Source organism: Cupressus sempervirens, chromosome 5, assembly GCF_028749045.1.
Source record: "Cupressus sempervirens isolate cs-2001-9-10 chromosome 5, ASM2874904v1, whole genome shotgun sequence".
Lineage (NCBI taxonomy): Eukaryota > Viridiplantae > Streptophyta > Pinopsida > Cupressales > Cupressaceae > Cupressus > Cupressus sempervirens.
Genome location: NC_143122.1, coordinates 559855687 through 559927775, shown reverse-complemented (window position 1 = coordinate 559927775; position 72089 = coordinate 559855687).

Here is a 72089-nt window from a genome sequence, read left to right as displayed (position 1 = left end):
GGGTTTACCCTATTCATTTTTGTAAGGTTTGTCTCATTCCAACCTATAGTGGATATGGTTAGAAAAAATTCCTCAAAAAAGTGGAAACTAACAGGTTTGGTTCCCATTTCCATGATGGTTGGTGCTCTCTTCTTGTTTAGTTTCACAACTAAAAAAGACTAGCATTTGGTCTTGATAGGATCCTAAAACTTTGGAAAACACCACTTATTGTTGGTGAAATGGAAACTAGGATTTAATTAGGAGAGTGATCTTTACAGACACACTCCAGTCTGGATATGTTTACCTAGGATCCCTTTGGAATTTTGGGATGAGTGTGTATTTAGATGTACTATTAACTCTTTTAGATAGTTTATTAAAATGGATTTCATGACTAGTTCAAAGACTAAATAGGGTTTCCCTAGGATTTGTGCGAATGTGGGCATGAACAAACCCTTACCAACCATGGTGGATCTTAAGTCTAAATGGGGTACCTGGTTGCAATTGTTAATCTATGAGAACATTGCTCTCTTTTGCCAAAGATGAAACAACTTTGGTCATTTGTTTTTAGATTTTTTGAAGAGTGAGAAACTTGAGAGAAAAGTCTCCTCTCCAAGTGTGGATGTGATTGAAAGCTCAAAAGTAGTTGAAATGGCTACCACATCCAAAACCAATGAAAATACAAAATTGGTAAGTTTGACTACAACTTGCATGGAGAATCTTTAGAATTTGAAAGCAATCCCTAGTAAAATTGATATGATTCTTCTACAAGAAATTAAAATGATTATGAAAGTTTTTTTTAGAGTGGTTGATTAAATTTGGCCAGGCACTAAATTTTCTTATAGTGATGCTAATGGAGTTTTTGGCAGCATTGCTATGATGTGGAATCTAGATAAGGTGGTAGGTGTAGTTATCTTAGACAACACCCTTTTTTGTCACAAGCTTCACCACCCAAACTAGCAGCTAGAATTTGTTTAATTTCTATGTCCCCAACACTCAAAATGGTAGACTTGTTATCTGGGATGAAACTATTAGTGTGGTCAAGTCAATGAGATAAGAAGATATTTAATGCATGGGAGATGTTAACACCCCACTCTACCCTTCAAAGAAAATGGGGGCTTGAAGGACTTTTTGGATAGTATATAGGACTTGGTGGATTTCTTGAGAAGAAATGATTTGATTGATATTGATCTTTAGGGCTTAGCCTTCATTTAGTTTAACAATAGTTTGGGCAAAAATTTGATTTAGGTTAGGCTTCATAGGGCCCTCATCTCCTCTAGATGGGACATTGTCCAACACACCTCCTTAAAGACAAGTCCAAGGACCATATCAAATCACTCTATGTCATTTCTCTTGGACACAAAGTCCAACTAGATGAAGGCCCTTCAGGTATGAGATCATGTGGCTCTCACATAAAGATTTTAGAGATTTTATTGTACGGTGGTGGAAGGATCTGGTGGAAGGTACAACCATGTTCTGTATTTCTAGAAAAATTGATAGAATTCAAAAAGAGGTGAGAGAATGGAGAAAATCCTCATTTGGGAATATTTACAAAGAAAAGAAGGCTACTAATAAAACTAGTACATTTGGACCCAATTTTTGACCAAGGTTCATTGTTATTTTTCTCGTTGATCAAAAGTTTGATGAATACATTCATTGAAATTTTGACCGACCTAAAATTTGGTCAAAATTTTGATGAGAAAAATAGTGATGAACCTTGGTCAAAATTTGACAAAAATTGGTCAAAATTGGGTCCAAATTGACTAGTGAAAGAAGCTAGAATCTCTCCAAAATTATCTAGAGAAAGGCAATGCTCATGTTGAGTAGCAACATGAGGAGAGGGAGTGTCATGATAAATGGAAGACCCTCCTAAATTGGGAGTCCAAGTCTTGTAGAAATAGAGATCTAGGGTTCAATGGTTAGAGGAGGGTGACAAAAATACAACTTTCTTCCATAGATTAGCTTCAAGAAGAAAATAGAGAAACACCATTAACCTATTGTTGGTTGATAATGATCAAGAAGTTACTGAAGTGGAAGAGATAAAAGGAAAAGTCAACTCCTATTTCCAAGAAATGTATAACCCCCCAACTGCCCAAGTTAATAGTATCTTGCAAAGTGATATCCCGATGTCAGTTTAGCCATTGATCAATGACCAGATGAATGAGGACATGATGAGTAAGGTCAAAGAGGAGGAAGTCAAAAAGGTGGATTTTAGTATGAATTAGTACAAAGCCCCTAGTATTGATGGGTTTCCTCCCACTTGCTTCGAGAAATTTTGGGACATTGTCAAGTATGATCTGATCCATGTTGCTCGTGACTTTGTCAGAATAGGTAAACTACTAAAGGAACTCAATCAAACTTTCATTGTTCTTATCCCTAAGATGGAGGACCCTAGAAGGCTAGAAGATTTTAGACCCATTAGCCTTTGCAACATAATTTATAGATTTCTTGCTAAGGTCATGGTAAATCATATCAAGCCCCTTCTTGATAAGTTCATAGGACCCTACTAGAATGGATTTGTCCTAGGGAGGCAAATTCTTGACATGGTAATAACCACTCATGAGGTTATTCATTCAATGGAAAGGAGAAAGAACCTAGGTAGGGCCCTTAAATTTAATATTTCCAAAGCTTATGATAAGGTTAAGAGGGATTTTCTTTTTTCTATTCTCACCAAGCTTGGCTTTAATGAGAATGTTACTAGAATTATCAAAAAATTTGTAACCTCTATTACATTTTCAGTGCTTATTAATGGAGATCTTATAAAACTATTATCTTCTTCCCAAGGTCTATGTTAGGGTGACCCCCTATCTCCTTACCTATTCATCATTATGGCAAGGGTTTTAAGAAAAAATTTAATTTCTTTGACTAACTCTGGTAGAATTAAAGGTATTAAATTGGCTTCCTAGTGCCCCCTACAAATTATCCAGTAGTTTGTGAATAATATATTCTTATTTGGTATATCTTCTATCCATGAAGCTAGAGAATGGAAAGATTCTCTAAATCAGTATGTGTTGGTCTTTAGTGAATTCATAAATTACCAGAAAAGAGAAGTGTATTTCTTGTATGCTATTGCTAGTTTGAGAGAAAAGGTGATCAATATTCTTGGTCACTAGGAGGCATCTCTCCCATGCACTATTCTTGGTCTCCTGCTCATAGTAAAAGAATTCCCCAATCAGTATTGGAATGGCCTCATTGAACACTTCCAAAGAAAGCTGATGAGTTGGAAAGGTAAAACTTTGAGCATTATGGGGAAACTCTAGCTTCTCTCAACCTCCTTGTAGGGAATCCCAATGTATTTCATCTCCATCTTCAAAATCCCTGGCAGATTTAGAGACATTCTTGAGAAAATATAATGTAACTTCTTATGGCCTCGTACTAAAGAGAAGTCTAGAATGAGCTTGATAAGCTGGGAGAAAGTTTCTCATCCTAAAGCACTTGGAGGATTGAATATAAGAAGACTAGTAAACTTGAATAAGGCCATCCTAACCAAAATCAGCTAGAAATTGGTGAATTTTTAGGGTAGTTGGTGCAACATTGTAATGGATAAGTACCTTGGATGGTCTCCTTTCCATCACTTCCCTTGGGCACATGCTCTCCCCTAGGGTTCCAAGATCTGGAACAATGTGGTTAGCACCCAAAAAATCTTGAAGATGGGTTGTCAATGGATCATGGGGAATGGAAACTCAATTGACTTCTAAGAAGTTTAATGGTTCCAAGACAACCCCCTCATGCACACTAAGTTCTTACTTCTATGTGAGATATGTACTAGATTGTATGGCTATCTAACTCGAAGTTTTATCACACCAGATCAATAATTGATTAAATTCTAGAACTAGGACTCTATGGAGTTGAGCCTTTAACTAGAGCTACACGACCTTCTCTACAATTATAGGATTCCCCTCACCTCAGTGGAGGACTTGTTGGTTTGGAAACTTACCCCATCGGGTGGTTTCACAATGAAGTCACCTTACCTCTGTTGTCTCAAGGGGGAGATTTCCCAAGAGGATTGGAGAAAGGTTTTGCACCCTTGGATCCTACAAAAGATAAACTTCTTCTAGTGGATAGCTTCACATGGGTCTATCTCCACTGTCTCCATTTCTTAATTTTTTTGACAAACCCCAAATTAGATTCAACCACTGGTAATAAAACTACTAGGATAACCTCTAAAGAAGAGGGTGTCAACTTGCTAATTGTTGCATTTTATGTCTCTAACATGTTGAATCTATTCCACACCTTCTTATCTAATGTCATTTTTCCATAGAGGTGTGAAGGGAAGTCCTTCCCTTATGAGAGGTCCAATGGTGTGTTGATGGAGAATTGTAGCAATTTGTTCACTAGGATGGTCCATCTACCCAACCTTACCTCAAAAACTTATGGTCCACACTTTCCCCATAAGTTTCATGGAAAATATGGAAGGAGTGAAACAATAGAATTATCAGGGAAAAACCACTACCAGTTCGGGGGTAGCCCATAAGGTTATCAAACTTTTAAACGAATGCAGTGGGATTTGGTAGTGGAAGGTAACCCTTCTTGAACCCCCTGGGAAAACTTGATATGAAATAGGCTTCTACTTGGGATGTAGGCCAAATACTGGCACAATTCAATCATTCCAAAGCCATGGATAGAAAGAAAATGGTGTGACAACCTCCCCCTAAGTCTTGGATCAAACTCGATTTTGGTGGTTTGGCCATGATAAGTAGCATTATGGTAGGAGGTTTCTTTCATAATAGTATGGGAAATTTGGTGCTTTCCTATACTAGAAACCATCGAGGGGGCTGAAATAATGAAGCAAAAGCCTTGGCACTTTTGTGAGGTTTGAGAATTTTGAGAGCACATGGATTAAACAAGCTTTATGTTGAGGGGGACTCAATGTTAATTATTAATGCTACTAAGTGAGAGGGTTGGAGCAGCTAGTTGATCAAAGTAATAATTGATGAAGTACAAAGGTTGATGGAAGATTTCCATGAGATCTATGTGGATCACATATATCATGAAGGGAATGGCATAGCAGATCAGCAGGCAAAATTTGGTCATAGTGTCATACAATTAATTTAGTGGGAGGACATCAAACAGTTTCCATCATCAACTCAAGTTATGATGGAAAGAGAGAGTACTTACAATTATTCCATATGAATGATCAGAACAAGTGGTAGGCCTTCAATTATCCACATGGGCAAGAGGTCAAGGCTCTTCATAAAGGGATCATTTTGTAAGATTGTATAATGATTCAAATTAATAATTTGACTACCGTGAACTTTAAATATTACCAAAAAAGGACATAGAGGGTGGATTTGTCGAGATGTAAAAAATTGTCAATTGATGATAAAAAAGACAAGTTGGTAGAGTCCTTATCCAACTAAAGCTGGTGATGACCATTTATTGATGGAAAGGGACTATTGATATGTGCCATTGAGGGTGGTTTTTTGGTTTTTGGGGAGCCTTGTGAACTTATGATGGTTATTCACTACCTTTAAAAAAAAAAATTGATGTTTTTATTTAATATTCTGTAACTTCCAAACCTACAAAAAGGCTATGTCAAAAAATTCTAAAGAGTTGGTGGTTGAACTGGGTGATAGCATGGGCACTAGTGATTATATTGAACCTGTAGGAGTGGAGGCTTTCTTTCATAAAAAAAAAGTGGCGATGGTTTATTTGTAGGAAGGTGGCCTATTACTATTTATGGAAGGGATGATAAAACATGTTGAGAATGCCTCAGTGTAGTTCTTTAATTTGTAGAAGGATAGGAAAGTGACTATCAATGGGATGTGTTTTGAAATATCAGAGGAAATCATTGTGAAGGTTGGATAGTTTGTCATGGAAGGCAAGAACTGGCATAGGCAGGCCAAGGTAAATGAAGAAACTAGTCTACAATTTTTTTTTTCAAATTTAAGGAGGAATAGGTGCAAATGCATGGTGGGTTTTCAAGGGAAGCCCTTCCTAAACCCTAGGATGTCATATGCTATGCTATTATGTGATACATTACCCTCAAGGATCATTTTAGGTACTCTATTATTACCATTTCCCCATTCTTAATCACTTTAGAAACTTGGATCATATCTCCTTCCTATTTCTCTTGTTGCATTCTATGGAAGATTGTATCTATAAGGCTAGGAGGAAATAAGAGGCCAAAACCTTTTATCTCATCCATTAGGGGTTCATGAAGAAAATATATATCCACCATCTTACCCAAAACCCACTACTCCTAGTTAACTTGCTAGCTTCTATCACCCCCTAAGTCTCTTTGGACCCTAGGCCTAGTCCCAACCACAAAAATACCAAGAAAACCCTTGGCCCTGAGGTTTAAATTAGCCTTATTGATTTGAATATGGACACTAGGAAGAGTAAGAAGATTTCCAAGAGAACCAACAAATGCCTCTAGTTGGAAAGATTCAAGTCATCCCCAAGCATGATTCCAGCTCTAAATCTACAGAAAGTGATGTTAAACATGCCAAAAAGAAGAGACTACCTCAAGACACAAAGCATGTCCCTAGCCCCCTTAGCCCCTCTCACATTTCTAACACCCTCAAAGCTATCCCAACTAGAAGTGGGGGGGAAGACATAACCTTCCCCAAGAAAGATACTTCTAAAAGTGGGGAAAATAAGGAAAGCATAACCATGGACAAAGCCATAACAAGGCTAGATTGGATAGGCTTGAGAAGTTGATGAGAGATCTAGTAGACAATCACATTGGTATCTACCAAAAAATTGACACTTTAGTGGAATTCTCCACCAAATTCATGCATTATGTGGACATCATCCTTCACTTTTTGCAAGTGAATAAAGATGAGAAGGACCTAGGAAAGGGGAGCGAGACAACCTAATCGATTTATGGGTTACTAGTGAAGGACTAGTTGAAGACGATCCTAGAAAAACTTGTCATGGTGGAGGGGGAGGATGTGAACAAGGATGTGTCTGAGAAGAAGAAGGATGAGGATTCTAGAAATAAAAGTGGTAGCTAGCCCTGGGTTTGGTTTGCTTCTTTTTTTTGTTTTGTTTTTGGTTATTATGAACTAGATTCCTATGGGGTTTTACATTATATGTTTATGTCAATATGTAGGACTGATAGCAGTGACTTTTTTGAGTGTGGTTGGTTTTTTTTTTTTTTTTTTTTCTTTCTACAAGTTTCAATACTAATGGTATTTTTAATTCAGCTATGGATATTATATGTTTTTTGAAGCTTAAAGTTGGTATCGGTTAGATGACTGGGAGGCAACCTCTGACTGAATTTCCATCCTTTTTATACTTCAAGGTCAGTCCCAAATCTTTTTGGCTACTATATAATTATTCAAAAATATGTTTACAATTATTTTTAAAATGATCAAAATCATTTCAATTACATAACTTGATATTATGCATCCTATTAAGAAATCCTTCATAATGAAATCTTGTAATTCTTCTTAAAGAAATTCCTCAATCATTAACTTTATGGCCAAACATATTATGATTAAACATCATATTCTTAATCAAATAGATTTGATCTCTTGCATTCAAATTTGGATATACTTCTTTGCATGTATACTTTGAGAAAGATTTTTTGTTCTTCACATATTGTTTAAAACCCATGCACACTTGATATTAGATGTTGAAGAAGAATGTTCTTGACTGCTGCTACAACTTCCTAACAAATGAAAAATGAAACTGCACACATATTTAATGTATTTACCATCACTTAAAATTATTATTGTTTTCTTGAGAGTCACACCTTTGAAAAAAAAAACTCAAAATGACATATCTTTCTCTTGCATATATTTCATACTCCTTTTCAGCATCAACATCTATAGGAAAATTTCTAGGAGCATTATACCCATTAATAACAAAACCTCACACATTGACACCTAGAGATGACACAAAGGTTTGTATCTTTATTATCCAAAATACATAATCAAATCCACTATACAAGGCACCTACTATCATAGTTCACCAACTACAACTTGTACCATGTTGTTGATGATGGAATTCTACCAAAATGTATTTTTATGTTCAATCAAAAATTTGATCTTATTTGTAAAATATCTCACTACTACATTTGATACCAAATTACCATGGCAGGTCAATCATAGTTATGGCATCGCAACCTATCACCATCGTAATTTGAATGGCTTGTCATTAGAATTGTAATGGCGATAGGTTACGACACCATGATTGCAATAGACCTATCATGGTAATTTGGTATCTAATGTAGCAGTGTCTAGTCATATTTTTAGTTATGGTTAATTATGACACAATGCCAACTCATAGATCAACATATTCCATGCAATGGTAATTTTGGCTATTCTTCATACAAGTAGACTTTGGAAAATAAAAATTGAATTGGTGAACTTATTCTTTTATTCAATTTTATATATTTTAGCTATATTGTGGAAACTTATAGAGATAATTAAAATAGTAAAAAATTAGATGGGTACAATAATACTATTTTTCTGGTGAGAATGACTACAATCGTTAATTTTCATCCAAAATTTTCATGCATTTAAAATATGTCTTTCCCATCTACAAAGGTTTCTCATTGCAGTCTTTCCACAATCGACCACATCTACTAATAGGAATCTTTGAGTTTTAATATGAATATATGGGGTTTAATTCATTTAGTATTCAAGAGTGAATATATATTTTGTCTCTTGATGTGCCTATGTGATCTATGTCTCTATAGTAATGTCTTTTAATGGAGAAGGAAGGGTCTCACTACATAGTGCACATGCTAACTTCAATGAGGTCTTATAAGGTTTCTAACCTAGTATATGTCCCAATTTATTACCCTCTAATGTGTTTTACCAAAATGCTAAAAATTGTGTGTAAAAATTAACATTTGTTGGAAATAACTATGGGAAAGTAAACTCTAAGGGCGGGGGCAGGGGGGGGGGGGGGGGGGGGGCGGGGGGGGGTGGTGTGTGAATTGACACTTCAAAACTTTAACCATAAAACATTCACCACACATCCATCTCATAATTTAGCATGTAAACTGAAATAGCTAACTACACATTTTCATCCATACCATTAAATAAATAACACATGACACAATAATTTTTTTACCTAGAAACCCTCTAATGAGAAGGTAAAACTCGGGTGGGGATGACACCCACAAATCTTCACTGCTATACAATGTAGCCAATTATGGTTACAATGAGTTTGACCATAAACTATGATCTACCCTGTGAGGGGTCTTCCTTATTAAAGTCTTACAAAGACTATTAGGTCTCACCCTATTAAAGGATTTCAACACCCTGTTAAAAGTGTACCTTGTCAAAGGACTTAAACTTACAATAAAGCAAGCACTTGGTTAAGAGATTTACAAAAGTTTGTTGAGACTACTTTGTTAGGAAGTTTTTTCTGTATCACCTATTAAAATGATTCAGCACCATGATCCTTTAGTTATCACTCTATTGCTAGATGTTAGATCTTCTCTTTGCTAATAAATCCTTGATCCTTCTTATTAGATATGTCTCCTATATCTCGTCTCTTCATTCCTCTATTCTCTCTCACTATTTCTACATTTGAGAACATTGTCACAACCTCCATAGCCATGATGAATGCTCTCTCTGCACTTAGCTTTCATCTCCTTCTGTGCATACAAACTCTTTTGGGTTGGCCTCATTAAATAAACATAGGTGGACTAGGTTAGGTAAGAATCAATGGCCGAGGTTAATCCATATTATCACTTAAAGCATCCCTTAATTTTATTGTTTTCATGTACTACATAGGGATTTGTAGTATACCTCCATATTTAACTTCTAGAATCTTAATATAATCATTAAGTCAGCCCAAAAAAAATTTACATAGAAGTTTGTACCATTACAAACAACTATGTCCAAAACTATTCACTTAGTAGCTAAAGACTCTGATGCTCAACCATCACTACATTCTCAATTCTATAACTTAGCTTCTAAATCACTTGGCATGTATAGACTACTCATCTCATGAGTGACTTGGCACATATTGTCTGCTTGGCATATATTGTCTAACAACTAATGTTTGACATGCTTTCATTACACAGCTTGCACTAATTGCTCAACTTTCTTTGATCTCTCAACATGCACTATAATACTGATAGAAAATGACTGAGTGTTTTGTCATGGCCTTGTCAAAACCAATTTGAGGTTAACAATCTCCCTATTTTACATGAGTGCAAAAAAACATCTTGTCATTCATATACAATCCTTATTATGAGCATAACTCATACAATATGTATATATTACTCGATTCTCATACAAAATTTCAAAATTTGCAAAATTATAAAACTTATGAATAACTATCATACCTTATTTCTCCATTACTCCCTTACACCCTCTAAGTAAATGTTTCCTTACTGTATCTCAATCTCATACTCCTACTGAGTAGATTTGTTGTTACATGTTTCTACATTATTACTCCCTCTTACTCAAAATTGTATTATTCTCATAATGTATTTCCCCATTATACTTATTTCCCCCTTTTGTGACACATAGGTCATGGGTGGTACATTGATAGTGTATTTATCCAAAAATGATTTATGGATCTCCAATATAATCTTCAATGATACATCGCAATTGTTGCATGCTACTCCTAGAGATTGATATTGAATATCTAGCTGGGTAGCAAGGTCAACAAACCCATCATGAGTTGAAAGTTTGTTATCTTTCTTTAACAATGTCCCAGCATAGAATAGTTCCTTATGCAAAACTTCCATATGTGCAGTCAACATGGATTGAATAATTATCAAGGTAGCTAGAATGTTTACATCTTGTTCTTATAGCTATAGAAGCATACCTTGTGTGGATAGTAATATCTAAAAATGAGCTTGACTTTGACAAGGTGATAACTTAAGAGTAGTATCTATAGTTTGTAAATCTCCATATAGTTGGTCAATAGTCCCCTAAACTTCCTGTGTGAAAAGATTCATATCACATAGCTTAGTGTAGAGAAAGAAAATATAATCTAACACCTTCTTCACACTCTAAATTTTTGTTGCTATATCAACCTTTCTTAGTTCAATAGCACTAGATATCTTTTCATGTGCATTTGTGTGAAATTTCCTTTCAAACCATTCTAAAAGTTTAACATTTGAGTCTAGGTCTTCATCCTTGATTTTTTCAACAATAGTGAAAAGTTGCTCAATTATAGGCTTGTTTTGATTCATCTCAGGGAAACTAAAAGCATCATAAAAATTTCTTTTAGCTCATGCAAAACTTTCTTTTGATTATACTCCTTTCTCATCATTTCTTGTGTCATATTTCTCTACATAGCTTCCTATATAATGCTCATCTCTTCAATTGTGATGGTTTTAGAATCAAACTTGAGAAAATCAATCACCTCATCTAAAACAATATCCCCAAAAGATGTATCATTTATATTCCTTGATATACTTTCTCTTGGCCTTGATATTTGCAAAGGTGTAACATATGTGCTTGGCCTCTAAAGAGCTTGACTACTCGGAGGAGTAATAGAAGGTGGTAGGGTAACCAGAGTCTATATGGAAATTTGTCCTTCTGGAATAGTAGTCACCTTAAACTCAATAGTCTTATCATCTCTATTCTCTTCCTATTGTGCTTCACCTTGTGTTTCTAGAGTAGGTACGGGCATTGCTTCCTGACCTATGTGAACTTTAGTTCCATATTTCTCAATAGTAAAAATAGTGGACATACTTGAACTATGTAGGCTAGGAAATGATGTATCTATCTATTGTGCCTCAACCTCTTTTATCTAAAATGTAGCTATAGGCATTATAGATTGTGTCTTAGTTGTAACAAATGGTTGTTCCAGATTTTCACTATGATATGTTTGTAGATCATATTTTTCCTACTCCTTTTCTTTTGTGGATTGAGGGGGAACATTAGATGTGTATTTTTGTTGTTCTCCTACTGATGCAACTTTTGCATTCTAAATCTCATCAACTTTCATCAATATGGGTTTTAATCTTGGTTTAGTTGTTATGGTGGAGTCCTTGAATATCTTTTTCAAATATTCTCTAGTCAAGGAATTGATGTTATGAGCTGAATTATCAGGAACATCATTTATTTGTACTGAATCCTGTTGACTCACTTCGTCTCTATGTGGAGGATTAGCACTCATAACTTTTTTATTATGAACATTTTTTTTCTCTTCATCAGTTGTGGCTTCTTCTACTATTGTCTCCTTAGTGCCTTCCACATTACCATCTTTCAATAGAACCTCTTTTGCAATATCTATTGCCTCTTGTTCACTTTTCCCAGGATTTTGCATTCCTTTCTCACCTTTTTCTGTGATTACTAGAGTGAATAACCCATATATTAATTTCCAATTTTTATTATTTTTTTTAACCAAATCTTTAATATTATTTGTCAAGATATGGAAATATCTATATTTGGACGAAAATTTGGTCTTATTCTTTTCCATATCTTTAGCAATCTTTATTTTATCTAGTTCTAGCATAACTTAGGCTAATGTGAATTCCTTGATCTATACTTTATTTTGCAAGCTATATTTCCATTTCTGCTCAACTCAATCATATAGATTCTTGGGTAGCGAGTTGGAAATTTCTAGAGGAGTTGATTTGAATCTAGCCATCATGACATATATGGCTTCCTCAACTTTTTTTTGATCAACTTTCCCTAACTTATCAAATTACATATGTGTGAAACCAAATAAATCTACATTTAACTTGATATTATCATACAAATTGTCTAAATTAGAGGAGGGATTGTGGCTTACCACCTTAAATTGGCTCATGCCATCTTCTTCAATCTATTCTATGTCTTCTTAGCAAGCTCACTCATCTTTGTTGTGTTAGGTGTTCTCTTTCCTTTAGGCTTTACAACTTCTTTTTTCTTAATAGTGTTTGCCCTTGTGCTTGACCTAGTAGTAGGTACAACTAGCTTTTGTTGTGGCTTCTTTACAGGCTTCTTAGTTTTCTCCACTACTTGTTCTTTTTCTTTCTCTTCTTGTCCTTTGTGGTCTTTGGTCCTTCCTTGCATTCTTCTCCCTTGTCACCTTCTACATATTCTTCCTAATCCTCTTCTTGTCATTGAGTTATTGCCAATGGGGCTTGGCATTGTTCTTCCTCTTCATCATCTTCTTCTTCTTCTTCACCTACTTCACCAATATTTTCTTTAGCTTTTTCACCATTTTGTTCTTCTTCCTAAGAACAATAGATATTTTCAAGTTTATTGTTATTATGGATTTGGCACTCTCATAGTTACCAAATGAGGTGGTACTCTTGACAATATCATCTACTAATAGAGTTTTAATGGCTACAGAGGCCTCATTTATATTCATATCATATGGCAAGGGCTTTAGCCATCGTACTCTTCGTATAGCTGCTTGCACATATGTATAGTCTGCATCCACTAGGAAACAAACACCATTGTAATGTTGCTCCACAAGTGATACAAGGAACCTCAACCTTTATTTCATGGATTTCTTGAAATCCTCAAAGTAGCTAGTCATTACTAACTCAAAGTTATCTCCAAGTTGTTCTATGAATTCTAAAATATATTGTGCAATTGACCTATTGGTCTTCCAAGAAACTATACCAAATGTGAGGAAGGTGTTTTTCACATTAAATAATATGCAAACAAGTAAGCAACCAAATTTGTATGATGCACTTTTTTCTTTCCTAATGGCCTCCAAATTTTTTGATAGTTGTTGTAGTGGCAAATCAGTAAGATCATAGAAATGGTCCCTTTTTACTATCTTGTAACCCAAATCAATAGGCATACATGATACATTATCTAGTCAACTAGACCAAAAGAAACTGTAAGAAATCATTGTCACTACAAAAGCAATTAAGGGATATGTGTCAATAGAGATACCTCTTTTGTTCCAGACTGCACCTATATTCTTCTCAATCACATGCATACTCTTAGGTTGATCAATGTTAGCGTACCCTAAATATTTGCTTAATGAGACTCTTTCCAAGCTTAACTAGTCCACCTCCCAACCAGATATAGTTATCATGCACGCAACTCAGAATAATTTGAATCCATTTGGTCTTATACACTTGAGGAAAATCTAGGACATGGTTTAACCCTTTTCATTCAATGATTTTATATTCTTCCCTCAAGAATCTATTATCACATAGTTTATTGTAGGCATCTCTTATCTCGATGTCACTTACTTCTCCTATCTTTCTCATATAACAACATCTAACATCTTGTATCATTAATATTTTTTGTAGTATCATCAATAACACACTAGATGAGTCTCCTTTATATGCTATCTAATAAATAGCTCAGAAAGGGGGCTACCTAACATCATTACTTATCAATTGAACATTGAAAACCTCTTTCCCCTCTTTCCTAACATTTTCACAAGAGATAGATGCCATTTCAAATATCTAGAGTTTGCAAAAATTCAAATAGTGTAACTCAACAATAGTTAAATACCTTTTGAATTTGATGATTGATGATGAGTAGTAGTTGAATCTAGTTCAAAAATACTTTAATCTTCTTTCTCAATTTTCCTTCATACTCTTTGTGTTCTCTATAAACTTTGGTAAGTTTATGAGTCAAAATTTGACTATATAACCCTTCATATTCAACAATAAAGGTTTAGTTCTTACATAGCTATAAGATTGACTATCATAGGACTTCCAACATGCTCAATCAACATTGTGATCTTGGCACTTCGTACCATTTCTCCATAAATCGGCAAAAACCACTATTCCTTTCCTTTCTTGATAACAACAGTAAAGCCCTCCATGCTCTACACGAACATAGAAAATGACAAAACTATAGATTTCTTCTAGGTTCTAGTCAATACATTGCATCTTAATTCATGCCTAAATAATCTTCTTAGATCTTAGATTCTTGGAAATGATGCATAATATAACTTATAAAATATCAATCCAACACATACCTCTTGATTTCCTAGTTGGGGGTGATGTGATTAGTTGATCCATTGGATGAAGTGACCTCACCTAAGCTCGATGTGCTACAATATTACTTATTCTTCCATGTCTTTTTCATCTGCACCTTTACCTTCTCTAAATTAACCTTTTCTTTGCATTTATTATTTCCATCACTCGGTGATGGTGACCTAGTTGGACAATTTCTACTAACATGACTAGTCTTGAGACAACTAAAGCATGTAGTTTCACACAAAAATCTATTAGTTGCCTCTGAAATGTGTTCTTATGCAATTCTCAAGAACATGTCAATATTCTTGAAAATAGTGATAAAAATACTTGTGTTATAGTCCAAATCATAGGATTTTATTTTTTGTACCTTTGTCTACTTGTTTGATGTCCACTTGCTCTTCGATCTACAGTCATATGCTTTGTGTCCATACTTCTGATAATTGTGGCATGATCCTTCAAATCTCTAAGTGTTCATGGTCTTGGTCCTACATTCATGTTCCTAATGTCTTTGTTTTTTTCACTTATGATAGTAATCCTTGAATTACTACTTAAGATTCCAATTTGTATTGTTGCTCCTATAAAAATTTTCTATAGGACCTAGCTTTCCACAATTATGATAAGTGGGTTTGTATTCTTACCTTTATTATTCCTTTTCTCACCACTTTTAGATTATTCTCCTTCCTATTATTGGTGTATCCCAATCTAGTAGTATCATTTTTAGGCCTTGGAGATTTCATTAGTTTCTCAAAGTATTTGATGGCTTCACTAGGTTTGTTGAAAATTTCATGGAATTCCTTTTTTTCTCTTAGTTTATTCCTTAGTTTATCATTCTATAACTTCAAGGTTGTGATCTCAATGTACTTTCCATTTAATTTATGATTTGCAATCATCAATTCATTCATCGTATATAGTTGTATGTTAGCAAGATTTTGGAAATCTAATGTCTTCTCTTCCACTCTATTAGTGAGTGTCCTTTTGTCATCTTCAATCATGGCTTTGTCTTCCTTATCTTTCTTTTTTTGTTTGGTTACCTTAGATAGAAAAATTGATTGGACTTCTTATTCTATATTAAGGTTTCTAACCTCTTTAGTTAGGGCATTGTTCTTTTCCATCAGATCTGCAACTATTGCATCAAACTCACTTGATTTTCCACTCTCAAACAATCTAGTAGTGTCTTCTTCTTGGTATTGAATGTCAATTAGTAAAATAGTTAGTTCCTTTCTTCTCTGTAATGAATGTTGTAGTTCATCTCTTACTTCACTGAGTTGGTGTAGCGCAAGTTGTACTTCAATATTCTAGTTCTCAATAGTCTTTGCCAACTTCTAGACTTCCATCTTCAAGATCATTCCTCCAGAGTTTTAAAACTCTCCTTTTTAGGGAACAAAGCTTTCATACCAATTATTGGAAATAACAATGCCAAAGTAAACTCTGAGAGGGTGGGGGTGAGGTGGGGGGGTGAATCAATACTTCAAAGCTTTAACCATAAAACATTCACCACACATCCATCTCATAATTTACCATGTAAACTAAAATAGCTAACTACACATGTCCATCCATAGCATGAAACAATAAATTTGTTACCCAAAAACCATCCAAATAGAAGGTAAAAATGGAGTGGGGATGATATCAACAAATCTTCACTACAATAGTTGTAAAGTGTAGCCAATTATGGTTAAAATGAGTTTGACCATAAACTATGATCTACCCTATGAGGGGTTTGTCCTATTAAAGGATTACAAAGATTGTTAGGTCTCACCTTGTGAAATGATTTCAACATCCTATTAAAAGTGCGCCTTGTTATAGGAATTAAACTTACAATAAAGCAAGCACTCAGTTAAGAGATTTACACAAGTTTGTTAAGACTACTCTATTAGGAGATTTTCTCTATATCACCTATTTAAATGATTCAGCACCATGATCATTCAGTTAGTACTCTATTGCAACATGTTGGATCTTCTCTTTGCTAATAAATCCTTGATCCTTCTAATCAGATATGTCTCCTCTATCCTCTATTTGTTTTCCTCTATTTTGTCTAACTAATTCTATAATTTAGAACACTGTCACAACCTCCATAATCACCATGAATGATCTTTGTACACTTAGCATTCATCTCCTTTCACACATAAAAACTCTTTAGGGTTTTACTTTAAAAAAAAACTTGGGTCAAATGGTTTAGGTAAGAATCAACGACTGAGGTTGATCCATATTGATGCTTAAAGTATCCCTTAGTTTGATTGGTTGCATGTACTACATAGGGATTCATAACATACCTCCATAATTATCTTCTATAATCTTAAAGTAATCGTAATGTCATTCTAAACATTATTTACATAGAATTTTGTGCCATTACAAACAACTATGTCCAAAACTATTCACTCGAAATTTGAAGGCTTTGATGTCAACCATCACTACATTCAGAAATGCTATAACTTAGCTTTTGAATCACTCAACATGTGTAGACTCCTTAGTTCATGAATGTCTCAACACATACTATTTTCTTATCATGTATTATCTAACAACTAATGATTGGTTTGGTTTGATCACTCAACTCACATTGATTGCTTGACTTGCTCTAATCACTTGGTGTACATTGTAATACTAATAGAAATTGACTAAGTGTGTTTTCACTACCTTGTCAATACCAATCCAAGATTAACAAAATTGTTCTTTGAATCAATTTTATATTGAATGTTACATTTTGTATTTTTCTTATGAGAACTCTTAGTTATTTTTATGTAGGTCAATCCTTAAGGCATTCATAAGTGACTTTTATTATGAATTTTTGTACTCTTCTTGAGGTATACTAATGCATTGGTTCCATCCATACTCAATGATTATTTGGCATCCTAGACCATTACAATTTATCTTATCACTTGATTGATATAGTGATTTAAAGGATCTCTATTTATCCTTAATATGATAATAATATAAATCTTTCAATATTGAGTAAGTATTTTGTCAGCAGATTGCATTCTTTCATTGCTTGGGGAGTAAGAAAAATCATTAGATCTCCACATGATTTGTTGGTGTAACCTCTTACTCAATAGATAATTTTTTTAAAAAAGTTTTTCAATTCTAGTTACTCTTTATTTCCCCTATCCTATATTCCTCCCACCATCTATTGTTCCTTCTTTAGTTCTTAATTATTATCTTGCCTATTGTATTACCCTATTCTAGCGAGGGAGTTCTTCATATACTTTGTGAAGAGAATGATGAGACATGATACATTAGTCATAGAGTGCAAAGGGATACATTAGAAATGATATGGCTCTCAAATAATCCTAAAGAATGTAGACCCTTGCAAATAAACCATGAAATAGGAGACCCTAAGGCAAGAGAGAGAATTATAGTGTCAAAGAATTTCCATAGAATGCAATGCAAAATGCAATGATGTTAAATGAAATGCAAAGGATGCAACTATACTAGAGATATGAGTATGTTAAAAAAACATTTTAACTAGACTAGATGAACTATTCTATTGCATAAAAGAAACTAAGAAAATAATATGCAAACTAAAATAAGATGCTATGCGAGAGAGAGAGAGAGAGAGAGAGAGAGAGAGAGAGAGAGAGAGAGAGAGAGAGAGAGAGGATAAAATTTCTAGAATGCTCCAAGAAACCTAGAGGAAAACTTGTACCATAACAATAACTCAAATTCAAATCCTTAGATGAGGAGAGATATCTCCCTTTTAAAGCTGTATCAAAAGTAGAAATAAAGATTTATAAGAATATGATCCATGGTGGGGGTTGAATTTTAGCATGATCTATGCACAAGATCATTTCCACCAATAAGAAAGAGTTGACTTTTTTTGGAAATCTAATTGAAAAGATAATTGTGTGAAGAAGATTGATTGAAAGAGGGAGATTGTTATTAAAAGAATATTTTCAATCATTGTTTTGTCATTGATTCCAAACTTGATACATGTAGGAATGAAAATTGATTATATGATTCAAGTACTATCACTTAGTTCATTAATGAAGAGGGTTTAATCAACAAGATGTAACAAAAGCACCTAAAGGAAAGGTTGAGTTATGGTTTTGTAATGAAGTGCAAAGATCAGTTAACACAATGGTTAAATGATGTATTGATAGCATACTTGAAGATAAAGAGGTTGGTCATGCTTAGAAACACTAGAAGTATAAGTTGGAATAAGGTTGATTGCAAAGCTTAAACTAAGCTCATTAGTAAGTGCCGAGCAAGTTAGTTTAAGCCAAGCAAAATTTCAGTTAGAGTCGAGCAAATGGAAAATCTAGTGTGTACCAAATACACTTCAAGTGTCAAGTGAAGTTCAAGTGTTGAGTGATATAGAAGGAGCCAAGAAAACAAAAAAACTTAGTGGGTGCTGAGTGAATTCACAATAGGTGTTGAGCATCAATAAAACATAGTTGATGTTGAGTAACACAGTATGTGCCGAGCATCAGAATTTCCATAGTATCAAGTTGTTGCATTATTTAAAAAAGTCAAAGATTTGCCAGATTTAAGCCAACAAAGCTGTTACCTTGAATTTTTTGAACTAGTTGGGGGATAAGGATGATGAGCTAGTGACACAAAATTCTATGTTAACCATTTTTGAGAAAATTCAAGAGGATTTTTCATGATGCTTCTAGAAGGAACAAAATGTGGGTTAGATTCAATGAATCCTACCTAATCCATTCAACTAAAAATTAAAAGAGGGAAGAATCAAGTGGGAAAAGAAGTTCCAAACCTCTATTTAAAGAGTCACACACCAAGAAGCAAGAGCTGCTGGAGTGACAAATTTTGAAGTGGTTGAAAGGGTGTCAAGGAGAAGACATCTAGGAGAAGGAAGAATAGAGCACAAAGACTCTACTTCAATAGGTGATCAAAAAGAGAGGATTGCACTAGTACTAGTACATTGAGCATGGAGACTCAAGTAGGAAAAGCTTGAAAGGAGGGCAAGCTATCAAAATTATAGAGACTAAAAGCCAAGTAATGTCATGAGCTAAAGAGTGATCTAAAATTTGCAAGTTAAGTTGTATGTTGTAATTAGGTCAAAACCCCTTATTGTTACTCTCTAGAAATTGTATCAATTAGGGTAAAATAAAATCCTATGGACTTTGGTTGGTTTAATAGCCATTTGTAAATCCTTTAATAGTGTTACATTCCAAGTGAATTTTTTTAAGTCCTCTAACCAAGCCCACTTCTAATAGGGTGGTTAAATCCTTTAATTAATTAGGTCACATTTAACAATGTGTTGTAGCCTTTAACAAGGCAAGCTTTTCACAAGGCATCACTTCAAAAGAGTGAGAATTGAGTAGCATGTTACTAGTGGTTTTTCCCAAATTGGCTTTCCACGTAGATCACTATGTTATGTGTTGATATTTTCATGCATTATGTTTGCATGCTAATTTATAGTAACTTGGTGAATAAGAAAGTTAAAGATTGGATGAATGAATAGTTAGATGGGAAAACTTTACTTGATGAAAATTGTGAATTGGACATTTGGACCTTGAATAACTAATTCCCCCCCCCCCCCACAAGTCATTTCAAAGCATTTCTAATAATTGGTATTAATTCCATTTTCTGATTTAGTTTAAAGATACTAGAAGTAGGAAGATCAAGATGTCCAAGAGAGAAGTTCCCAAGCTCAATAGAGACAATTTTGTTGCATAATAGAGTCTGATGAAATTGCACATTGGATGAATAGGTGATTATGAAAAAATCCCAATTGGAGTGGAGCATGTAGACCTAGCTGGACCCCTCTCTACAGATGATTTGAATAAAAGGAAGGAGCATAATTAGGCAATCCTAGAGATTGCCTTTGCACTCAGTTATGCTGAATTTGATGACATCAAAGGATGTGATATTGCATTCAATATGTGGAAATCCTTGTTAGATATCTATGGAGGAGATCAAAATGTTCAAAGAGAAAAGAGAGAAAGCCTTAGAGGAAAGTTTGATGACATGAAAATGGAGGAAAGTGAGAATTTTGCTCAATATGGCTCTAGAATGAAAGAATTTGTAAGTGCAATAAGAGGTTTGGGTGGTTAATTGGAAGAAGAGAATATCAATAGTGAATAATTGAGAACACTTCTCCCTATCTATGCTATTAAAGTTTCAGTCATCCAAGAGCTAAGGTGTGTACAAGGAAACACACTAACCTTTGAAGGAATATTAGGAAGACTTATAGCATTTGAACTATCCAATTTTGACAACTACAGATCTAAGAATATTGAATCCACTTTCAAGGCCAAGCTAATATTAAGAGACATTGAGGAGGTGAAATCAAATATGAAGAGTAGAAAAGGAAAACATGCATCTAGTGATAGCAGCACAGATGAAGAAGATGTGGAACAGTTGGAAGCACTACTGGCTAGAAGATTCTACAGAGGCAAAGGCAAATTCAAAGGTAAGCTTCCTATTATTTGTTTTAATTGCAATGAATTAGGTCATATTTCTACAAGGTGTATATAGAAGAAGAATTACAAAGAAGGAAACAAGTACAAGAACAATAGAGAAGATGATAGCAGAGATTACAAGAACAAAGGCAAAAGATGCTACATTATTGAAGAAGATTATGATGAGAATGATGATGAAGTAGTCTATGTAGCCATGAAGGATGAATCAGATGAAGATGAAAATGAGGCAACAACACTGGTGACTTGTGTGAACAAGAATGACAAGTCGATCATAGATGGTGGATGCTTACATCACATGATAGGAGACAAAAGTAAGTTTATCACGTTTACTCAATATGATGGAAATAGTGTTAGATTTGGAAATGATGCTCCTCGTCAAATCAAAGGAAAAGTTAAGGTTCCATTAAACTTATAGAAAAAATTTCATGTGATAATGCATACTATTTTTAAGGATTGAACTACAATTTTTGGAGTGTATCATAGTTAGGCAATGTAGGTTGCAAAAGTAGAATTTGGAAATAAATCTGCCAAAATCTATGACACTGATGGAAATTTGATAGGAGAAGGTGAACAAACTAGGAGTAACTTGTTTTACCTAGATATGGAGGATGCAAGTTGTCTTGTTGTTGGACTTGATGATGTGTGGTTATGGCATAAAAGGCTGTGTCATGTTAACTTTGACAATTTGATTAGCATCAACAAAGAGAAGAAAGTTAGAGGTTTTCCCAAACTAAAGAAACCCAAAAATACAATGTGAAAACAATGTCAACTAGTAAAGATGACCAAGTCAAGCTTTAAAAGCAAAATCTACACATCTAAAGAAGTACTAGAGCTAGTCCAAACTGATTTATGTGGACCAATAGAAGTACAAAGCTACCTAGGAGATAGATACATAATGTTATTTGTAGATGACTATTCCAGGATGATGACTACCATGTTCTTAAAGTAAAAATTTGATGCATTTCAAATGTTTAAGTGGTATTTGGCCAGAGTTGAGAAGTAAACAGGTAAGAGTCTAAAATGCCTAAGATCAAATAGAGGAGGAGAGTTTACATCAAAAGAGTTTGAGATATTCTACAATGACAAAGGAATCAAAAGGAAAACATCAGCATCAAGAACTCCACCATAGAATGGCATTGTAGAAAGAAGAAATAGATTAGTGATAGACTATGCAAGAACATTGATGATGGAGCAAAATGTTTCTCTAAAGTACTAGAGAGAAGCTATAAGTACTAATGTTTACACCCTAAATAGAGTCCAAGTCAAGAAAGGAACAAAAGCAACACCTTTTGAATTATGGTATGGTCACTCACCTAATGTAAAACACTTCAAAATATTTGGTTACAAATTATATATTCTTAAAGACACTAGAAATGACAAGTTTGATGCAAAAAGAGATAAAGGCATATTCCTTGGATACACCACTAGAAGCAAAGCATATAAGTGTTTGATACTAACACTAACAATATTGTGAAGAGTGCAAATGTAAATTTTGATTAGCATGTAGAAGTCCAAGTTGATGAATCCAAGCAACTAGAAGACTATAGATCTTTTGTATACTTCTACGAAAGAATGACTGTTGAAGATAATGTTGTCAGTCAAGTTGAGAATTAACAACAAATTTTAGTATCAGCCGAGTCACAACTGGTGAATGTTGAGCTGTATTCAGAAGCAGAGTTGCAGAATGATGAAAATGCAGATTCTAATTTTGAAAATAGCACACATGAAAGAGACAATGAAATACCAGATGGAGAAGAGCAAAATGACTCTAAAGCTAAAGGATCAATCATGAAAAGAAGGATAGAACCAAGATTAGCCAAGTATGCAAGAAGACATCACCCTGCAGATCAAATCATTAGTGACAAGGATACCAAAACAATGAAAAGGAATAGATTAAGGAATGAATCATGTCTCATGAGCAAGGTTGAGGCTAAAATAGTGAAAGATGCACTACAAGATGATGACTGGTATAAAGCTATAGAATCAGAGATAGACCAAATTGAGAAAAATAAAACCTGGACCCTACTTCCTAAACCTACTAATAAGAATGTAATTGGTACCAAATGGGTCTTTAGAAACAAACTTGATGAGAATGGTGAGATAACAAGAAACAAAGCCAAACTAATTTGCAAACGCTATGCATAAGAAGAAGGACTGGATTATGGGGAAACATTTTCTCCTGTTGCAAGAATGGAAGATGTAAGAACACTATTTGCATATGCTACTTACAAAGTTTTCAAAGTCTACCAAATGGATGTAAAGTCTTCTTTTTTGAATGGTATATTGGAAGAGGAAGTCTACATAGAACAACCAGAGGGATTTGTTGATAACAACAACAAGGATATGGTTTGCAAATTGCATAAGGCACTCTATGGTTTGAAGCAAACAACTAGAGCATGGTATGAGAGATTGTCCAAATATCTTGTGAGGATAGGATTTGAGAGAAAAAATGATAACAACAACTTGTATATCAAGGTAGAAAAAGGTAAAGACATTTTGATATCTAAAATCTTTGTTGATGATATAATATTTGGAGGAAAAGTTATTCTATGCAAAGATTTTGCTAATCAAATGAAACATGATTTTGAGATGTCAATGTTTGGAGAAATCAAATTATTTGTTGGATTGCAAGTACATCAATTGAAGAATGGCATATTTGTGACCCAATCAAAATATATCAAGGAAATACTCAAGACATTTGGATTAGAAGACTCAAAATCAGTTAGCACACCAATGGTAACAAGACATAAGTTATCAAAGAATGAAGAGTCAACTAAAGTGAATCAGATAATGTATAGATCAATGATTGGAAACATGTAGTATGTTGTACATAGTAGACCAGACATTGCATTAGCTATTGGAACAGTGGCAATATTTTTTGCAAATCCAAGAGAAAATCATCTAATGGCAGTAAAAAGAATACTGAGGTACCTAAAAGGAACTAATAACTTTGGGTTGTACTACAAGAGAAGTGAGAATTTTGAGCTAAGAGCCTACACTGATGTAGATTGGGGAGGTAATATTGATGATAGAAAAAGTACCAATGGATGAGCACTTTTCTTGGGAAAAAGATTGAATACTTAGACCATTAAAAAGAAAAGTTGTACCTCATAGTCAATAGCAAAAGTTGAATATGTTGCAACTACTACCAATTGCACTAATATTCTATGGACCAAACATCTATTGAAAGGTATAAAAGAAGAGGTAAATGAGCTTGTGATACTTTATTGTGATAATACAAGTGCTATCAACATATCAAAGAATCCTATAATGCATGCCAAAACTAAGCATATTGCAATCAAGTATCACTATGTAAGAGAATTGGTGGAAGACAAGCAAGTGAGGATGGAATATGTTAGTTCAAAGGACTAGATTGCTAACATCTTCACAAAAGCACTACCTAAACATGTTTTTGAATATCTTAGAGGTAAGTTAGGGGTGATACCCCTAGCCAAGGCTACTTAAAGTAAAAGAAAGATTGCCCTGCATCAAATGAATTGATTATTGAAATATTACACATTGATACAGAGGATACTTACTTTAGGATTTTGCCTAAAGTATTCAAAGTACTAAAGTTCCAAATCAATCATAAGCAAGGTGATAGAGGGAGAAATTAGAGTACCTACATGATTAAGATGCTAAGATAATATGTCTTTGGCATTGTTGTCAAAAAGGAAGAAATAGTAGAAAACTGATCAACAACTGATGAGAAGATAAAGAATTTTTTAAAAAAAGAATGAAAATTGTGAGGGAGAAATAGGAGAAATCGTAGAACTGATCAAGAGTTGAGGAAGAAGGAGAGGATGAAGAAGCTAACTAGATTTATGGATAGAGAATATAAAAGGATGAGCAATGCATACAGACAGAGATAATGTAAAAGGGTTAGAGAAGAGAAAAAAGGATATAGCAGCTAAGAGGGAGAAGTAGAAGTAAAGCAATTAGGATAGTATATCAAGAAAGAAATTGTGTAATCTCATTTCTTTTTGGCATTTGATTTACTATTCTAACCTAGTTAGTTGATAACATGGTTGAATAGTTTGGTTTGATGGTTAATCAGTTTGGTTTGCCATCAATTCCAAAGAGGGAGATTGTTGAAAATCCAATTGAAAAGATCATTGTGAGAAGAAGATTGATTGAAAGAGGGAGATTGTTGTTAAAAGCATGTTTTCAATCATTTTTTTGCCATTAATGTCAAACCTACTACATGTAGGAATGAAAATTGCTTATAAGTTCCAAGTACTATCACTTAGTTGATTGATGAAAAGAATTTCATCAACAGGATGTAACAAAAGAACCTAAAGGAAAGGTTGAGTCATGGTTTTGTAATGAAGTGCAAGGATTAGTTAAGACAATGGTTAAATGATGTATTGATAACATACTTGAAGATACAAAGGTTGGTCATGCTTAGAAACACTAGAAGTATAAGTTGGAACAAGGTTGATTGCAAAGATTAAACTAAGCTCATTAGTAAGTGCCAAGCAAGTTAGTTTAAGCCGAAGAAAATTTTAGTTAGAGCCAAGAAAATGGAAAATCTAGTGTGTGTCAAGTGATATAGAAGGAGCTGAGCAAACAAAAAAACTTAGTGGATGCCAAGTGAATTCACAATAGGTGTCGAGCATCAGTAAAACATAGTTGATGCTAAGTAACATAGTATGTGCCAAGCATCAGAATTTCAATAGTGTCGAGCTGTTGCACTATTTAAAAAAGTCAAAGATTTGCCAGATCTAACCTAACAAAGTTGTCACCTTGAATTTTGTGAGCCAGTTGCAGGATAAGGACGATGAGTTGGTGGCACAGAATTCTATGTAAACTATTTTTGAGTGAATGCAAGAGGATTTTTCATTATGTTTCTAGAAGGAACAAGATGTGGGTTAGATTCAATGAATCCTACCTAATCCATTCAAACTAAAAATGAAAAGAGGGAAGAATCAAGTGGGAAAAGAAGTTCTAGACTTCTATTTAAGGAGTCACAGACCAAGAAGCAAGAGCAACTAGAGTGCCAAATTGTGAGGTGGTTGAAAGGGTGTCAAGGAGAAGATGTCTAGGAGAAGGAAGAACAAATCACAAAGACTCTACTTCGATAAGTGGTCAAAAAGAGAGGATTGCACTACTACATTGAGCATGGAGACTCAAGTAGGAAAAACTTGAAAGGAGGGCAAGCTGTAAAAATTGTAGAGACTGAAAGCCAGGAAATGTTATGAGCTAAAGAGTGATATGAAATCTGCAAGTTAAGTTGTATGTTGTAATCAAGTCAAAACCACTTATTGTTACTCTCTACAATTGTATTAGTTGGGGTAAAAGAAAATCCTATGGACTTAGGTTGGTTTAAGAACCATGTGTAAATCCTTTTACAAGGTGAAATTCCAAGTGAATGTTTAAAGTCCTCTAACTAGGCTCACTTCTAGCAAGGTGGTTAAATCCTTTAACTAGGTCACATTTAACAATGTGTTTTAGTCTTTAATAGGGCAAGCCTTTCACAAGGCATCACTTCAGTAGAGTGAGAATTGAGTAGCAAGTTATTGGCAGTTTCTCCCAAATTGGGTTTCCACATAAATTACTATGTTATGTGTTGATCTTTTCATGTGTTATGTTAGCATGTTGATTTGCAGTAACTTCCTGAATAGGAAAGTTAAAGCTTGGATGAATGAATAGTTAGATGAGCACACTTTACTTGATGAAAAGTTTGAATTGGACATTTGGACCTTGAATAACTAATTCATACCCCCAACCCCCCCCCCCCCCCCCCCCCCCGTACGTCTCAGTTATTCTAAAGCATTTCTAACAACTTTTACATCTCCATGTGAGACAAAAAAATGCTTTATGTATGAAACTTAGGATAAGGGGGTGAAATGGGTATTTTATTTAATTAAAGGGGGGCATGTTCCTTTTAATTAAATATGAACTTAGGATATAGTTGTAAAACTATAGGATAAATTAAATAAATTGATTTTTAAAGATTTGGTCTAGGCAAATAATTAAATAATTTACCCAAAATGCTAAAAGGGGGGCTAATGGTATAGGTGACCATATTTGGATGATTACATTTTTCCTTGTTTGAATAATGTTTGATCAATCTAGGAAGACATTACGCCAAAGAATGAAGAAGCCAAGTAGGCAATAATAGATATAGAGATCTAATTCTAAAGCATGAAATGCCAATAAAGATAGCCAATCCTAAATGTACAACCTAGTGCAATAGTGTTGAACACTAGGGGGGAGGGAGAGAGAGAGAGAGAGAGAGACAGAGAGAGAGAGAGAGAGAGAGAGAGAGAGAGAGAGAGAGAGAGGATATTAGAACTCAATAAGAGAACTAACATCAAGAAAAGTAAATATATAGAGACCAAATGGAAAGGTTGAGCATATGCCCCTAAGAAATACATAGTCATAAAAATGAAGCAATTTGGAGTGATGATAGAATATTCCTACTCCCTTGGGATTGAAATTGAAGTGAGGAATAGAGGATGCACGAATGAGAAAGATATGATAAATCAAGATAAAGCTCTAGTTCCATAATGATAGATAAAATCAAAAAGTGACTATTAAGGAGTAATAGAATACCCTAGTTTGATTAAATTTGAGCAAGAAATATAAAGCATTAGAATTAGATCAAATCAAGGAAAAAAGAGAAAGTGAAAGGAAATGGACTAAAGTGAGCAAGAAGTGTGGGAGAGAATAGAAATGATGAATAAATGAACAAATGATGATGCCCTAGTGAGATTTGAAGATTGAGCCTTAGAACCTTAGCTAACTACATAAACTAAGGAAAAAATTGTAAAATGCAATTTTGACCATCAAGATGAACTCAGATTTTGATTTTGATCCCAAAAATGGATGCAAGACATCAAAATTACGTATGGTTGTAATTTATTTCATAGAAATCTAATATTTTGAAAGGGTCCAAAAGGGTAGATAGATGTGATGATATGTGATCAAAACATAGTCCAGGAAAATGCTAAGGATGTTTACATAATAAAAAATGGGAAAAATCTGAAATATAATTTTTTTGGAATTTTCTATGTTCGAGTATTTTATATTTTCAAAGGCCTCCAAGGTATTTCTAAGCTTTGACATCATCATCATCATCATGAGATGGATGAAGATTAGCAATGACATCAATAAAATGTAGAGTTATGCAATCAATACATATTCTATTTAATGTTAATTTCTTATAATAAATGTATAATTATGTGATCAATGCTCAACCTTTTTAAATTGTGATGTACCTTTTAATATTTTTAATTCATATATATGATTCTTTTGGTGGATGTGATACATTTGAACTTATTATTTGTGCTAATTTAATGTTTATGTTTTTTGTGAAGGTGTCAGCCTTGGTCAACATAGGTAATGGACTATAGACATAAAGGTAAGGTAAGGAATACAAAATCTATATAATATTTATGATTACCACATATTGTTCATGACATGTCTACTATGTAATTTTGAGTATATGTATCATTAATTTTTTAGCTAACATAAGATAATTGAATTACATATGTAGGAACCTAAACCACTTTCATGAGCATTCCATAGAGTCTGATGGATCATCATGTATAACTCAATACACCTAGTATATATTAATGTCTTTTATGATTTGAAAATTATCTCAATTATAGCTATCTCTCTCATTTCATTAAGTCTAGGTACCAGAAAATAGGTATTTGTTACATGTGTCCTCCTCAAGGGATAAAAATATAGGAATGGAAGGAGAAAGTGAGACTTTTAGTAGGTTACATTAAGGAGATTAATTATAGGTCAAAAGATAAAAAGAAATTCAATAAATGTATTAAATATTTCCTTGCACAAGGGGGCAATTTTTCTAATGGTGATGAGAGTGCAAGCAACTTAGAGGTGTCCTTTAGGTACCAACATTTACAAAGACATTCGGTCCCCATGGAATTTCCTCCAATAAGCACTAATTTTTGTGTTGGAGAGAAGATATACTACATAATACCATCATTATTATATGGTTTGGGCCTATTTTCCATGGATGGCATAAAGTTATCTTACATCAAAGTTTTCAAATTGATGATGTATATTGTACATTGTTATGATTATAGTAGTTGGATGTGGATTGCTAGATATAATAAAAGGTACATGTATGCACTCTCATAAAATTATATACAGCAAAATGATAGTGAACCTAAAAGAGTATATATATACATTGGAAGAAGGCCAAAAGCATCATAAAATATTTTAGTTTTTGTAAATAGTATGTACACTGTGTCAAATATTAAGCAACCTAATTCCATATTTGAGACACACAAGAGAAATCATGTATTTACATGTGTAATAAATCAATACTTGTAGGGGAAGATTTATTTATCAATTACAACTTGAATCACATAGATTAAATAAAATTGTCTATCATGGTTGGGCTCGTATGTACAATGCACCATTGTAATAAGCCACTAATAAATGACTCAAACACATCATTACATTATTAAGTTTTTTAACTAACATTTCTATTAATATATGTCACTCTCTTCCTAGTTGTAAACTATTTAGTATTGTTCAAGTTAGTTGAGTGTAATTAGCACTTATTTTTCATATATAATTTTTAAAAAATTGTAAAATCATATTTTGGTATTAAATAGTAAAATGAATTTGTACATGATTAAAATATTTTTTTTTAAATTAGTTAAGCAAAATTATTATATCCTCTAGTTATCTTTTATTTGAATTGAAGCACTCTTATAATTGTTTATTATTCAACATAAAATAGAATAACAACACATGTTTTAAGATGTCTTAGTGAATCTTTGATGAAATGTAGTGGTACATTATGGATTGGCAAGCACATAGATATGATGATATTGACCCTTATGCAACCTATTTTTCTCGACAAGTAAAACTCATTATTATTTTTTATTATGTTTTTTCTTAACTACTGATTTGGACTAATTCTAGATATAGTGATAACAATATTGTTGTCACAAATGAGTGTTTATAAGCGAAAGGGAAAGGAAGATATAGTCTCTAAGGAGGAGTCCAAAGAGTAGGACCCATTCATTATTGATTTTGCATCAACCCCTAATCTTATGGGTACATTTTAAAAGGTCCTCCATAACATTTCAATAGAAATGAAGTGATTGGAAACTCTACAATATCTTATATTGAGTCATAGAGGATAAGAATTGAATAGATGCAACTAGCTAGTAGTTATACAATAAGTATTAATGTAAATTTTAAATATAAGAAAATCTCAATAATATTTTTTTATTATACTCTTTTATTTATGTCATTAACTAAAATGCGAACATTTTTCCTTTATATAGTTTTATGAATGGTTATGTACCTCATGGCCCTCATGAGGGTGCTTCATGTGGTTCAAGTAAATTTCATTCTCTATGCTCCCCATTTTATTTTCTAAAATAATAATGTTTTTATACTCTAACAAACTATTCCATATTGTCCATATTTTAATGCTCTAACAATCTTATTCTTTTGCACCTATTAATGATCCTATGCTGACATCGCCTACAATGAGGAATAGAACCTTAGATCTGTTGTCGAGTGCAATATTAGCAACCATAGCATGGAGAATGATTATACTACACTACCTATTAGTAAGTATATTCTCTCTCATTTTTCATGTGTATATCGCTTGAACTAATACTTTTTGGGAGATTTTTCTACTATTAGATTCATTTTGTTTAGCGGGAGATATGCCAATGCATGATGAGGATGAATTTCTTGGATGTACCCATATTAAATGTATGGTATTGGTGGAGAATTGTATATTTCTTGTGAATAATGAAGATGGACTTCTTTTGAGAGTTTCCCAGCTTCCAGGTACATCAAAGATTGGTCCTTTCTTGCAATCTTATAGTCATAATGTAATGCAATAACCCCCTATGTAATTTATTGCTATAACTATTGATCACATGATTATTTTGCAAGGAATTATGAATAATGTAATGATGAATTCTTGTGTATATTTTAATCCCACCATATGTAAATGGTATAGTACTATATTTTATCTATAATTCTCCAATCAATTTTTTTTATTATATCATTGCTAGAACAGTTTTCCTTTGATATATTTATATAGGAATTTAATAAGGTTTTTAATTCTTAATAGGAGGCAATCCTAAAGTCCAAAATTAATGGAGGATCTCATTAAGAGAATCAAAAATCATAGTTTATGAAACTTAGGCTCCTCAAGAAAGTGGGCATAATTTTGAGCTATATTAAATACAACTATAGCGATACATTATAAAAAATCACTAACTATGAGTGCCCCTCCATCATTCCTAATTTAGAGTGGCATAATTTCAAATAAGATAGGGTGGAGAGAAGTCAGAGACATAAAGGACATGAGCCATGGGCCATCGAAATAAGGTATGTGATAATGTTTAGAATGTAATTGTATATGTACTAACTACTTTTTATATTTATATGATCTAACATATTTCAAACTTTTCGTAGATGTCTCGATACATAAAAGGCAACAAAGCCAAGAAAACAAAAGCTCAACTCTAGTGGTTATTCAAAACTTTGTCATACCAAACAAAATTGTAGGGTGCAAAGTTTAAAAGAAGGCTCTTAGAAGAGGACAAGAAATTAACCTACAAAGATTGTGATCAAGATTTGGCTGAAAGGTTATGATCTAAAATGAGTAGGAAAGATTCTACTAATGGAGCTATCATAGTAAATAAGCCAAACAATTTTTATTCAAAATTGAATACTTTAACAAATATTCTATTTAATGTTAAGTTTCATCATAAAGTGGGTATATTTATTTTAAGAAAATAATGATAAAAATGTGCATTACATTGGAATCATTTTGGGTGTTTGGATTAATCTAACATTTTGTATTCAAGATGTAGAGGATGTACATGCAACTATTTGTGATGAGTATGATGGGCTTGAGCCTATCAGACAAAATGATGTGGATGGATTAGGTAAAGAGTACTATAATTATGTTCTTTAAAGAACTAAAATACTCTTAATTTAACCATTTTATTTTTTATTGTAGAGGACCCCCTATTGCATCATAAACAAAGGACCAGCCATGCATAATTGACATCATGAGTAGAGCTAGAAAGAACTATAGCGGGGAGGAATGGGTCTAATGACATAGATATACCTCTTTGAAAATTCAAGAATTCAAAAAAGTCTCAAAGAAGAAAAATGAATGATTATTATTTATGTAACTTAATTGATAATGACCAATTTTTATGTGTCAATAAATTTTATTACATGGAAATGAATGTTCATGAATTATATATTGTGTTGATGATTATGGATGATTATTGTGTGCAAATGAATTTTATGTGTTAATGAATGCTATCATGTTTTTGATAAGATAAATAGGTTTTATAGGGATCCTGAAACCCAAAAGTTGTTACATATCAAAGGGTTGTAGATAGAACAACAAAAGCCTAGAAACAAAACAATGGACAACAAAAAGGCCGGATCAAAAGATAGGAAAAAAGCCAAATACAAAAAACTATAGAAACCAAAAAAAAAAAAAAGATGGAAATTGAAACTCCATAACTTACTCCTCTACCTTCCTTTCAAGGTCCTACATTGTTTTTGCCACTTCATAGGCTTCTGACACTCCTCAATCATTTGTTCCGAGTTCAAGTAGTTTCGATCTAGCTAGCTCTGGGTAATGTCCATTATGGTTTCCTCATCCAACCTATCTTAAGCTTTTTCCTTTTCCTCATTGTCATCTAGAAAACCCCTAGCTTTCAGCTTTCCAGCAAGAGTGACAATGTTTTCATTAAGAGAATTCAAAATAGAGATCATCTAGTTTTCCATGTTATGGTTGTAAGTCTCAAAAAAATTTATCCTTTTTTCAACCAAACTAATACCATCCCCCTACCCTATCATATTCCCTTTCTCAAGCTTGTTCCCCTATATTTCTCACTAACCCATTCTTTCTTTTACCTCCTCCAATTCATGAAACAACCATTTTATTGATCTAAAATTGTCAATCATGCTATTTCTTGCATTTTTAAGCAAGTTCATTCCTACTTCCTTCACATTGTTAGTGATGGTCATCAGTATCGGATCAATAACATCCTCCATTTGAATCTTTCCCTCTTTTTCTTCAAAAATTTGGGGGTTCATAGCTTCTCTCATAATCCCCATCTTTGAGGTTCTAACATTGAAATTTTTCTAGGCCAAATGCCTATCTTTAATAAGGTACACCTCACCACTACCATCCTCCATTTTGTTCTTTTCCTCCTCCTGAGGGGGACTTGGAAAGGGAGGAAGCACTAAAATCTCCAAACCATAATCAATTTTCCCCTCTAAGGGTACATCCCCCTCTTTCATCCTCCTCTACTTCTTCCTGGGGTTTTCAACTAGCTCCTCTTTTTCTTCTTCTTCCTCACCCTTATTCTCCTCATTTGTATCCATGTCATCTCCTTCCTCATTATATTCTTCTTCCCCTTGACTAGCATTTTTTGGCCTAAGGCCACTAGGACTTTTCCTACATGAAGCTTTTGTTGAAGTAGGCATTTCCTTATCTTTTCCCCTTGCCTTCTTTCTAGAAGAGATATAATCTTCCTCCTCCTCCAAGCTTATACTTTGAACATCTTCCCCATCTGAGGAGAAGTTAGAGCTCCCCATCTCCTCAGAAGCAGTCACTACATGAGATAGGGATTTACTCCTAGATTGAGCCTTAAAATGTTCATAGATCAAAAGAATTAAACCCTCATGTAGAGTCAAGTTAGTAGTAGATTTTTTCTTCTACCTAGAAATGCTCTTATTCATGGAAGAATACAAATTAAATGGAAAGGAAACCTTAACCCCATAATGAAAATGATTAAGAAAAAAAAAATGATGGGTTCTAACCCTATCAAATCTAGTATTTAGAGATATATACTCAATAATAGCCCTCAGCACATACTACCAAAGCTTCTTAATCAAGTCTATCTCATAGTAGGTCTTGCATTTCACTAGTTCCTTTTTTTCTTCTATATTCTTGGCAAAATTCTTCACCCCATTTGCAAATACCTTTTTGTCTCTATAAAACTTTAATCCCTCATCTGGAATTTTGGTGACATGAGTGATGACCTCTACTATAACTTGATACAACACCCCATTGAATTTGACCCTGCCATCCTTCCATAAATTAACTATAAGATTGGTAATTGCTGGGTCATGTCCATGAAGATTGGCTATATAATTTTCAATTCCTCCCTTTCCAAGCTTCTCCCAAACTTTGGTTCTTGCTTCCATTTGTTTGCCTTACCTATTGGTTCTTTCCTACTCCTTTCACCCACCATCTCTATAGCCTGAACATTTTCTATTCTCATCAACATTTTCCTTTGTTTCCCTTCCTCAATCCACTATATACTATATTCAAAACTACTTTTTCTTTCACTACTATGGCTTTCAATTCTATAAAAATGGTAAAGGAAATAGACTACCCACAAAGCATGTCAATTAGACATGAAAAATGTCATCCACCTATTCCTTTCATAATTACTATAATTACATTGGCTTGCACCCATACTTACATTAATATCCATAATTAACTTTAGATTTCACCCCTACCTCTCTAGATACTCTCTTGATCGATTAGGCTTTTTGCATCTACTAGAATACTCCCTCTGGTGTTCCATACCATCACCATATCTTTCTGTACTACTTTATTGGTAAACTAATTAGCCACTGAGTTAGCCTTCCTGCACTCATGGCTAACATGTATGCAATAAAATTTTCCAAGTGTTATCTAAATTTTCTCAATAATATTTGCAATTGTCTAGGCAAGATTGAGAAGCCCTTTGATACATCTGATAATATTATTTGACTCCCCCTCCAACCATAATTTTTTGACTCCCACCTCTAGGGCTAATTTAATAGTGTGGAGAGTAGCATTGGCTTCTACATAATGATTTGTCTAGTTTCCCAAAGGGTAAGAGAGAGAAGCCACTCCTCCACCATGACTATTTTTTATTATGCCTCCACATCTCAAAGGACTAGGGTTCCCTTTTGTTGCTCCATCAAAATTGGCTTTATGCTAACCCTTAGGTGGAAGTTTCCATTTCACCTCCTATCTTTTCATTCTCTCATCCTTTTCCTTTCCCTTATTTCTAAATCCATCTTCAATATCTCCCCCCTTTCTTATTTAGAAATTTTCCTTTGTAGTAGTAATGATTTTATCCACAAGCATGAAATTCAATTTCTACCTATCTCTAAAAATTCTATTGTTTCTCTCCTTCCAAACTCCCCAACAAAAGTGAGGCAAGGTCTAGGAGCTTATGACATGCAAATTTGTGCCTTTATACATACTATCCCATTGACAAAAGAAATCCAAAATATTACCTAGCTTTCACCAACTAGCCCCATATTTCTTAGTGATCAAATCCCAAACCTCCATGGAGAATGGACAATGGATAAAAATATGATTAACCAACTCCAACTGATGCTTGCATAGAATACATCTATTCAGGATATAGTTTCCTTTCTTTTCCAAGTTATCCAAAGTGAGAATTTTTTCCTGTAAGAGCAACTAGAAGTACATATTAATCTTAGAAGTAAGGCTAGACAACTAGGCCTTAGCCCAAGGAGGTTTCTCTTCTAAACTCCAAAGAGAATTATTCTTTGATGCCACTGAGTAGTTACCATTAGAATTATCTTCCCATATTAATTCATCTATCTTATTTTCAAGATCATTGAATTCAACATCACCATTATTGGCTTGAGATCATTTGAGATGAGAGATAGGTCTCTCCATACTTGGTTTGTTCTCTAGTCTCTAACTTTCAAACCAAATTTCCTAATACAAATATTTTCCCAGTTATCATAAATAGGATTGTTAATAAGAGGACCCTAAAACAACTAGTTATCATGCCAGAAGAGGATGTCTTCATCATTTCCCACTTTCAACTTGGCCTTAGAATTAGCCACATCTTTTACCTTAAGAATACCATTCCAAATGATCAAACCATTCAAAATGTTAGGATTATTGAGAAAAAAAAATTAGAGAAGACCTTCTTATGTACTTTTCCACTAAAATGTCTCTCCATTACCCCATACTATTGAGAATGTGCTAGATCTACTTAGGTAGAAGATCCTTATTAAGATGTCTAAGTTTCCTAAATCCAAGGCCTCCATAAATCTTGGGGAGGTAAACATTATCCAAAGCCACTAGATGGTATCTTTTGTGTTCCTCAAGACCAAACCAAAGAAAATCTCTCTGGATCTTTTCCATTTTATCAACATTTTTGGCCAGTATCCCAAAGAGACTTAGGGCATACATTGGAAGATTCTAAAGATTGGATTTCACCAAAAGAAAATTTCTAGCTTGGCTCAGAGTGGTACCTATTGACACTCAAAATTGTAGCCCAAAGTTTGAGCACTGTTGAGAAAATCAAGCCCCATAAATGCTTTTGATGAGATTGTACCTAGCTATACCTTTGAGGCCCCTAAGGTGTTTAATGTTTCTAATACCCTACATTTAGTGCATCTAAGTGTTCTATGAAGTTAGATTGTCATTCCAAGTCATTCTGTGAAGTCTTGTTTTGAGCATTTGCCAAATTTGCATTTTTCACCGTGTCAAACAGCAATAGGAGGCTGTGTTTGCAACTGAATATCTCGCACCTAGAAATGTTTTGTGATTTTCCACTTTGGAAATGTCTAGTGTTCATACCTGAGAGCCTATGTTTCAGGTTTTGACTCATTTTGAATCTGTTTGACTAGGTTTTGAATCCCTCAAAGTTGGTAGTTTACTATTTTCATGCTGATGCACTTTGCACATAATTCTAGGAAGCCTTGTTTGACGTGTTATAATTTTGACCCAGCTAACCAAAATGTTCAAATTCCTTTTGTGTTACATTTTAGATGTAAAAGAATTGTTATGTTTCAAGTTTTACCTCATGAAAAATCCGTTTGATCAGTTTTCAAAAGCGATTCCAAATTTCTATCTTTTTACTAGCGTCAGCAAATGTAGATTGTTTGGTACCCCTGTTCATGGTGTCATAACTTGAAATTTTTGATAAGTGAGATTGAATGGATTGTACCACTATTTTTTCCTCTCAGAATACTCTAATTGTGCCAGTTTGTAAGTCATGACGAATCCATCTACACACTTTTCAAGGGTCATTCCATTTTCAAAAAACATTATTTTACTGATGATCACTATCCTGCAAATCCAAGTAGCCAACTTCAAACCTACGCCAAACACACCGTGTGATTTTTCATGAGCCCAAATCATAGAATTACACTCTCCTCATGACAAAGAACCAATGCCCCAGTTTTTGTCTTCCCAAGTGTCAATTTACCCAGTTTTTGAAGCCGATTCTGAACCCAATTTAGTGTTTTCTAACATGTTTTCTTGCAGGAAATTCTGAGAAGGAAACTTCGACAGTGAATATCTTTTGACCTCAAATTCATCATGAGATGCATGATACAAGTGTGCAGAATAGAGAATCAGTGGGTCAAATTTCAGAGCCTGGTTAGGTGTTTGGGTTAGTTTTTAAGGGCAGTCAATGGACCTCCTGCACAAAAGTGACAGATTCCAAAAAAGGATGAAATGAGTTTCAAATGTTGATTCATTGGTCGAGTTTGATTTCAATTAGTGTCAGGTTATGAATGGATCAGTTACAATTGTCAGTTGTCCAGAAAAAAAAAATTTAGCTGGACCTGCTTTGGGGCCTGGTTGATTCCATCAGGTTAACATTGACTATAAAGGCTATGAGATGATTAATGGATATTTATTATATAGTGCGAGCATCATGGAATTCTAGATCGACTTTTAACATGCAGCTTCATACTTAAATATTTTGAAGATTTTAATCAAAAAAAATCTCCCTATTGTGGCTATTTGCTAATTGAGTGCACTTTATTTATCTTTTTGAATATGATGTATTGAAGTTTTTGATCTTCCCTAAATGATAATGTTTTAATTTAAAGGAGGATCAATCTCCATGGTGAAAAGGCAAATGAGGGGCAGCCTATGCATATGGAGGTGGAGGTCTTTACTTTAAGTTTGACACCCAATGGAAAATGAGGTCACTCACGGCTTCCAATGGAGGATGCACCCATGTTTTAGAGATGGCAACCAATGTTCAAATTCAACATGTCATTCACAATGGTCAAAATGGGGGAGAGTGTTTTGATAGTTGAGCAAGTAATTTTTGAGGCAAGGCCTCACACGTACAAAGGAGAAGAGGGAAACATACAATAGCCCAGTCACGTTAAGAAAGAAAGAACCCACTATCTTTTCTTAAAAGAAAACACGTAAGAAGCTTAGGGAGACCCGTGTGAATCTATAGCAGGCTTTTGAAGGAGAGATTCTCACAAGAAAGAAGCAGAGGTCATGTGCAAGGAAGCTGACAGCAAGGAGTTGAAGCTGCCAAGAGAAGAAGCAGTCAACACCTATGGAAGCTACTCATCCATCAAAGGAAACCATTGCAAGCAGGGGCGTCCAGGCTAAAGGAGAAGTCCATGCCTTAGAGAGGGAATTCATGGATATGTTAAATGTAGAAAGATGTCCACCTAGTCAATAAAAGGGAGCTCCACGTGTGAGGAGCAGTAGAGCATCTACACATAGTTGAAGTCGCCCAAGCTGGAAAGATGCACATAAAAAAAAACCCCCACCACCACGACAGAGCAAGTAGCAAAAAACCGTGAGCAAGAAAAGCCAAAACAAAGGAGATTCACATGCCAATGCAAAGAAAACAAAAGCAACATAAAGTGAAAATGCCAATTTAATGAAGCAAGAAGCCACACACATTAAAGAAAATTCCACGTATTAAGATGTTAGAAGAAGTCAATGCAGGGGACATTGGGAGAAAACCAAGCGCATTTAAAAGCAAATGGGCTCAATAAAAAAAATGCCATTAAAGAAGTATCCATGCAACTAGCAGGAAAATGTCAAGTGGGAGTAGGCAGGTTTTCCATAGCTTAAAATAGAGACTCCATACGTAGTCAAAGCATGCACACAGTAATATAAATAAAGGAAGCCACTCCAGTTTAGAGTATCCATGACATTGAGAAAATGGGAGCAGGAAGCCCAGTTGAGGTTTGAGTACAACAACAGTCAATGCCATTAGAGTGCCAGTAAAGGAAAGTCCAAAGTGCCATCCTCCAAGGAGTTAAAACGGGTTGTGCAGAGTAGAGGATAAAAAAAATAGTAAAGGTTTTAGTCCCACATTGGGGACGTAATGGGATTTTCATAGTTTAAATACAAATTCACACATATGGGTAAATGTCTTAAGGCATTGGCTTTTTATAAGGCAAGTCCCACTTGGTGGGACCCATGCACAATGAAAATCGCTGGAGACACCCTGCAAAAATTTTAAATGAAATAATCAATGAGTTGATGTGGAGACCGATGCATAGGATGCTACCATGTGGCGCTTCTTGTGGTTGGTACTTCCCCACAATAACATGTTGCATAGAGGATAAGCAATGCGAGAATGCACCTAGGTGTCACATGGCAGTGGGCTTGGAATGCATTCTGATGTGGCATAAAAGTTGGGGCTAGGGGTGATGATGTAGCATCTTGCGAGATGAATATGTGGCATAGGCCGACCAATTAAGGGCCACCATGTGGCAGCCCAAGTGGCGCCCAATGGGCCCAGTGAGGAAGAGGGCACAAGGATTGAGTATAAAAAAATTATTTATTTATTTTTAAAAAAGGATGATACATGCAACATTATTAGATTCAAAAGAGTTATAATCTAAAGTTGATACTTTGAAGATTTTAAATTTTTGAAAATATAAACTATCAAAGTTGTAGACCTGAGTTTTCTACAAAGGGGACATTTTTTTAACTAAGATTCAGGGGGGTTTTGAGAGGCTAATATAGTGATGTTATATATTGCCAGAACTAGGAAGAGACAAACTGCCTGAATATGAAGTTTGTTTTTGCATAGAATGCCACTGGTTCATGCTATAGGAAGTTTTCTCTCAGAGATTGATCTACATGTTTTATCAGGTGTTTCAAGTTACTAGTTGTAGAATTTAGTGGAAAAACATCATAAAAGGGTTCAGTGATTATTGTGTCAAGTTTTTTAAGTATTTGTGATGTTTTGGGTTCAATTTGATAAATTGACACATCCATAATCAGTTATAAAATTTTGTCTTTTGCTGAGGTTTTTTGCTCCTAGAAAGGAAAAAAAAATTGGGATATGATTACCAGTTGAGGAGAGAGATTAGAGAGAGCCTTTTCATGGCAAAGAGAAGGAATTTCATGTGGATAGATGTCAATTGCAAATTCAATCCGAGAATTTCCCTCTTCATATATATATTCTTTCTTCTTCTCTGAAAAATGTTATTGGTTGGTTTTCATTTTCTAGTTCTTGGAGCTCTACTCAGGCTATGAAAGCCACATACCCAACATTCTCTTTTGTATTGAACAGCAATTTAAGTTTTATGTGGATAGTTCTTGTCTATTAGGTGATTAGTAGCAAAGGGATCCAAATTCAATTTGAATCTTGTGTCCTATTTATGGATCTGTAATCTTTTCTAGTTTATGATCAAAGAGCATAGATTAGGTTGCATTTCATTTAGAAATGTATGTGATTGAAATATCTTGTTGATGGAACAAACAGCCATGTAATTTGCTTGATGTTTGTCACAGGGTTTGCAGATTTCATGAAAGGATTGTCTGAGTATGAGATTCATTCTGCAATAGATGTCTGTTCGCAAGGTGAAAGATAGATCAGGGATTTTGATGTAGGAATTACGTCAAAAATTTCCAAAAGGTGTATGGTTGTAATTCATTTAATTGCCCAATAAATAAGGCACTGATCAGAGATAAGATCATTAGGTTTTGTTGCTAATACCTAGGTCTTGCTGATATCAACATATTAAATCATCTTTTCCCTTTTATGTTGAAAGTAATTCAAAGTTTAACCCACACTTAGCTTGCCATTTTCATGAGTCATGTTTTTAGCTATTTCATGCTTGTAAATTCTTGGTTAAGTATAGAAGAATTAGGGGTTTTATCTATTATTCTAGATTCTGATTATGTTCATTACACTAGTCACATAATTGGATCCTAAGAGGTTCACTTGCCTAGGTTTTACAGAGCCTAAAGTGAAGAAGGAGTGTAGCCTTCTAGTTGGCCTAGGTTCTTGGTAAATTGTGTCCATTATTGGATATGGTTGCCCATAGATGCAACCTTACCCTATATACTTGGTTATTAAAAAACTATTAAATCTTGAGCCAATAGTACCTTTTTAACCTAACAACTTCTTACTGAACCTATCAAGAATCCCATTCTAGAAAGAAACTGGCAGTTTAGTTCCCAACGTGAGACCAAGATAGCTAGTTGGAAGGTTGCCAACCCACATGCAAGAATCCTAGCAATCTTCCTTTTTCTTTCAATAAGAGCATTAATAAAGAAAATTGATCTTTTTGCCCAATTAATGAGCTGGTATGATCCCCTAACATACATATCTAGTAATTTCTTCATCTCTTTAGCCTCCTGAACTGAAGCTTCCCCTCCCATGATAGTGTCATCCACAAACTATTGATGGGCAACAAAAACATGTCTAGAAGAATGCTTAATACCTCTTAATATCCCATACTGCCTTTCTCTCTAAATCAACCTACCAATACACTTTGCCATGATGATCAATAGGATAGGAGATAGGGGATCCCCCTTACTTAAGCCTCTTGAAGGTTTAAAAAAATTAGGAGGAGCCCCATTAATCATCATGTTATTATTAATGAATGCTACATTTAAGAATGGGTGAAAAAATAAATGAATGATGTTAGATGTTAAAGGAGAATTTAGATTGATGTTAGGAGGGGGTGGGGGCTAGGCCAAATGAGCTTCCACCTTCACATAGTTGCCCTTTTTTCATAGACTATACTAACATATTATTAAAACAAAGTGAAGATAAATAGGTTGTTCCTGATCGAGTGTCCCAAATGTACCTAAACACTTGCCATTGATTATTGTAGGCACACAAAGATTACAAATGAATCTAAGTGTGTATATTTATGTGTGATGTCACTATTGGAACTCTTGCAGCTTCAATTGATATTATTACAATGAAATTGTTATCATTATTGATTTTACTAAATATGCCTGAATCTTTGGGTTGGTGTCATTCATTCTAATTAATTTTAATTTTTCGTAATTCCATTAGGCTTTGATATATTTTTGCACTTTGTCATGTTTATCTCTCTATTAACATGATAGGAATCATTAATGAGAGTTGGAGAACAATGAGGGGACATAACTAGGACATGAAGATAGCCTCGTCATGGTTTACAATCAAAACTAGGTGTCTATCAAGTGAATGCATAAGTTAGCTTTTTCATTGGAAAATGTTTCTTCAAGTTGTAAGTAGTAGATTCACTTACCCTCCCAAAATCATTTTTGAAAAACCATTTGATTATTGTAGATCTGACAAAACACATTCAAGCTCTTTAGGTACTCTTCTTTCTATACATTTTATTCTTCGCTATCAGGCCATATATATTTTAGGTATATACAATAATTTTGTTAAATAAAAAAGTAATATTTCTTTTGTATATACATAGTTTTCTTTTTATATATTTAGTAATAAAATTTACATGGATTATTGGTAGTAGTAGTAATAGTACTAAGTATACCATACTATACTAGATGGAGGCATAATATACAATTGTGATAAATAATAACTAGGTTTGGGCCCATTCATGCTAATCAAATGATCATGTTGTAGGGAATCTAAATAATCCTTTAGTAATCTTAGCTACAACCACATAAACTCCTTTTTATTCCCCTATGACCTTATTTTCCATTCAGTTACTTTATACCATTACTAACAATACAAAATAATAAAAGGTTTCTTTGATCAAGTATTAGTTGATACATATAAGAGGGTATGTGTGGGATCATGGTGTATGAAAAAGTGGCGATCTGAAAAAATATGTAGTTATGAAATGCCTCAAAGCATTTCAAAATTTATTCCAACCTTTTTCCCACCCATCCTGATACCAAACCAAAAAATTAATACCTTTATAAGGTCTAGTATATCTTTGCATATCAACCCTACATGATCAACTTTAGAAACATCCCAAAAATGTATTTTTGGCTTGTTCTTGTGTAGTTTTTACTTCAAACATGTAGCTAATGACTCTTTTTTCACCCAAATTTGATGAAATGAAAATGGTTTGTTAAGAATGTTCTTAGCTTTTCATAAATATAAGGTTTGTCAAGTTATGAGGTCAGTAAATAATTATTACTTATTTTCTAATAGAGTTAAGTATAAAGTGTTGATTGACACACTTATTGACAAATAACTATAACTTTCAAATGGTACAACATTTTTTAAATCTAAATGATTCATCACATTCTATGTCTTTTGTACTATAAGGAAAAATAAATAAATAAATAAATTTTGCAAAGTTTTGAATTAGATAAGGTGGTTAGACACGAGTATTTTTATTCCAAAAATATTATAGTAGAAAATTTATAATTAATTTTTTTTAAAGAATAAAATACCCAAAAATATATGTCACATCCAAACATGAGTCTACTTCTTATATCTATAATATTATTAAAAAATATTATCATTTGATTTTGATTAAGGTGATCAGACATACATGTACTTTTTATTTTTGTCTTGAAATTTTTGTACTATTGTATTAAAATTCAAAATTTTGACCAATTAATTTTTTATTTTTTAAATAAGGCCTAGTATTTTAAAAAATAAATTCAATTTCCTAGAGATTATTTTCTATCAACTTTTTGATGTAAAGTTTGTAACAATTTGAAAATTGCATGTCAAATTGACATAACCCAGATTTGTTGATTTTTTATTGTCACTTAAGAGCATAGTTTGGTTGACCATGATCCTGCACATACCAATGAATAAAATCTTTTGTAGAATATGAAAAAAAAATTGGAAGGAACAACCATACAAAATTCATCCATATGTATATATGAAAGCTAGTAAGTCAAGACATCAAATTCTAGACAATCAACTCATCTCAACGTCAAATTTTTGAAAGGAAATGTGTCTTATTACTATTTGCACAAAAACCCTCCACCCTGCGGTGGCTAACTCTTCCCTTTAAAAAGTACCTTCACAGTATGGTATAATTTTTACTTGAAGGTTATATCTTCTCTTATCTATGCAATTATCCTTTAAGGATTTCTATAATTTGATAACTTCAATTTAGATTCTGCACACACTCTTTTTCTTTACATTTTTTCTCTGAACAATGATCATAGAGTGTAATAAAAAACTATTGTTATTGTAAATTGATACAAATATTAATCCAAATATTATTGCTATTGTCTAGCCCAAAATGGACTAGAAGATGGGGAATATGGAGTGGAATCATCAACCTTTGAATGATGACTAGGAGAGGATAGAGGTGAGTTCTCTAAATCACTCTCTGCATTACAAAAGGAGGTAGAAGACTACTCAAGTGAATCTCACTCATCAAAAGATTTGTCATGTATTCCAAGTGACTCCAATGTCAAATAAGGAGTTGGAGAAGTGAGAGAAAGTGAACTTGAAGATCCCTTCTCAAACTGAGCACTCCTCTCAATGAACAACTCATGTGTAGTAGGGTGGAGCAACTGATAATCCTTCACACCATCAGGATAACCTACAAATATGCAAGGTCTTCTCTACAGATCTAAGGCCTTGTATTTCTCTATAGGAATGTGGGCCCATATGGGAGAGCCAAAAACTCAAAAGTGCTTAACTAATGGTTTCTGACCACTCCAAGCTTCAAAATGAGTAACTCCCTTCAAGGCTCAATGAGGAACACGGTTCTAGATATAAAAAGCATAGTTAATGGCCTCTACCCAATACTATGGTGCAAGAGATCTAGAGTGAATCATATAATTTGATATTTCCTTCAAGGATCTATTCTTTCATTGTAGAAAACCATTATGTTGATTATCATATGGAGCTAAATAATGCAAATCAATCCCCTTTGAAGTGAAATATCTCTCAAAACTATGGTTGACATACTCACCACCATTGTCTGTGTGTAAAATTTTGATGGCTTTCTCAGATTTCTTCTCTACAAAAATTTTGAGGTCCTGAAAATGATCAAATACCTCTAACTTTTGTTTGAGAAAGTACACCCAAGTATATTGAGAAAAGTAATCAATGAATGTGAGGACATATTAGGCCCTACTAAAAGAAGGATGCTAAAATGGACTAGCCAAATCACTATGAACTACCTCTAGTATCTATGAAGCTCTCCATGCCTTACCTTTGTCAAATTTTTCCTTAGGATGCTTACCAAGAATGCAAACTTGGAAAGCATTTCCTAAGCACTAAACTGAAGGCAACCTTGTGACCATGCTCTAGTGGTTGAGCTAATGCAAGTAACAAAAGTTAAGATGGCCAAACCACTCATGCCAAAATTTACTCACATCATTAGAGTGAGTGAGAAAAATAGTTGAAGGAAGATTAGGAACAAAGTGAGAAAATAGATAGAGTCATGACGGATGATCTGCTCTCCCAATTGCAATTGTAGAATCATTGTGTAATTCACATATCTCCATTGAATTAGGAATGAACTCAACTTGCTTGCCTAAACCTATATGAGTGATCTGGTATACTAATAGGAGATTAGTTGATAATGAGGGTACACAAAGAACATCATGAAATGTTCAATCCCCCACATCAATAGACCCTGAGCTCCCACACACTTGAATAGGAGTGTCATCACCCATCAAAATAGAAGGCATAGTACATGGCCCCAAGGATGCAAGTTCTTCCTTGGATGAAGCCATGTGGTGTGAAGCATGCAAATAAAGAACACAAGTGGATGGTGAGGAAGCATTGCCATTAAGGGCCTTTCCCTTTCCTTTCCCCTTGTTATTTTCTTTTTCCTTATTAGACCCTCCATTACAACTTTGTTTGATAGACTCAGGGACACTGATATTATTCTTCTCGAGAATGTATTTCAAGCGATCAATTTGTTTCTTCAAACATTTATGTTCACCATGACTGGGTCTTTTGCAATAGGCACATTGGACCCTTTCTTTCTTTGTCTTATTAGCCTTGGAAGATGGGGTGTCAATAGTTTCTTTTGAAACAACCAATATCTGATCCTTCTTTTTCTTGCTATTCTTTTGTTTTCTATCCTTACTATTGTTGTTACAACATTTTCCTTTTTGTTCTTTTGTGTCTTGGTTTGTAGCCAAGGCATGTGACTTAGAGGACTTAAGAGTGCCAATTTGAATTAGCCTGTCCTATTCTCAAGTGAGATTGATAGAAAAATCATCTAAGGATGGCATGGTGAATTGAGTACCAAGTGCACCCTTAGTAGCATAGAAGGTAGAGACAAACATATAATATTCCGAACTTAGATTAGAGAGAATACTAATAATTAGTTGTTCATCTTTCTTTTCAATTCCACATTGTTTTAACTATAGCCTTACTGATTTCAATTTAGTGAAAAAATCTTGGATTGTGTTGAAATTGCCTGGACTTAAACTAATTAGTTCATTTTCCAACATATGACCCCTCATTGAATCTTGTGTGCCAAATAGTGTTTCTAGCTTTGTCCATATTTCACTTGGTATTTCCAAAGACTCAATGTGAAATAGCAAGTCAGCAGAAATAGACAAACACAATGTTCCATATGCCTCATCACATTTGTTAAACCACTTAGGCTTATCTTCATCTTTATTAGGTTCAGTTTCAAGTCCCATGGTTATCTTATTTAATCCAACTTTCCTTAAGTGAATTGTCATGTGTTATTTCGACTCAAAGTAATTGTATGGAGTTAGGATGGGCATCTTTGTTTGATCCATGATGAAGAAATGCAAAGAAGAAATGCTAAAAAGAAGAGAACCTAGCCATTAAAATGCCCCTCCTTTTTACTCAATCAAAGAACCCCTCCAAATAAATATGATTTGGCACTTTATATTAGTGCATTTAAAACTACCACTAGCAAGAAATACTAAGTGGTCATGATTTCAATGCATTACAAAACCCTCATGAAGAGCATATGCTAAAAGTGCAAATTTGGCACAATAATAAAAGAAACAAATAGCACCACTATGATCTACTCAAAAAATCATGCACTTTCAAAAAATAATTGCCTCAATACAAGGTCGCATGAGAAAGTTATGATCCTTTGAAGCTTCCAAAATGAGAATTCTGCAAAGTCCTGATTAAAAATCTAGAATTTTTTTAAAAATTATGCATGAAAATAAAAAAAATGACTGCACTAGTGGATAGATAACAAAAAAATAGCCAAGACCATAATAAGAATCTTCAAAATTGGAGTCTATATGAGCAAGAACAAGGCATCTGAAAACTACATTCAAATTTGTGACTGCCAACGGAGAGGGGTACAACTATAGCCTTCCATGCTTGATTCTGCAAAATATACAGATTGCATGCAAAAACAAAAAGATACCTAGATAGTTTTTCAATACTGTGAACAAAACCAAAGTGTTTTTCTTGTTGATGTACAAAAGATGTAGTTGTTGTGTAAATTAGATGCCTTTAACAACAACAAAAATGGCCCCAACAACCAAGAAATGACCCTAACAACCAAAATACAACATGCAAAGGTTGAATTAGCTACCTAAGTCAATCAATGGCATGCTGGAACCTGCAATGCTGATTGAAAACACCAAATATGCAAGTTGGTTGTTAGATTGGAGATTGAAACTCTAGAGATTAAAAACATTTTTGTCACCCTTTTTTGATTCTCAAAATCATCTGAAGATACAAAAGAAGATCATACTGGGTTTTTCAAAAGCCTACAATAAGATTTGTTATCCCCTCAAATCTTTCAAATAAGGAAGCTAAAATCTACTCTTGCACATAGAAAAGCTCTCATACCATGTTAGAATCTGAAAAGAGTAATAACCCAAAAAACTAGTGCAAAGAATAGATATCTAAACTATGAATGAAAATGATACAAAAACAAAATAGCAACATGGAGTTAGCCTCCAATAGAGTAATGAAAATTCTAGAAGCCAAATAGCATTAAGAGGATGCAAAAACAAGAGATATAAATACAAGTTAGGTAGCATGCTTATATAGGCTAGGAAGAGGGAGGATGTGGCAACACTAACCAATAAGGAGCAACCATCTATCAGACTAAAGATAGAAAATTATCTTCCCAAGATAGCTAATGGGTGCTCACATGTAGGAAGGTGACACCTCACAACCATTCACCTAATAAAACATGCTTTATTAACCTAAGTGAGATTAATAAAAGTGTAGGAAAAACTTAGAAATATCAACCAGGACACTGACCGTGCCAAAATCGGCCATTCGAAAGAGCAAATGGGAGACATCCCTAATATACTCAAAAACTATGAGCAAAATCTAAGAATGCTTATAAAGGAAAGTGGAACAAGGATGGAACAAGTCACTTCTAGTATCTGTGCTACTACTGCGAGCATTAGCGAAAGAGTCAATGAAGAAATTATATCTCTGGAGGGTCCAAGCAAAAGAACAAGGCAGAGTTCGAGGAAAAAAAGCCCTAAAAGATGTTGTTGCTTTGGCTACTAATTCCATCTAGGATACCACTATGATTGGTAAAGAGGCTGTCAAGATGATTATAGAGCTACAATAGTTGTCTGGGGTTTTTGTTCTCTAGTTTTGTCTTGGTCCTATTTTTTAGATGTGGTACTTGGTACTAGTTTTTTGTCCTATTTACTGGTTTTTGATCTGAACTTTTTTAGTGGTTCTAGGTCCTTGTAAAACCTGGGTTCTCTTTTTTTGGACTATGTTTGTGGTTTTAAGTCCTTGTAAAACCTGATTTTGTTGTTGGTTTTAGGACTTCTTTCCTGGTGGTTTTATTGCTTTATCTTTTCTCTAGTTGTTAAAGGGTTTCAGGGGCCCTTCAAAACCTGCTTTTACCTTAATCTAAAAAATATAGAGAAAAATAAATAACCTACTAGGAAATTAAAATAACTACACTAACATGTACATGCAACTATTTATGATGAGTATGTTGAGCTTGAGGCTGTCAAAAAAATGACATGGATGGATTAGGTAAAGAACACTATAATTATGTTCTTTAAAGTACTAATATACTTATAAAAATTATAATAAAATAATCTTAATTTAACCCTTTTATTTTTTTATTGTAGAGGACCCCCTATTGCATCATGAACAAAGGACCAACCATGCATAATTGAGATCATGAGTGGAGCTAGAAAGAACTGTAGCGGGGTGGAATGGGTCTAAAGTCTCAAAGAAGAAAAATGAATGATTATTATTTATGTAACTTAATTGATAATGACCAATTTTTATGTCTCAATAAATTTTATTACATGCTAATAAATGTTCATGAATTATATAATGTGTTAATGCTTATTGATGATTATTGTGTGCTAATGAATGTTAATGAATTTTATGTCTGAATGAATGTTATCATGTTATCAGTAATGAATGTTACATTTTATGAATGGGTGAAAAAATAAATGAATGATGTTAGATGTCAAAAGAGAATCTACAATGATGTTAGGAGGGGGTGGGGGCTAGGCCAAATGAGCTCCCACCTTCACGTGGTTGCCCTTGTTTAGTAGAGTATATTAATATATTATTAAAAAAAGTGAAGATCAATAAGATTGTTCCTTATCTAGGGTCTCAAATGTACCTATACACTTGTCATTGATTATTGCAGGCACATAAAGATTACAAAGGAAACTAGGTGCATATATATATGTTGTTGATCTTAGTTTGGTTTTGACAATTGAGTGTCAACACACTTAAGATATTTACTAAGTTAATGTTGACCTAGTAATACATGGTGAGTGTAATATGTATAGATGCCAATTTGCAATGAGTGTTGAGTCACTCATGTACCGAGTGATCCAAGTGTCAAGTATATAATTGATGTCGAGCCAGACCGAATTACAATAAGTGCTCAACATTACAATAAGTGTCAAGTAACACAAAATGGACCTAGTTGTTTGTAATGGCACAAACAAATATGTAAACCATTTTTATGCCAAATTATGGATAGATATCAAAGCTTTAAAAATAAGATTGAATCTATTTGGTTTTCTTATGCAATCAACATGCAACCAATCAAAAAATTGGAAAGGTTAAATAGCAAAATGGATGAATCTCAGCTGTAGATTCATACCTAAGCCTAAGCCACCAAAGTCTTTTATAAGGAAGATGAAACCCTATAATTCAAGTGTGATGTGAATGAAGAATAGAAGGAAGGAAAGGGGTGAATTGATTTGAAATCATTCAAGGTGACTTAAAAGAGTGATAGAATTGCAAAATTAGTTTGTGGAGCAGACGAGCAGTGATAAAACCTTGTTATAATAGATCAAGAGGATCAAGGTGGATAGAATTGAGATCTAAAATCAGCAAAGCAATGTTGTAAGTTATCAAATCAAACATTATATTATTACTTTCCAACAACTGTATGAGCAAGATGAAATCCTTTGGACAAAGGTTGACTTAACTATCATTGTAAAATCCTTTAATAGGATGACATTCCAAGTGAATTTTCTGAAATTCCTTTAACTAGGCACACTTCTAACAGGCTATTGAAAATATTTTAATAGGGTAGGATCTAACAATCCTTTGTAAGCCTTTAACAGGGTAGGTATTTCATAGGGCAAATCATGAAAATGGTCAACACTTTGTAACCTTAACAGGTGACACATTATTGCTACAGTAGTGAAGAATTGTGGGTGTCATCCCCCATATAAGTATATGTTTCCCATTTTTAATTCCAACAATTGGTATCAGAGCTAAGTTCTCATCAACAGAAGCTTTATAGCTTGGAGAAAAGATCTTGAAATGAAAGTCTAAAAATTGGGAAAGGTTATTAAGAATGAAGGAATTGAGACACAACACATCTTGCATTCATAGACAAAGCTAGAGAGGAGTTAAGGAGATCCTTAAAATGAAGGAAAGATATTGCTATAGTAGAAAATGACACACAATACAAAGAGATTGACACCACAAAGTTATTTGCAAGTGGAGACTCAAATGAATTCGATGCACCAATTGTAGATCTAATGGAAAAGAATAGAATACAAGATGAGGAGATCAAAAACCTTAAGATAGAACAAGAATCACAAGCTATGATGCTATTTGAAGTGACTGAACAAAATAAAAGAGCCATAGAAGACAAGGTCATGATTAAAGAAGATAAGAGAAACCTAGCCAATAGACTGGAAGAGAAATCAATTGAGCTTGCCAGAACCTCCAACATGCAATTAGATACCCTAAGTCAAATGGTGAATGCTCAACATGAGTTAAATGTCAAAAACATTGAAATTACCACATTGAAGTTGCAGAATGAACAATTCCAAAATGATCTGAGAAGAGAAAGAGAGATTGTTGAAAGCTTCAACTAGCCAAATGAAGTCATCAAGTACTTTGAGCAACTACTGAAATCAACTAGATCCAACAATGATACATCAGGACTAGGCTACACAAGCACTAAAGAAGGAGAATCATCAAATATTGCTAACGAAAGGAATGGCAAAGGTAAGAACTACAAACCCACTTGTCATTATTGTGATAAGAAAGGACATACAACTAATGTTTGTAGGAACAAGAAAGCAAGTTAGAATGCTAAGCCAAAGAACATGACTCGTTGTCACAAGTGCAACAAACAAGGTCATTAGGCACATGAATGCAGAACCAAAACCATGCATGCACCAAAATTTGAAGGATACTACTACAATTGTTAGAAATATAGACATAGAGCTTTTGAATGTAGATCCAAGTCCACATGGTCATCAAGGAAGCCAACATAGGTAAGAAGCTATGAAAACTCCTATAACTAGGATTACAATACAAGATATAGGTGTCATTATTGTCAAGAGTATGTACACATCCTTGAGAATTGCATAAGAACACACTTCAATGATAACTACAATAGATGGTTGAGCCAAACTACATGCTTTAGCTACTTGAAGATTGGTCATATTAGCCAGCATTTCCCAACAAGGTCAAAGACACCTAATTTTTAGTTCAACAAAGGAAAAAGCAAGGTAGATGTTGAACACACTAGAGGAGAGATGAACAAAACATGAAAGAAGAAATATGGATGCAACACATCAAATGAAGGGATCACTTCACCTAATAGGTCAAGTGGTCACACCTCATCAAATTAAGAAAAAGGGAGGTATGTTAGACTAATATTTAAAATGTTTTACCATACATCAATTCCAAAAGAATTCAGTACTAAAAAAGATAGATTAGCATGAAGAAAGATGCAAGATAATGAGGAAAATCCAAGGTCAAATTTTCAATTTTTCACATTACTATCAAGTGTGAAAAGTCCTCTTTAGATGACAAGTAAAATACTAGTAAGTGTCGAGCTATTAGCCAAAGTTAGTTGAAGTTGAGTCAGTAGTAGTTGTTGAGTGATGGTAAAATTAATAGATTCCAAGTGAAATAGAAATCATATTGAAGTTTTGTTTACAGTTGTACATGCACCATGCAATAAATGCTATATTTTGAAGGATATAAGGTCAAATTTCACATTTTTTTTGTCATTACAAATTCAAAGAAAGAGCAAGCAAAGAAAAGAATTGATTCACAAAAAAGATCAAAGCATTTGCATGGATCATATTAAAGATCAAAGCATTAGTTCATCAATTTTAAAGGCATTCTTCATTTGCCAAGCTATGCAGTTTCATATTTTTTAAAACCTAGCTTGCATAATGGCCTCAAGCTCAAAGAATGTAAGGGAGAAAGAAACTTTTGAAGTCAAATTGGTTAGCAATGAGGTTAAACAACCCAATTTCAAGGCTATACCAGATATTGCCTACAAGAAAGGCCTATCAGGTGCATTATCTATGATTTCACCTAAGGTTGTAATGGTACAAGATGTAAGAAAATGCCATAATTGAAAAGTAGTAGGTATTGGGGACATGGAAATAAGATAGGTGTATGACAGATTATGTGAAAATAGTTTATTGAAGGAGAAATTCAACATTGTAGAGAGGAAGGGCTTAACCTGTGCCCTAGATTTCCCAATAGTTTTCAAAACCAAGTGGATCAAAATAGCTCTAAGAAGAATACATGATGGATTTCTACGGTTAGAGGGAGGACTTATTAAAATTTTGAAGATAATTGTACATAGGGTTATTGGATACCCAACACTAGATTGGCCCAAGACATTGAGGAGTGACTCCAAAGAGGTAATTGAGAAAAATAAAAGCACTAAGTGGAACAAGCATGAAGTGACCATTGACACTGTAATAGATCCACTGCTTGATTTTGCAATAAGGGTCATATCACATAAATTTTATCAATCAACCAGACTAAACAGTGTTTTCTACATAACTATTGATGTAGGTTATAAGATTGTGAAGAAGATCATACCTATAAACTTGCAAAACTCCAAATGCAACAAATAATGGAGAACCTAGGAGCAAAAAGAAAGTCAAAGAGTGTTCAATGTAAATTTGAATCAATACTAGTATGCATATTTTTCTATCTACAAAATGAGTTCCCATCTTTTAGAAAAGTAGGATGGAAGACCAATAGGTCAATTATAATTCAAATTAATGAATATATTGAGCAAATGGGAGAAAATTTTGAATCAATAATGACAGGCTACTTTGAAGATTTTAAGAAATATATGAAACAGAGTTTGAGGATTCATGTTTCCTTAGTTGAGAAACACTACAATGATATATGTTTCCTAGTAGATATTGATTACACTTACATCCAGGCTGTAGTACCTAGAGTTAGATGGTTAAGGCCCCTAGAATATTAAATTAATGTTGATGAAGCCTCAACTACTATCATTGTACTCCTTTTTGAAGAAATTGAAAAAAGTGCCAAAATATTTGGTAATTATGATGCTGTAAAGTCAAAGGTTGAGATGGAACTAAAGATAGCCTCAAATTTGAAAAAGAAGGACAAAATGGTGAGGAAACTAAAGGCCAAGTTTGGAGAAGGTGCAGGTGATGAAGAAGAAGATGAAGAGGAAGTGCAAGGTCAAGAACCTTTAGCTTTAACATGAAGCATGGGTTAGATCAAGAAGAGGAAGGTGCCAAGGAAGAACAAGCCAAGGAAGCTCCAGTTCAGCCAAAAGCTAAGAAAAGAAACGCCAAGGCACAACCTGTGACACAACCAAAAGAAAAAAGGGCTACTAAGCCAAGCACAAAAAGGCCAAAAGCTCTAGCAATAAGACCCAGTACAAGGGCCACTACACAAAAGGCCAAAGAATAGGAAAAGAAGAAAATGAAAGCAACTGAATAGAATGGCCTAGTGCAGAAGAAACAAAGGAGGAAATATATTGCACCGTAGCCTGATTCTGATGATGAAAAGACAGAGTCTAAGGATAAAAGTTAGTTTAGAGTGGTAGGTCATACACCTAAATTTGGTCTTGAAAATATTTTTGATAATATTAAAGATAATTTATACTTAACAAGATTAAAAGATATTAATTTTGACAAAAAATTTAGAGAAGACCAAAATATGATAGAAGAGTCAGTGTATGCCATGATGGAAAAATTCAAGAACACTCCTCTTGAATTAGATAATATAATGCCTAAGGAATTGTCTACAATAATTGAGAATAAGTGGCATTACTGCTTAGACCTAGAGAAACAAATAAGGGAATCAACCATAGCACAAGTGATGCCAAAACTAACTAGAGAACAAATTACCAAGGTAAATAAGAAATATGGTCGCAAATTTGCACCAAAATATAGGGCATTCAACATTTTACAAAACAAAATTGAGGATGTTGCTAAGAAATTCACATAAATGTGGAAATTGATATATGGCTTGACTATAATTAAAGTAGGAGAAGAAGATCCTTTTTGTTAGTTTAAAGAATAATTTTGACAACTGAGTGTCAATACACTTAACCATTTTCCACTAAACAATGCCGAGCAAAGAGTAGGTGTCGAGTAATATGAAGTGCCAAGCTACATCAGGTGCCAAGTGTTAACAAGTGCCGAGTGTTAACCAGTGTCGAGTAACAGTAAGTGCCAAGTGTTAACAAGTGCTGAGTGTTAACAAGTGTTGAGTAACAGTAAGTGCCAATTGTTAACAAGTGTCGAGTGTTAACAAGTGCCGAGTGTTAACAAGTGTCGAGTAATAGTTAGTGCCAAGAAATAGTAAGTGTCGAGTGATAAAGTTTTGTGTAGGTGTCAAGATATCTAGGAAATAGCATGTGCCAAGCATCAACAATGCTTCAGGAGCTGAGTAACTCAGGATATCAGCATAAGAGTTTGTGATTGCACAAACTATGATGTAAACTATTTTTGTAGACGACATAAGACAAATCTCGAAAGATATAGAGATAGGATCGAATCTTTTACATTTCCTATGTCAATTTGCATGCAACTAATTGGAAATTTGGAAAGGCATGTAACCAATCAGCAAAATACAAGTATTGAGCGAGAAATTGAGATTCAATGTGGATTGTAGATCCATATCTAACCCTAAGTCTTCGAAGTCTTTTTAAGGAAGATGAAAGTTTCATTGAATAGAGAGAATGAGAGGAGACTTAGAAAGTAAGAGCAATAATTCATTAATCATTTGATCAGGATAGAGCAAGGTAGACAAACAAGAATCAGATCTCAGAAGGATCAAAATCAAAGAAAGAGCCAGAACAAGTACCTGCATTCAGTAATCAAGGATTGCAAACAATCAAGTTTATAATACCTAATACTCTCTTACCATTGTATTAGAAAGAAAATCCTATGTAGATAGGTTGGCTTGACAGCGATTTGTAGATCCTTATCAAAAGGTGATTAAATCCTTTAACAGGGTGACACTTCATGTTAGGTGTTTGAAATCCTTTAACCAGGTCACTATTGACATAGTGTAAAGCCTTTAGCAGGGCAAGCCTTTAACAGGGCAGACCATCAGAAGTGGTTGAACAATATTGCTATAGTAATTTTTGTGGGTATCATCACCACCCCAGTTTTACCTTCTTATTCCTGGAGGGTTTCTAGGTTACCAAATTCCAGTGTTAAGTGTTGTTGATGTATGTCTTAGTTTCATATTCTCTTGATGTATTTACATGCATGCAATTTAATTTCAGTTAAAAAGTTTTATTGGCTAAAGTATAATACTTCTGATTCACCCCCCCACCCCCCCCCCCCCCCCTCCTCTCATAAGTATTCTTTCCATATTTGAATATTCCAACAATTGGTATTAGAGCCTAGCTAAGGTTCTCACAAGAAAAAGCCTAATAGCTTGGAGGAAAAGATCTAAAGATGGAAGCTTTCAAACTTGGAAAGATCATTGAAAATTAGGTGATAGATGTGCAACTTGCTCTGCATAGCTTGGAGGAATTTAGAAACAAGTTGAGAAACTCATTAAAAAAAAGGAAGGACCTAGCCATAGCTGAAAATGAGATAAACTACAAGGAGATTGATACCACCAACATATTTTCCAATGGAGACACTAAAGAGTTTGATGCAGAAATTGCAAAACTGATGGAGAAAAACAAAGTTCAAACAGATGAGATAAGATCTCTTAAGATAGAACATGAATCTCAGGCCATAATGTTATGTGAAATCACTGAACAAAGGAAAAGAGCAGTTGAAGATAAAGTTATGATGGAAAATGACAAAAGAAATCTTGCAAACAGACTTGAAGAAAAATGTACTGAATTGACAAGGATCTCAAACATGTAGATGGATACACTTGCCCAAATGATGAACCTTCATCATGAACTTAATGTGAAAGACATTGAGATATCTACACTGAAGATGCAGAATGAAAAATTGCAGAATGACCTAAGAAGAGAGAAGGAAATTTTTAGAAAACTTCAATAAAACCAATGAAGCCATCAAATATTTTGAGCAATTACTGAAATCCCCAAGATCAACCCATGATACATCAGGACTTGGATACAATAGCACTGAAGTTGGAGAATCATCAAAGAGTCCATAACAAAGAAGCAATAAAGGTAAAGATGTTAAACCTACATGTCATTTCTGTTGAAAGAAAGGACATACATCTAATGTATGTAGAAGCAAGAATGCCCATCAGAATGATAAACCTAAAAGTATAAACCATTGTCATAAATGCAAGAAGCAAGGTCATCAAGCATATGAATGCAGAACCAAGACTATTAAGATATCAAGATTTGAAGGTCACTGTCATAATTGCAAGAAATATGGGCATAGAGCTTTTGAATGCAGATCAAAGCCTATGTAGACATTAAATCAACCAGCAAGGACATCAAACCATGAATTTTGGGATTACAAAACTAGGTACAGTTGTCACTATTGTCAAGAATATGGACATACACCCCAAAATTGCATAAGAACACATTTCAAAGGAAACTATAAAAGATGGTTGAGTCAAACTACATGTTTCAGTTGCTTAAAAATTGGTCATGTTAGCAGGAATTGCCCAACAAGGTCAAAGGCATCAAGTTCTGAGTTCAGCAATGGAAAGGCAAAGATAGATGTTGGACATATCAAAAGTGAAATGAATAAGACATGGAAGAAGAAAGATGAGTGCAGCACATCAAGTGTAGAGATCACTTCACCTAATAGGTCAAGTGATCACACTTCATCAAATTAAATAAGAATAAGTGTGTGGGATTGATAAATCAAGTTACATCGTACATCAGTCCCAAGACATAGAAGAACTGTAATGAAGAAATCAACATAAGAAAAGATGCTAACTCAAAATTAAGAATTTTGCAAAATTTGTCAAAGTTGTCTTCAGGTGCCAAGTTGCTAATAGTGACCGAGTTGATAGATGATGCCGAGCTATGAAATATCAATAGGAGTTGAGCGAAGTGAAACACAATGGGTGCCGAGTCATGTTGAAACCCTTCAAGTGCCAAGTAGACATTTGTCAGCACATGAAGCATTAATTACTCTATTTTGAAGGGTACATAAATTCAATTTTCAATCATTTTCCCACCATTCAAACGAGAAGCAAAGTCAAGAAGAGTGTAGAAGATCAAGGTCAGCTCAGAAGCTATTTGTGAAGAGTTCAATAGCGATTCAGGACAAGTTTCATCGATTTGAGGTATTTTACTTAAGTGCCGAGCTACATAGAATTTATAAACTTGTTTAAATCATAAACCCTAGTTTGGTAAACCATGGCATCTGGGTTAGGAACCACTAAGGGTAGAGAGAGTCATGAAATATAGCTAGTCAGCAATGAAGTTAAACAACCTAAATTCAAGCCCATTCCAGAAGTAGCATACAAGAATGATCTCGTAGGTGCATTATCAGTCATTCCTAATAAATTTGTTATGGTCAAAGATGTTTGCAGATGTTATAACTACAAAATTGGAGCCATAGGAGATTTAGAGATCTACAATACATATGACAAGTTATGTGAGAACAAAAGACTAAAAGATGAGTTCTCAATAATAGAAATAAAAGGATTAACCAAAACCCTAGAATTTTTTATTGTTTTCAAAATTGAATGGGTATGGATAGTTTTGAGCAGAATACATGATGGAGCCTTTTGGTTAGAGTCAGGGCCAGTAAAATTCACCAAGAAAACTGTTCATAGGGTTACTGGTATTCCAACCATAGATCGGCCAAAGACCTTGGGAAGTGACAAAAGGGAAGTAATAGAGAAAAATACATGTGCTAAATGGAATAATAGAGGGATGACTATTGACACAGTCGCAGATCCCCTACTAAATTTTGCTGTAAGAATCATTTCACACAAATTCTATCAATCAAGCAGGTTAAATAGTGTGCCTTGTAGAGCAGTTGATGTTGCATACAAGATAATTAAAAAGGATCACACTTATGATCTAGCAGAGCTCATGCTTCAATAGATTAATGAGAATCTGGGAGCTATAAGGAAGAGCAAGGGAGCTCAGTGCAAATTTGGATCAGTTTTGGTGTGCATATTTTTCTATCTGATGAAAGAATTCCCTTCTATGGGTAAGGTAAGATGGAGTCCAGACAAAATAGTTGTTGAACAAATCAATGGATACATTGAACAGATGGGTGAAAATTTTGATGCCCAAATGACTAGTTACTTTGAGGACTTCAAAAAGTCCATTTAACAAAGAATGAGGATTCCAATCTCATTAACTGAGAAATATGAAAAGGAAATTTGTTTTCTTGTAGATATAGATTATACCTATATAAAAGTAGTTATACCTACAGTAAGATGGCTTAAGCCACTAGGTTATGAACTTGATATTGATCAAGCTTCTACAGCAATAACAACTCTCCTTATAGAAGAAGCTGATAAAAATGTAAAAGCTTTTGGAACCTATGATGTTGTCAAATCAAGGGTGTTAATACATTTGAAGACTATTTTTGCGGTAAAGAAGAAAGAAAAAATGGTGAGACAAATCAAGAGAAAATTTGGTGTTGAGGAAGAAGGAACAACAGAAGAGGAAGGAGAAGACATTGAAGAAGAGGGAGATAAACCTCAAGGTTTGACTCAAGGGTTAGGAGAAGATAAAGAGGAAAGTGTTGAGGAAGAAGAAGCCGAGGAAGCATAAGTTAAAACCAAGGTCACAAAAAGAAAGGCCACAACTCCTCCTGCTCCTCAATCCAAGGGAAAGAAAGCAGCTGCTCCTGCACCAAAGAGATCTACCACAAGGGCTGTAGCACAAAAAGCCCAAGAAGAGGCAAAAGGAAAGAAGAAAGACTCAAAGAAGACTACTTCCAAGTCCAAGAAGAAAAGAAAATTCATTGCCCAGCCTGAAACAGATGAGGAGAAGACAGAGTCAGAGGACAATAGTCAATTTCAAGTGGTAAGACACAAACCTCAGACTGCTATTGATAAATTATGTTCAAAAATTAGGAATAATGATTTAAAAGGTTTAAAGAACTTGAATTTTTCTAAGCTCACCAAAGAAGAGCAAAATAAATTAGAGGAATCTGTGTATTCCATGATGGCTGAATATAAGCACACACCTCTAGAATTAGATGAATCAATGCCTAAAGAATTGTACAAAATTGTAGAGGATAAATGGCATTTTTGTTTACAAATGGAAAGGGATATAAGGGAGTGAACATTAGCTAGAGTATTGCCTGATTTGTCTAGAGATCAAATAAAAAATGCAGTAAAAAGGCATAATAATAGATTCACTCCCAAGCATAGAGCATTCAGCATATTACAGAATAAAATTGAAGAGGTAGTTACAAAATCCACAAGATTGTGGAAAATAGTTTACAAGAAAATAGAAGATGTGTATAATGAAGAATATAAGGTAGAGGCAAGTGCCAAGTTAAAGAAAAAGAAGATGTCAGGAACCAAGGAAAAAGAGAAGGAACAAGAGGAGAAGAAGAGTGAAAAAGAAAAGGAAGAAAAGGCACATACATAGGAGAAAGAGGAAGAGAAAAATACAACTGAGCCACAAGATCAAAGTGTGGAAGACACACAGGTATCCCCTCCTAGTCCTCCTCATGCCACCATCACACCTGCAGATATTATAAAAATAAAAGATGTTACAGACACTTCAAATCCAAACATCAATTCGTTAACTGTAGAGGATTTGGAAATCCTTGACCATTCATCACTTGTAGCAAAATTAAGTTCAAATCCTGTATTGGCTAGTGTTGATGAATTACAGAATCTAGAAGTTAAAACAAAGATAGTCAAGGTAAAAGCACAAGTACCACCCTCGACCATACAAACTACTGGTATTCTATTTTTTCCACAACCACCTCCACCAAGTGTAGTCACTTATACACTTCAAATTTTGAGTACATCAGCACAAGAAATAAAAAAAACATCTAAACAACCAACAAGTTCAACCCCACCTAGTGATCATAAAAGGGATACTCAAGCTGAAGAAAAAGATGAGACAAAGAAGAAGGAGGAGTCTACAATACAAACACTGGTTGCATTACCAAAATCTGGTGACTAGTGAAGACCAAGAAACAAATGCCAAACTACTAGAATGGTCAGAAAGGAAGTTCCAAGGCAAGGTAAATAATAAAATATCCAGTGATATAGCACTGTCATAAGAAGAACTAGCAAAGAAAATTAAAACAGTTAAAACTATACTAGGAAACATCTTTTCCTTATACAACAAGTTGTGATTTTTCCACATTCACATAGGACACTAGCCAGAAAATACTGAGCTTGGAGAAAAATTTGAAGATTTCTAGCAAACAACTCCCCACAGATCCAGCTCAGAGTGAGAAGCATTTTGCCCAATCGCTTCACACACAAAGAGAGTTAGCTATCTTAGCAGCAGAGGAGGCAACCACAAAAGCTAAATTGATGCAAATTCAATCCTCAATAACTCCTCATTTGGAACTACTTCACAAGGAGCAGATAAATTTAGAGATAGTCCTCAAGAAAGACCCCAATCTTTCTACTTCTAATGGACTTGTACACCTAGTAGTAGAGATTGCCATCCAGCATAAGTCATTGGATGTCGCACTAGCACATTGAGATGCAGCTTTGAAGTTACTCCTTGAAGTAAATAGTACATTTTTGGCCAAGTATGGCATTTCCTTGTAAGACCCTTGACATAAGTGTCAAAAAGGGGGAGAATAAAATTTTGGGGAATGATAAGAAGAGATTAAGTATGGGGGAGTTAAGTACAGGAATGAAATGATATGTATGATAAAAGGGGAGATAGAAAATTTTGGGAGACTCTTTGACAAATTTTGATTAGTCTGAAATCACTGAGTGTACATACAGGATCAACTAACAAGGAGTCATAAGGATCTTAGTTAAGTGTTTTTGCCACTCATGTCAAAGGGGGAGATTGTTAGTTTAAAGAATAATTTTGACAATTGAGTGTCAATACACTTAACCATTTTCGACTAAACAATGCCGAGAAAAGAGTAGGTGCTGAGTAATATGGAGTGCCAAGCTACATCAGGTGCCGAGTGTTAACAAGTGCCAAGTGTTAACAAGTGCCGAGTAATAGTAAGTGTCGAGTGTTAACAAGTGCCGAGTGTTAACAAGTGTCGAGTAACAGTAAGTGCCGAGTGTTAACAAGTGTCGAGTGTTAACAAGTGCCGAGTGTTAAAAAGTGTCGAGTGTTAACAAGTGCTGAGTAATAGTTAGTGCCAAGAAATAGGAGGTGCTGAGCTATCCAGGAAATAGCATGTGCCGAGCATCAGCAATGCTTCAGGAGCCGAGTAACTCAGGATATCAGCGTAAGAGTTTGTGATTGCACAAACAATGATGTAAACTATTTTTGTTGCTGACATAAGACAAATCTCGAAAGATATAGAGATAGGATCGAATCTTTTACATTTCCTATGTCAATTTGCATGCAACCAATTGGAAATTTGGAAAGGCATGCAACCAATCAGTAAAAGACAAGTATTGAGTGGGAAATTGAGATTCAATATGGATCGTAGATCCATATCTAACCCTAAGTCTTCGAAGTCTTTTTAACGAAGACAAAAGTTTCATTGAATAGAGAGAATGAGAGGAGACCTAGAAAGTAAGAGCAGCAATTCATTAATCGGTTGATCAGAACAGAGCAAGGTAGACAAACAAGAATCAGATCTCAGAGGATCAAAATTAGAGAAAGAGCCAAAACAAGTACCTACATTTAGTAATCAAGGATTGCAAACAATCAGGTTTATAATACCTAATACTCTATTACCATTATATTAGAAAGAAAATCCTATGTAGATAGGTTGGCTTAACAGCTATTTGTAGATCCTTATCAAAAGGTGATTAAATCCTTTAACAGGGTGACACTTCATGTTAAGTGTTTGAAATCCTTTAACCAGGTCACTATTGACACAGTGTAAAGCCTTTCACAAGGCAGACCATCAGAAGTGTTTGAACAATATTGCTACAGTAATTTTTGTGGGTATCATCCCCACCCCAGTTTTACCTTCTTATTCCTAGAGAGTTTCTAGGTTACCAAATTCTAGTGTTATGTGTTGTTGATGTATGTCTTAGTTTCATATTCTCTTGATGTATTTACATGCATGCAATTTACTTTCAGTTGAAAAGTTTTATTGGCTAAAGTATAATACTTCTGATTCACACCCATCCCCCCCCCCCCCTCATAAGTATTCTTTCCATATTTTAATATTCCAACACTTTTGAGGGAAGAAATAATGAGGAAGATGAGGAAAAGGAAAAAGAGACAAAAAAGAAAAGGAAAACACCACTGTGGAAGAGACACCAAACAAGTCAGATGAAATGGCAACAATTGAAGAGTAGCAAATAGAACAAAGCATGCAAGAAAAAGAAATGCCAGTCATGAGCTCTCCACATGACACAAACACACCTAAAAAAACTATAAAAGTAAAGGATGTTCCTGATAGTTCACCTTAGAACATCAATCCATTAACTGCAAAGGACCTAAAGAAAATCCTTGACCAATCCACACTACAAGCTAGATTGTGTGGGAAAATTTTGTTGGTTAGTGTGGATGAACTTCAAAAAGTAGTAGTTGATATAACAAGGGATAATGTGAATACAAAAGAAAAACCTTCTATCATCCCTTCAACTACTAGTGGTCAACCTCTAGTGCAAACATTAGATGATACATCTATAAAGGTTGACACTACTGTAAAAGTTGTCATAGTTGAACAATAAACTCAGACTACTCAAAAGGAGAAAACTTCAAAAGCATAAATAGGGTAGATGAAGGTATCTGTACCTAATACACAAACATGAGTAAGCCAAATAATAGTAATTGACCAAAGCAAAACTGATGACAAGAACATACCAAAGGAGAAGGAGCAAGAAACCATAAAAATACAAGTAAATTTACCAACATTTGGCTCTCCTACAAAAGTCCTTCAAAGCTCGAGCAGTAATGCAATACCACTGAAAATTACAACACCATGCTCTAGCTCATCCAAGGTTGCCAAGGTATTTCACTATGGAGATGCAATTTTAGATGAAGAAATAGTGATACCAAAATATGACTATGCAACCATGACATTGGAACAGATAGGTATAATGCAAGAAGCCTTGGAGAGAAAGAAAAATCAAGAAATACTCAGAAAGGAGTATAAATAAAGGCAAGCATTATAAGAGATTAAAGACATCTTTTAGATGCATTTAGCCTGCAAGCACCTAAAGAATCCAAGCCCATATTAGAACAACTATTAGAAACTATGGAATAGGTGACTAACGTAGACCATGATACTAATGTTAAATTTATGGAATGGTTTGAAAGAAAATTTCAATGGAAAGTTAATGAGAAAATATCTAGTGAAATAGCACCATCACAAGTTGAATTGGCAACTAAAATTGAGAAAGTGAAGAAGGTACTTGAGAACATATTCTCATTGTACACCCAATTGTTTGATCCCACACTCTTCACAACAGAAATAAGCCATAGGATTTTGAATTTGGAGAGAAATTTAAAAATATTAGTTATGCAATTATCTAAGAATCTAGCTCAAAGTAAAATGCATTTTCTTTCATTGCTTCATACACAAAGTCAACTAGCTATGTTAATATTGGAAGAGGCTACCATAAGAGCCAAGTTGACTAACATCTAAGCCTCCCTTATACCTCATATGGAAATAATCCACAAGGAACTAGAAAATGCAGAAATAGTGTTGAAGAAAGATCTTAATTTTTCAGCATTAGATAGCCTAGTTTACCTTGCAGTAGAAACATACATCCAAATAAAGTTCTTGGATGTTGCATTAGACAACTAGGTATGTGCAAGATCATGGTCAACCAAACTATGACCTTAAGTCACAGTAAAAAATAAGAAAATTAGGGTTATGTCAACTTATAATTTTAAAGTGGTTCTAAAATTTATATCAAAAATTTGCAAGAAAATAATCTGTAGAAAATTGAATATAGTTTCTAAACTACTAGGCCTTATCTGGAGAAAAAAATAATTGATTGGTCAAAAGTTTAGATTTTAATGTAGTACTACGAAATTTTCAGAGTGAAAATAAAAAGTAGGTATATGCCTGACCACCTTAATAAAAATCAAATGATGATATTTTTCTAATATAATTATAGATATAAAAAGTAGACTCATGCCTGGATGTGATGCATATTTTTGCATATTTTTATTCCAAATAAATAATTAAATATGAATTATCTACTAAAACTTTTTTGAAAAAAAAAATCCCATGTCTAACCAGCTTAACTAATAGAAAACTTTACAAAATTTTATTATTTTTATTTTTCTTATACTAGGCGAAGTTTAGAATTTGACACAACTTTTGGATTTAAAAAATGTTATACCGTTTGAAAGTTATAGCTATTTTTCAATCCATATGCCAATCAACACTTTACAATCATCTTCATTGAAAATTAACTAAAAAATACTTATCGAACTTAGAATTTGATAGAGATTATATCGATGAAATCTCAAAAGTGTTATAAAAAAAATCTTTTCATTTCATTCAATTTCAATGAAAATAACATTGTCAGATGCCTACTTGAAGTTTGAGTGTCAATCCAACCCTTCTCAAATAGGTTTTTTGGGTTGACCAAATAGGCTTGGTAAATACCAAGGCTAATCAGATACTCGAATCCAAATTGGGCATCCGACTAGGTCCAAGAATTTTCAATTGAAATTTGGAGGCAAATTTGAGAGGAGAGATTTTTCAATGTTAAATTTGGAGGGAGGGTAATTTGAGAGGAAATAAATTTAAGAGGAAAACGTTAGAGTGTTTTAGAGGGAAATTTATTTGGGGGAAGTGTGGACATTGATATTATTATTATTAACTATTATTATTATATACGATCATAATTATTATTATATTATAGTAATATTTATTATTATTATTATTAAATATAATATAGTTATAAATATAATAATTATTATTATAACTAAATATAATATAGTAATATATAGGATAAATATTGTTATTATTAAATATATAAAGTAATATTATATGACAATTATCATATATAATAATATATATGGTTATTATTATTAAATTTATAATCTAGTAACATATATAATAATTATTGTTATATAATCTAATAATATATTATTATTATATTAAAATATACAATTTTATATTATTATTAAATATAATATTGTCACAAAATGCATCAAAAGGGGTCATAGGTTAACCTATGACTCCTTTCGATGCATTTCATGACAACATATGTCCCTAAGGCCCTTAGTGACCCTTTTTGATGCATTCCCAATGGGTCCCTAGGGGTCCTAGGGGTCCAAGGGATATACATAGTCATGAAATGCATCGAAAGGGGTCATAGGTTAACCTATCACCCCTCTCAATGCATTGGAACCAACCAAATGCATCCCTAGGGGTCCTAAGACCCCTAGGGACATAAGTTGTGATGAAATGCATAAAGAGGGGTCATAGGTCATCCTATGGCCCCTTTCAACTCATATAAATGATTATAATATGTCCTTAGGGGTCCTAGGATCCCTAAAGACATATGTCATCACGAAATATGTTGATGGGGGTCATAGGATGACTTATGACACCTTTCAACCCATATGAACAACTATAATATGTCCCTAGAGGTCCTAAGGCCTCTAGAAACATATGTTGCAATAAAATATGTCGAAAAGGTTCATAGGTAATCTTATGGCCCCTTTTGACCTATATAAAAGATTATAATATGTCCCTAAGGGTCCTAACCCTAGAGACATGTTGTCATGAAATGTGTCAAAAGTGGTCATAGGTCATCCTATAGCCCCTTTTGATCCATATAAATGATTATAATATGTCTTTAGGGGTCATAGGACCCCTGAAGACATATGTCATCATGAAGTGTGTCAAAAGGGATCATAGAATGACCTATGACTCTTTTCGACCCATATAAACAATTATAATATGTCTCTAGGGGTCCTAGGGCCCCAAGAGACATGTTGTAATAAAATGTGTCGAAAGGGGTCATAGGTCATTCAATGACCCCTTTTGACCCAATAAAGGATTATAATATGTCCCTAGGGGTCCTAGGATCCCTAGAAACATATGTTGTCATGAAATGTGTCGAAAGGGGTCATACGTCATCCTATGGCCCCTTTTCGACCCATACAAACAAATCTAATATGTCCCTAGGGGTCTTAGGACCCCTAGTGACATATGTCATCATGGAATATATCTAAAGGGGTCATAGGTCATCCTATGGCCCATTTCAACCCATATGAATAGTTCTAATATGTCCCTAGGAGTTCTAGGACCCCTAGAGACATTTGTCATCATGAAATGTGTCAAAAGTGATCATACATCATTCTATGGCCCCTTTCGACCCATATAAATGATTATAATATGTCCCTAAGGGTCTTAGGACCCCTAGTGATAAATTTCATCATGAAATGTGTCAAAAGGGGTCATATGTCATCCTATCACCCCTTTCAACCCATATAAACGATTCTAATATGTCCCAAGGGGTCCTAGGGTGCCTCAGGACATATGTTATAATAAAATGTGCCGAAAGATGTCATAGGACATCCTATCGCCCCTTTCGACCCATATAAATGATTCTAATATGTCTCTAGGGGTCTTAGGACCTCTAGAGATATGTTGCAATAAAATGTATTGAAATGGGTCATAGATCATCTTATGACCCCTTTTGACCCATATAAATGATTGTAATATGTCTCTAGGAGTCCTAAGACCCCTAGCAACATATTTCAACATGAAATGTGTCAAAAAGGGGCATAGGTCATCCTATGGCCCCTTTTAACCCATATAAATGACTCTAATAAGTCCCTAGGAGTCCTAGGACCTCTCACAACATATGTCGTCATGGAATGTGTCAAAATGGGTCATAGGTCATCCTATGACCCCTTTGAACCCATATAAAAAAATTCTAATGTCCCTGGGGGTTCTAGGGCCCGTAGAGATCTGTGTTGTGATAAAATGTGTTGAAATGACCTACGACCCTTTTCAACCCATATAAATGATTCTAATATATCCCTAAATTTCCTAAGACTACTAGAGACATATATTGTAATAAAATGTGTTGAAAGACACCTATGACCCATTTCAACTAATATAAATGATTCTAATATGTCTGTAGGGGTACTAGTACCCCTACGGACATATGTCATCATTGAATGTGTCAAAAGGGGTCATAGGTCATCTTATGGCACCTTTCGACCCATATAAATAATTATAATATGTTCTTAGGGGTCCTAGGACCCCTAGAGACATATGTCATTATGGAATGTGTCGGAAGGAGTCATAGGTCATCCTAGACCCCGTTGGAACCATATAAACCATTATAATATGTCCTTAGGGGTCCTAGGGCCCCTAGAGACATATGTTGTAATGAAATGTGTCGAAAGGGGTCATTGGTCATCCTATGACCCCTTTCGACCCATATAAATATTTCTAATGTGTCCATAGGAGTCCTCAGACCTATAGAGACAAATATCATCATGAAATGTGTTGAAAGGGATAATAGGTCATCCTATGGCCACTTTCGACTCATATAAATGATTCTAATGTCCCCAAAGGTCCTAGGACACCAAGAGACATATGCCATCATAGAATCTATCGAAAGGGGTAATAGGTCATCTTATGGCCCCTTTCGACCCATATAAATGATTGTAATATGTTCTTAGGGGTCTTAAGATCCCTAGCAACATATGTTTAATAAAATGTATTGAAAGGGGTCATATGTAATCCTATGGCCCCTTTCGACCCAATAAACAATTCTAATATGTTCTCAGAATTTCTAAGACACCTTGAGACATACATCCTCAAGGAATGTGTCAAAAGGGGTCATAGGTCCTCTTATGGCCCCTTTCGACCCATATAAAAAATTATAATATGTTCCTAGGCATCCTAGGACCCTTAGAGACATATGTCATCATAGAATGTGTCGAAAGGGGTCATAGGTCATCCTATGAATCATTTTGATCCATATAAATGATTATAATATGTTCCTAAGTGTCTTAAGACCCTTAGAGATATATGTCATCATGGAATGTGTTGAAAGGGGTCATAGGTCATCCTATGGCCCCTTTTGACACCTATAAAAAATTATAATATGTCCCTAGGGGTCCTAGGATCCCTAGAGACGTATGTCATTATGGAATGTATTAAAAGGGGTCATGGGTCATCCTTTGGCCCCTTCAACCCATATAAATGATTCTAATAAGTCACTAGGGGTCATAAGACCCCTAGAGACATATGTTGTAATAAAATGTGTCAAAATTGATCATAAGTCATCCTATGGCCCCTTTCGATCCATATAAATGATTGTAATATGTCCCTATGGGTCATAAAACTCCTACCAACATATGTTGAAATAAAATGTGTTGAAAGGCATGATACGTAATCCTATGGCCCCTTTCAACCCATATAAATAATTATAATATGTCCCTAGGGGTTCTAGGACCCCTTGAGACATATGTCCTCATGGAATGTGTCGAAAGGGGTCATAGCTCATATGATCTATGACCCCTTTCAAACCATATAAACCATTCTAATATGTCCCAAGGGGTCTTAGAGCCCCTAGAGACATATGTTGTAATAAAATATGCTGAAAGGGATCATAGGTCACCTTATGACCCCTTTCAACCCATATAAACGATTCTAATGTGTCTATAGGGGTCCTAAGACCCATAGAGACAAATGTCATCATGGAACATGTCAAAAGGGGTCATAGGTCATCCTATGGCCACTTTTGACTCATATAACTGATTCGAATGTCCTTAGAAGTCCTAAGACTCCAAGAGACATGTTATCATGGAATCTATCGAAAGGGGTCATAGGTCATCTTATGGGCCCTTTCGACCCATATAAATGATTGTAATATGTCCCTAGGAGTATTAAGATCACTAGTGACATATGTTATAATAAAATGTATCGAAAGGGCTCATATGTAATCTTATGGCCCCTTTCAACCCAATAAACAATGTTAATATGTCTCAAAAGTTCTTAGGACCCCTTTAGACATATTTCCTAATGGAATGTGTCAAAAAGGGTCATAGGTCATCCTATCGCCCCTTTCAGCCCATATAAACAATTATAATATGTCTTTAGGCATCCTAGGATCTCTAGAGATAAAAGTCATCATAGAATGTGTCAAAAGGGGTCATAAGTCATCCTATGACCTATTTTGACTCATATAAATGATTATAATATGTTCTTAAGTGTCTTGTGACCCCTAGATATATATGTCATCATGAAATCTGTTGAAAGGGGTCATAGGTCATCCTATGACCCCTTTCGACCCATATAAACGATTATAATATGTTCTTAGGGGTCCTAGGACCCCTAGAAACATATGTCATCATGGAATGTGTTGAAAGGGGTCATGGGTCATCCTATGGCCCTTTTAACCCATATAAATGATTCTAATATGTTGTTAAGAGTCTTAAGACCCCTAGAGACATATGTTGTAATAAAATGTGTCAAAATTGATCATAAGTCATCCTATGGCCCATTTCGACCCATATAAATAATTGTAATATGTCCCTATGGGTCCTAAGTCCTCTAGTGACATATGTTGAAATAAAATATGTTGAAAGGGGTCATATGTAATCTTGTGGCCCCTTTCGACCCATATAAAAGATTGTAATATGTCCCTAGAGGTCCTAGGACCCCTTGAGACATATGTCCTCATGGAATGTGTCAAAAGGGGTCATAGGTCATCCAATGGCCCCTTTTGACCCATATAAACTATTTTAATATGTTCCTAGGCATCTTAAGACCCCTAGAGACATATGTCATCATGGAATGTGTTGAAAGAGGTCATAGGTCATCCTATGACCCAATTTGACTCATATAAATGATTATAATATGTTCCTAAGTGTTTTAGGACCCGTAGAGATATATGTTATCATGAAATGTGTCGAAAGGGTCATAAGTCATCCTATAACCCCTTTTGACTCATATAAATGTTTATAATGTGTCTCTAGTTGTCCTAGGACCCCTCTAGACATATTTCATCATGGAGTGTGTCAAAAGGGTCCATGGATCATCCTATGGCCCATTTTGACACATTTAAATGATTCTAATATGTTGCTAGAGGTTCTAAAACACCTAGAGACATATGTTGTAATAAAATGTGTCAAAAGAGGTCATAGGTCATCCTGTGGCCCCTTTCAACTCAAAAAAATAATTTTAATATGTTTCTAGGGGTCATAGGACCTCTAGGGATATATGTTGTAATAAAATGTGTTGAAAGGAGTCATAAGTCATCCTATAGCCCCTTTCAACTCATATAAATGATTCTAATCTGTCTCTAGGTGTCTTAGGTCCCCTCGCGACATATGTTGTAATAAAATATGTTAAAAGGGGTCATAAGTAATCCTATGGCCCCTTTCAACCCATATAAATGATTCTCATATGTTCCTAGGGGTCTTAGGCACATATGTTGTAATAAAATGTGTTGAAAGAGGTCATAAGTCATCTTATAACCCTTTTTAATGCATATAATTGATTGTAATATGTCAATTGGGGTCATAGGTCATCCTATGGACCCTTTCATCCCATATAAATGATTATAATATGTCCTTATGAGTTCTAGGACCCCTAGCTACATATGTTATTATAAAATGTGTCGAAAGGAGTCATAGGTAATCCTATGGCCACTTTTGATCCATATAAATGATTTTAATTTTCCTACATATGCTATTATGAAATGTGTTGAAAGGTATCAAAGGTCATCCTATAGCCCTTTTTGACTCATATAAATAATTCTAATATATCCCTAAGCGTCCTAAGACCATTAAAGACATATGTTGTAATAAAATATGTCCAAAGGGGTCTTAGGTCATCCTATGGCCCCTTTCAACCCATATAAATGATTCTAGTATGTCCTTAAAGATCCTAGGACTGCTAGGAACATATATTGTAATAAAATGTGTTGAAAGGGGTCATAGGTCATCCTATGGCCCATTTCGATCCATACAACCTACTGTAATATGTCCCTATGGGTCATAGGACTCCTAGTGACATATGTTGTAATAAAATGTGTTGAAAGTGGTCATAAGTAATTCTATGCCTCCTTTCAACACATATAAATTATTCTAATATATCTCTAGGGGTCCTAGGACCCATAGGGATATATGTTGTAATAAAATGTGTCAAAAGGGGTCATAGGTCATCCGACGACCCTTTTAGACCTATATAAATGATTCTAATATGTTCTTAGGACCTTTAGGGACATATGTCATCATGGAATATGTTGAAGATAGTCACAAGTCATGTTATGGCCCCTTTCGACCCATATAAATGATTATAATATGTCTCTATGGGTCCTAGGACCCCT